The following is a 60,986-nucleotide window of genomic DNA, read 5'->3' as shown; positions in this document are numbered from 1 at the left end:
TCAATCAATCAGTCGTTGTTTTATATAGCGCCTTTCAAAGCGTCCAACCATCACAAAGCGCTTTACAAGATACGAGGGTAGGGTATGTGAACCATGCATCAGCTGCCCCGGTCTGAGGCGTGCATGACCCGGTTTGCAGACCCGGTCTGAGGCGTGCATGACCCGGTTTGCAGACCCGGTCTGAGGCGTGCATGACCCGGTTTGCTGACCCGGACTGAGGCGTGCATGACCCGGTTTGCTGACCCGGTTTGCAGACCCGGTCTGAGGCGTGCATGACCCGGTTTGCAGACCCGGTCTGAGGCGTGCATGACCCGGTTTGCAGACCTAGCTACCCTCCACGCTGCGTCACCTCGGTACTGACCGCGAGATTTTCTGTTTTGAATTAAATTCGCTCCATTTGAATCTCATTGGCCGATTCAGAGGCACATGACCCCTCCGCCGCATCCCGGATTGGGCAGTTTGTAATAAACGAGATCCGGCACACAAAACTGTACGCGTGTGTCGGCGGCAATTAAATAGTCCCTACCTGATGATCCGGAGAAGAGATAGAAGAGTCCCCGCTTGTTAAAATGTAACATTCACACGAGGTCAGGGGGGGTTTGTGCACTTATTGGATCGGATGTTTTATTTTAGAAGGCAATGAATTAATGTGCAGTTCCCGCGGGCGGAGGGATATGAAGCTGCTGCGCTGCAGTCCCGGAGGAGCGCAATTTGAATATTTTCTCCGGGCTGCCGGTACAGTCGAGTCATGAACTGGGAATCCGTCGCATTTTAACACGATTCGCTGGCTTTCTTTAAACGGGGGTGCTTTGTATAGTCGGATAGCGAATGCGTGTTTTAACGGTGAGTCACTCGTCCGTTTTCTTGTTGCATTGTTCGGGTTGCGTTCGTGGATTCAGTCGCGTTTTAAACCCGGTTCGTTTAGCGGCGCTGCAGCTCCTCTGCCCCGGGACAAAGCGCACGACAGCCTGCCTTTGCAGTTGCTGTAAATCGGTACGCGTCTTTGCATTGTGTATTTTTGCAATTTGCAATTTGCAATTTGCAATCTTGCCCTACGAGTGCGGGCGAGTCGAGAGCCAACGGGGAGGCGACACAACCCCGTCCACTCGCACAGGCCTGTCCGGCAGTGTGTCTTTCGCTGTGAGACTGAATACATCGCTTCCCTTGCAAAAAAAATTCCTGTGCACTAAAAAAAACCTTTCTATTTGAATTACAGACGCATTAGCATAGCAACACGAATCTGAAAAGCGTGCAGTGTATTTAATGATTCATTTCCACCCGCAGTGTTTGTGTTTCAATCAGGTGTCTCTTCATGGAGTTTCCTGGCGGCTCTTCAGGGGTCCCTGTGGGGTGCAGGGCTGCGGGTAAGTCCAGTCTCGCTGTGGTGCGCTTTGCACATGGCACATCTTGAATTTGACATTTTTAGAAAGGAAACGAGAGTGATTCATTGCAAAGTCTCAGTCGGGTTTAAATGCTCCTGGGAGGGGTGAAGATAATTCCCCCTCCTCAATTTGACTTCCTAATAGTAGAAAAATGATAATGCAGCTTTACCTGGAGCGCCTCGTCTGGATCTTATCCTCGTCTTTCCATTGTCTGTTAACCGTTTCTTATTCGGTGCTAGTCATCTACATGCTGTCAGCTCTCGCTTTCAATTGGCTGCCGTGGCGATGGGAGAGGGATGATGATATTATTATTATTATTATTATTATTATTATTATTATAGTCATTTAGCAGAGGCTTTTATCCAAAGTGACTTGGAGACTGGGGTCGTCCGAAGGACAAAGCACAAGGAGGTTCAGTGACTTGCTCAGGGTCACACACACACACACACACACAAGGAGGTTCAGTGACTTGTTCAGGGTCTCACACACACACACACACACACACACAAGGAGGTTCAGTGACTTGTTCAGGGTCTCACACACACACACAAGGAGGTTCAGTGACTTGCTCAGGGTCTCACACACACACACACACACACAATGAGGTTCAGTGACTTGCTCAGGGTCTCACACACACACACACACACACAAGGAGGTTCAGTGACTTGTTCAGGGTCTCACACACACACACAAGGAGGTTCAGTGACTTGCTCAGGGTCTCACACACACACACAAGGAGGTTCAGTGACTTGCTCAGGGTCTCACACACACACAGGTTCAGTGACTTGCTCAGGGTCTCACACACACACAAGGAGGTTCAGTGACTTGCTCAGGGTCTCACACACACACAAGGAGGTTCAGTGACTTGCTCAGGGTCTCACACACACACAAGGAGGTTCAGTGACTTGCTCAGGGTCACACACACACAAGGAGGTTCAGTGACTTGCTCAGGGTCTCACACACACACAAGGAGGTTCAGTGACTTGCTCAGGGTCTCACACACACACAAGGAGGTTCAGTGACTTGCTCAGGGTCTCACACACACAAGGAGGTTCAGTGACTTGCTCAGGGTCTCACACACACACAAGGAGGTTCAGTGACTTGCTCAGGGTCTCACACACACACAAGGAGGTTCAGTGACTTGCTCAGGGTCTCACACACACACAAGGAGGTTCAGTGACTTGCTCAGGGTCTCACACACACACAAGGAGGTTCAGTGACTTGCTCAGGGTCTCTCACACACACACAAGGAGGTTCAGTGACTTGCTCACACACACACACAATGAGGTTCATTGACTTGCTCAGGGTCTCACACTCACAAGGAGGTTCAGTGACTTGCTCAGGGTCTCACTGTGGTCACTGCACACAGTCCCAGAGGTTCATGACTTGCTCAAGGTCTCACACAGTCCCAGAAGTTGTGTCAGTGTTCCTCAGGGTCACTGAACGAGTCCCAGAGTGTTTGTGTGTGTTCCCTCCGCAGTCACTGGTGTGACTTGCACACACACACACACAAGGAGGTTCAGTGACTTGCTCAGGGTCTCTCACACACACACAAGGAGGTTCAGTGACTTGCTCAGGGTCACACACACACAAGGTTCAGTGACTTGCTCAGGGGTCACACACACACAAGGAGGTTCAGTGACTTGCTCAGGGTCACACACTCACACACACACACACAAGGAGGTTCAGTGACTTGCTCAGGGTCTACACACACAAGGAGGTTCAGTGACTTGCTCAGGGTCTCACACACACACACACAAGGAGGTTCATTGACTTGCTCAGGGTCTAACACACACACAAGGAGGTTCATTGACTTGCTCAGGGTCTCACACACACACACAAGGAGGTTCAGTGACTTGCTCAGGGTCTCTCACACACACACAAGGAGGTTCAGTGACTTGCTCAGGGTCTCACACACACACACAAGGAGGTTCAGTGACTTGCTCAGGGTCTCTCACACACACACAAGGAGGTTCAGTGACTTGCTCAGGGTCTCACACACACACACAAGGAGGTTCAGTGACTTGCTCAGGGTCTCACACACACACAAGGAGGTTCAGTGACTTGCTCAGGGTCTCACACACACACAGAGGAGGTTCAGTGACTTGCTCAGGGTCACACACACACAAGGAGGTTCAGTGACTTGCTCAGGGTCTCACACACACACAAGGAGGTTCAGTGACTTGCTCAGGGTCTCACACACAAGGAGGTTCAGTGACTTGCTCAGTGACTTGCTCAGGGTCTCACACACAAGGAGGTTCAGTGACTTGCTCAGGGTCTCACACACACACAAGGAGGTTCAGTGACTTGCTCAGGGTCTCACACACACACAAGGAGGTTCAGTGACTTGCTCAGGGTCACACACACACACAAGGAGGTTCAGTGACTTGCTCAGGGTCTCACACACACACAAGGAGGTTCAGTGACTTGCTCAGGGTCTCACACACACACAAGGAGGTTCAGTGACTTGCTCAGGGTCTCACACACACACAAGGAGGTTCAGTGACTTGCTCAGGGTCACACACACACACAAGGAGGTTCAGTGACTTGCTCAGGGTCTCACACACACACAAGGAGGTTCAGTGACTTGCTCAGGGTCTCACACACACACACACAAGGAGGTTCAGTGACTTGCTCAGGGTCTCTCACACACACACAAGGAGGTTCAGTGACTTGCTCAGGGTCACACACACAATGAGGTTCATTGACTTGCTCAGGGTCTCACACACACACAAGGAGGTTCAGTGACTTGCTCAGGGTCTCACACACACACACACAAGGAGGTTCAGTGACTTGCTCAGGGTCTCACACACACACACAAGGAGGTTCAGTGACTTGCTCAGGGTCACACACACACACAGGAGGTTCAGTGACTTGCTCAGGGTCTCACACACACACACACACAAGGAGGTTCAGTGACTTGCTCAGGGTCTCACACACACAAGGAGGTTCACTTGCTCAGGGTCACACACACACACAAGGAGGTTCAGTGACTTGCTCAGGGTCACACACACAAGGAGGTTCAGGTGGAGGTTCAGTGACTTGCTCAGGGTCACACACACAATGAGGTTCATTGACTTGCTCAGGGTCACACACACACAAGGAGGTTCAGTGACTTGCTCAGGGTCTCACACACACACACACAAGGAGGTTCATTGACTTGCTCAGGGTCTAACACACACACAAGGAGGTTCATTGACTTGCTCAGGGTCTAACACACACACAAGGAGGTTCATTGACTTGCTCAGGGTCTCACACACACACACAAGGAGGTTCAGTGACTTGCTCAGGGTCTCTCGCACACACACAAGGAGGTTCAGTGACTTGCTCAGGGTCTCTCACACACACACACAAGGAGGTTCAGTGACTTGCTCAGGGTCTCTCGCACACACACAAGGAGGTTCAGTGACTTGCTCAGGGTCTCACGCACACACACACAAGGAGGTTCAGTGACTTGCTCAGGGTCTCACACACACACACACAAGGAGGTTCAGTGACTTGCTCAGGGTCTCACACACACACAAGGAGGTTCAGTGACTTGCTCAGGGTCTCACACACACACAAGGAGGTTCAGTGACTTGCTCAGGGTCTCACACACACACAAGGAGGTTCAGTGACTTGCTCAGGGTCTCACACACACACACAGTGACACAAGGAGGTTCAGTGACTTGCTCAGGGTCTCACACACACACACAAGGAGACAGGAGGTTCAGTGACTTGCTCAGGGGTCTCACACACACACACACAAGGAGGTTCAGTGACTGCTCAGGGTCTCACACACACACTCAGGACTTGCTCAGGGTCACACACACACACACACACAAGGAGGTTCAGTGACTTGCTCAGGGTCTCACACACACACAAGGAGGTTCAGTGACTTGAGGGTCTCACACACAAGTGAGGTTCAGTGACTTGCTCAGGGTCTCACACACACACACAAGGAGGTTCAGTGACTTGCTCAGGGTCTCACACACACACAGGGAGGTTCAGTGACTTGCTCAGGGTCTCACACACACACAAGGAGGTTCAGTGACTTGCTCAGGGTCTCACACACACACACAAGGAGGTTCAGTGACTTGCTCAGGGTCTCGCACACACACACAAGGAGGTTCAGTGACTTGCTCAGGGTCTCACACACACAGCGACCCTCCTGGTATCAGAGCTCCTTTTCTTTAACCTCGTGTGCTCCTGACAGGTTTGTTTTCTGGTTTCTTCCAGGTATTGAGTTGCAGGCTGGCTTTCCCCCCGAGGGGGTCTTCCCGAAGCAGCAGGTTCTGGGGTCTCTGTCTGAAGCGAGTCGGAGCTGGGAGATGAAGGAGAATGGGCCGAGGCCCCGCTCCCAGCTCCAGAACCCCCCGGCCCCGAGGAGGAGGAGGAAGGAGAGGGGAGGTCTGCTGCCGCTGGACCCTGTGTCCGCGGATCAGCTTTCAGCAGGTCGGGGTCCGAGAGCTGAACCCTGGTGCCTTCACTGCAGCTCAGGAAAAAAAACCCAACAAACTCATTCATAAACCCAGACGGAAACCAACTGAACGTGACATCTTCCAGATATTCGGACTGCCCTTAGATGATTATTATTATTATTATTATTATTATTATTATTATTTTAGATTCTCTTACCTCTCTATCTGTATCTATCTCTATTTGTTACTTCTCTCTAGCTAGCTATCTCTATCTCTTACTCATCTGTCTCTATCTCTATCTGTTACCCCTCTATCTATCTGTAATTTAGATTTATTAGTGGATCAGGTTGAGGTTATTGTTGGATTATATGCTGGGTGGGGAAAAAATGAAAACATCCCAAGCCCATTTTAATGGCCAGGCTTCACAAAGTGCTGTGCATCAAAGATGAAGGGGCCGCAATCATTTAAGAGTCTCGCTTCTTACAAAACAACCCACCCTGGAGAGCAAGAAGCTGCTATTGAGTGCAGAGGTCTGGAATAAAGTGAGGTTCGTACCTCCTTGGTGCGATCGTCGCGGAGGGAGATTTTCAGCCTCTCGTCGTGTAACGCGTTGTTCTGCTCTCTGTGTCCCTGACCTCTCTCTCCCTTCCTGTCTGATTCAGTCCCAGGAGAGAATGGACAGAACTCTGGAGAGCAATCTGGGGGGGGTGACGTTGCCCCTTCTTCCTCCTCCTCCCTCTCTCCGAACCAGATCGCCCGTCTGGATCCCACTTTCCCCAGGCTGCCGGAGGGCCTGTTCCAGCCGCTCCCCCCCATCGACTTCGCGGAGGTGACCTCGGCTGACCTGGGCATCGCCACCCAGAGCTTCACCCCCAGAAGGGAAGTGACAGGTAGAGAGCAGAGTGGCAGGTAGGGTCCGGCACAGCAGGGTCACCCAGTCCAGGTTTTACTAGCTGCTTGATCAGCCCAGGACTGGATCACACTGCTGTGCAGCGGGAGTCTCATTCCCATCCCAGGGGGTTAGAAGTTTGTTCTCCTTTTTCAAATTTTTTTTTTTTTTTGTGAAAGAATGTTTCTAAAACTTAATAAAAAATCTCAAAATATTTATGCCACTAGAAATATTTCAATGAATAAGACTCTCAAGAAGGAGCTGCGTTAAAAAAACAAAACCATTCCAAGTTTGACTTTTGTAACAAATCTATCTTGTTGCAAGAAGCTAAGTGTCTCTTTTTCTCTCTCTCTCCCTCTCCCTCCTGTTCTGTAGATAAGGCTCTTTTGAAAGTCCGGCGCCGGTCCACGATAGGGACCAGGGGCTCCCCTGAGACCAACTACCTCATCAAACACATCGCCAGACAGAGACTCCTCTCCAAGCCCAACCCAGTCCCAGAGGTAGGGGACCCGCTAGCGCCCCCCTGTGTGCGTTCAGACTGCTGCAGGAAACAGCCTCCAGGCAGCACATGAGATGTGTGTGCAGCTGTGGCAAAATGATTTGCATTGCCTAGGATTGTAATAGTGCGACGTTTGATTTAACTGTGAACGTCATTTAGATATTTTACTGAACATCATGTAATCAAACTGTACAGTGATATTGCGGAAGCCATAATAGCAGGACAGTAGTATTTCATGTTTAGGTTGTGTCTTTTAAATCTTTATTTTACCAGAGTAAATGTTTAAACCCTTTGTGTTGGCGGGTTTATCTTTAGTGTGTGTATCTGAGAGAGATTTTATTGTTTCTTCGTTCGTTTTCTCGTGCAGTGCTGCTGTGCTCATTTCGGCCTGGGTCACTTTGTTTGCATTATTAAACTGGCCTCCTCCACCTGGTTTCTCTAATTGTATTGTTATGATAACTTGCTCGGAGTTTGTTAGCTGTGAAAGTTAAGTGGAAAGCCCGCGGATCACATTGCATCGATACGTACAGCTGGTGTTCAGATCGTTATTCAAGGAAAATAATTCTGGTACCGAATAGTGAAAGTACAACAGGATATTGTGATGATCCTGGTGTCTGATCACTTCACTGGAGCGACAGAGAGGTGACCCGTGTGCTTAGTGATGAACTGAGTCTCTCTCTCTCCAGCTCGGCTCCTTCACCCCTCGCTCCTTGGCCCTGAAACACAAGATGGCTGCCTTCAGGAGTTCTCTTTACGTTGTGGACGAGAACAAGGCTCTGAACCCCTTCGCTGGAGCACAGACCCCCAGTAAGAGAAACAGGACTCCCATTGCAGAGTCGTTTGATCCAGTCCTGCTTTCACTATTAATAACAAGCCACTGACTCGCTGTGTGAGACCCTGAGCAAGTCACTGAACCTCCTTGTGCTCCGTCCTTCGGATGAGACACAAAACAAGCGAGGTGCTATTGGAAGAGACTCTGCAGCAGCAGCGGTTGTTGATGAAGCAGAGTTCACCCCCATGGTCTCTGTGAGTCGCTCTGGATAACAGCCTCTGCTAACGACGTTAATAAGAGTGAACTGAGTCATACCTTTTGCTTGCTTGTTTAAATTGTTTTGATGTCTTTCATTATATTAACGCTTACAGGAAACTAAGCAGAGCGATGTGTCTAACGTGTTCCCGGGACTCCTGTATTCCAGACGGGAACGCAGCGGCCGGGACGGGGGCGGGAGAGGCGCGGCCACACAGTGAGCCTCCGCCCAAGAGGACGAAAGGGGGGTCCTTCCTAGATCTGGAACCATCACCTGAGGGGGAGCAGCTCTGTGAGAATACAGGAACCCCTGCACTGCTGCCCCCCAAGAGAGAGGGGGTGCTGTTTACATCAGGGGTCCCCAGAATCACAGAGCAGCAGGAGGAGGAGGAGGAGGAGGAGGAGGTAGTTTTGCAGCTTCAGCTCCCAATTAACTTCATTGATCTAATTAGTTGTTTCATTGGAAATGTTTTAAAGAAAAACAAATTCACAGAAAATGCGCTGGATTCAAGGTACAATGTTTTGAGGCCTGGAGAGACGTTTTCATTGTGTCCAATTAATCGAACAGTCAGACCAGCCGAGAGCTCGGGGTGGAAGGAAAGCCGGAAGGGTGCGGCCCCCCCAGGACCCCCTGGTCTAACTCTTCTCTCTGCAGGAGAAGCTCCGGGAGACGGAGGGTGAGGGACTGTGTGCCGGTGGGGGGATCCCCTTCCCTGACCTGGGGGACGAGACCCAGCCTCTGCAGACAGGTGCGCCCTGAAAAAACAACTCTGTTCCAAACAGGGGTGGGAGTAAGACCCCTCCTGGAGAGCGGCGTGACTGAAATACCGGCCATGTACATTTAGCTTCACTTCTGGTTCAATACGAATTACCGAGGAGACCACACGTTTTTGGCTGGTCCCCTGAAATTTGTATTAACGAGAACTGTTGACTGTTTTAAATCATTAAAAAAAAAAAAAGAGTAATCTTGTCATTGTGTCCTGCAGTCCTGCTTCTTCTGAGTCCTATTCAGTGAGTGTCTCTCTCTCTTACTCCAGAGGCTCCTCCCCTGCCCACCTGCGTTCTTCAGACTCTGAGATGCACCGGGGAGCCCAGGAGGGTTCGGTTTGGAGCCACGCTGCACCCCGAGCTGTTTGATCAGACCCTGCCCCCCTTGACCCCGCTGTGGAGGGGGGAAAGCCCGTGCTGGCCCGAGGAGGGGAGACGTCTGAGGCTCGAGTTCGCGCGAGGCACGTCTCGTCCAGGTATACTCCTCGGGGGGGGGGGGGGGGGGGGGGGGGGGGGGGGGGGGGTGTGTATTAACAAAGTTCTTCCTCCGAGGACCTGAGAGACGGCTATAAAGACTCCCGCTGACCTCTCTGTCCCCATACGGTTCCTTTTATTTCCTAATTGTCTCTTCGGTTCTCTCTTAAGACTGATGGACGCCCGGACGGCTGCAGCCTGCCGCAGTGTCCCAAGAGAGGAGGAGACTCTGTTCTGCTCTCTGACCCGTCGGTGGAGTCCAGCGCATCGACTCCGCCCGCTGGTAAGAGACGGGTCACCTCTAGAGCCCGTTCCAATCTGCCACAAGTCTCAGGAATTAAGCAGATCTCTGCCGAGTGTTCTTTTGTGTTTGTATAATAATGACTTTACATTTGCCCTCTCTGACCACAGATAGACCTATAGCTAGCAGCCTGTCTCGCCTTGGAGTCACAGTGGTTTTATTTCCTCTACTAACCTGGTTAGGGGTTTCCTCTCCTGAGTGCTAGCGGATCACTGGCATCAAAGCGAGTGAGCATCGGAGGGGGGGGAATGGCTATATAGTGAAAAGTGTTGAATTTAAATCAAGGGAAGTCATGTTAAAACTGTACAATGCATTAGTAAGACCTCGTCTTGAATATCGTGTTCAGTTCTGGTCTCCTCGCTACAAAAAAGGATATTGCTGCTCTAGAAAGAGTGCAAGGAAGAGCGACCAGAATTATTCCGGGTTTAAAAGGCATGTCACATTCAGACAGGCTAAAAGAATTGAATCTGTTCGGTCTTGAACAAAGACGACGATGCGGTGATCTAATTCAAGCATTCAAAATCCTAAAACGTATTGACAATGTCGACCCAGGGGGACTTTTTCAACCTGAATAAAGAAACAAGGACCAGGGGTCACAAATGGAGATTAGACAGAGGGGCATTCAGAACAGAAAATAGGAGGCACTTTTTTACACAGAGAATTGTGAGGGTCTGGAATCAACTCCCCAGTAATGTTGTTGAAGCCGACACCCTGGGATCCTTCAAGAAGCTGCTTGATGAGATTCTGGGATTAATAAGCTACTAACAACCAAACGAGGAAGATGGGCCGAGTGGCCTCCTCATTTGTAACCTTTCTTGTGTGTCTGTCTCACAGCTGCTGCAGCAGAGGGTCCAGCCCGGCCTCCTCCCACAGACGCTGCCACAGAGGGGGTGAAAACGCCAGGGAGGAAGAGGGTTCGGTTCGGAGGGCTGCTGAGCCCCGAGCTTTTCGACCGCACTCTGCCCCCCAACACCCCACTGTGCAGAGGGCAGACCCCCACATGCCTGACCCCGTCCACATGCTCCCGGCCCCGCTCCGTGCTCAAGAAGACCCCCCTGAAATCGGACGGGCCCCCCCCGCAGCCAGACTTCGACAGCCCCAGGGTGAGCCTCCTCTCTGCCTGCTTTTATGTGAATCTCCTGAAGATGCTGAGAAAGACTTCAGTGTCAATTCAATGGCAAACGTTTCCATTAGAAGTCTTTCTTCAGCTGTCGTTTGATTGAATTTACACTGAAGACCCTGAGAGACATTTAGTGGAAACGCTTGTGATTGAATCTACACACGTGGCATCATTCAGTTCTGACCTTTGGACAGCTTTGACGAATCATGCACACAATGGGCTCTCTGGCTAAGTTAGGATTGTTTATTGTTGAATTTCTTTAACTAGGATTGTGCGACAGCGATCCGCTCTCCTGACACTGGAATCCTGGATGAGACGCACAGCGAATTCCCTCTCCAGCTTCCACCCGAACATCCAGGTATGACAAACACTAACGCACAAGTCTAATAGGGTGCTGCAGTCGTGACCGTCTGTCATCAGAACTGGCTGCATCCTAGTTCATATTGTCATTATTATTAACCTTACTGTGAACTACACTGTGTTTTTAAATATGAAGCTTGCATTGTAACCCTGCGCTGCCCTGGAACACCTGTGCGAGTCGCCTTGGATAAAGACGTCTGATAAATCAATACGTCAAGCTCGAGCAGCATCGTGGGTTGAGGGGGATAGCATCACTGTACCAGTGTCTCAGTGACATGCCGTCCTTACTGTTGATCTCTGAGGAGTTTCTTCTCAGAGCAGTGTCTCTGTGGGAGTCCAGCTCCTGCTCAGTGTGGCACGGACTCTCCTCTCAGCTTGCTTGTGTCGTCAACTCTGTTCTTTTTTTTTAGGGGTACAGCCAGCCACCCCCGTCGTGCCCGTCTCCGAGGAGGGACCCCCACAATCTCAGCCCCCCACCGCAGAGCAGGACTGCGAGGTTCTGAGAAACTCGCCCCGGGCTCGTAAGTCTCCGAGCTGTGACAAGTTTTGACAAGCAGAGTTTAGCCAGGTCTGGGTTTCCCTCTGACAGAGAGCAGATTCAGCAGCAGCCTGGGGCCAGTGAAAGTGATTGGATTTAGCAGACTGCTTTGGCCAACAATTTTGCACCCTCCCTCTTCCGCCATCCAGAAGACCTTTGTGATGGCACTCGGCAGATTCTTTGAATTACGAGGCTGGTTGAAACGGTTTGTCAGTGAACTTGTTAATATCTTTTACAGTGTTTCTGAATCGAGCCCTTCATGGAGGATTGTAATATTCCCAGGCAAGGGGAGCAGCGAGTCGCTGGTGTGAGTTTCTAACCCTGCCTTTCTGCCTGCTGACTCTCTCAGCCTTTCCTTTGTGTCTGCAGGCCCCGGGACGGAGAGCGTGCGGAGATCTGGGAGAAAGAGGAAGCAGTGCGAGCCGGAGCAGCCCTGTCCCGTCAGGAAGGAGCCCCGAGCAAAGAGGAGGGGCGCGACGGGAGCCCCCGCTCCCAGGAAACTGGAGGTGAGATTTAAACATTTCAACTGCGCTCCCCTGTCGCTGCTATTGAACTGAATAGAGATCAACTAGAGATGCTGAATTCAATCGTTTCCACAAGAAGTCTCTCAGTGTCTTCAGTTTCAAGTCAATGGCAAAAGTTCCCACTAGAAGTATTTCTCAGCATCTTCTAGTGGAACTAGAACTCTTTCTCAATGTCTTCAGTCTGTGCTGGTGGCCTGTCTGATTCACATCACTGGTGTTAATAATGTGTGTAATTCGGAGCAGGGGAGAGAAGTTTACGTCAAGGTGAGATTCACAGTGAAGGTGCAGGGTAGAGCCTGGAAGTGAGATTGGCAAGCTTGAGGGAGGGAGGGTCCAGTGAAAACTCAACCAGACTGGTCCATTGAACTAACCTGGGGGCCTGCTTGTAATGCAGACCTGCCCTGTAGTAATGCAGTGATCGTGTGGTTGCAGGCAGGGCCAGCGTCTTGCTAACCAGCTGTGTGTTTGAAATAAACAGTCTGACTCTCCTCTCTGTCCGTGCAGCAGGCGCTGCGAGGGAAGGTGCGCCGGGGCAGGCGAGGGGGGAAGCCCGTGGATCGCTCCCTGTACGTGGGGAGAGACTACGCATCTAAACCCCCGGCTCTCAGCCCCATCACAGAGGGCCTGTGTTCTGCAGCCTGCAGCCCGGCCACTCCCACACACCAGGGGGCGCTGCGGGGACTCGCAGGTGAGACTCCAGGTGTGGGCACAGCTTGCTGCAGTTTGATTAATTAGACCGTTTTTAATTGTTCTCTGCTCCTAAAAAGTTGCAGATTTTCAAGTAACTTGAACAGTTTTAGAATTAAGTTGAAATCAAGTTAATGAGCTGAAAACAATTAAATGCCTGATTTTTAAGCGATTCCTTTTTTAAGAGTTTAGTTTACTTTTAAAGCAGACGACACTGGGGCCCCTGTTCCAGAGGGATGTGGAAACTCACGCAGAACTTCAGAACGCTCCGTCAGAATTCTACAACTAGAAGTAACGGAGCGTTCTGGCTGCTGCTTTTCGGCGTACCAGGTTGGGTCGGTCTGCTCGACGCGGCTTCTTGAAGTTTTTACCTTTTTGAAGCCCTTCAGTTTGGTTTCCTCGCTTGCAGAGGGTACCTGGTAACAGCTGACACTCACAGGGTCCTGGTTCCAATGTTTTTTGTTTCTCTGTTAGGAGAGGCAGCGACGGGAAGCCAGCGTGACCCCGAGAACGAAGAGAACGTCCCGCCCAGCTCCAGCGTCCTCGTGAAGAGGGGGGAGGGGGACCCCAACATTGCTGCCCCACTGGAGAGGATGGCAACCAGACCCGACCTCTGCAGGGAGTCTGTTCTCCAGGGACAGGAGCGCATGGGCCCCCCCTCTGCCCGGGAAGGGGAGAGCAGCCCTGCTAGGAATGGACTGGATCCCAAACAGGGCTCTGGGAACGAGGGGGGAGGAGTGGGGAGGAGGGGCAGACGCAGCGCTGGGGTGAAGAAGCGTCTGGCTCTCTTGGAGAACGGGCAGCTAGGCACGGTGGCGAGCGGCAGTCTGCAGGGGGAGGTCTTGGATGCTGCAGAGCCCAGACAGGAGGAGCAGGAGCGGGAACCAGCCCCCAGCAGCCCAGCCCAGGGCAGGAAGAGTGTGGGAGGGGCCCGGAGAAGCCGATGCAGTGCTGTCTGGGGGCCAGAGGGACGCTGCCCACGGCCCGCACAGGACTCCACAACCTGGGAGCACACCCTGGCGTCTGGCCTGTCTGACTTCTCAGTCGAGGACGTCCTCGCTGCGCCCCACCCCTCCATCGCAGTGAGGCGCAGCATGAGGAACCGGCGCGACTCGGGGGCCACGGGCCTGGACTGGGTCCCCAAGGGCTCCCCTTCTCCCAGCACTGGGCTCAAGAGGAGGAGGAGGAGGAGGACCAGCTTTGGGGTCCCCCTGCAGACAGAGTGCAGCCTGGAGCAGATAGGATCCCCAGGAGAAGGGGGCTGCAACACAGCTGTGTAATATTGCTGTTGGACGTGTTTTTTTTTTAAAGGGGGGGGGGGGGGGGGGGGGGGGGGGGGGGGGGGGGGGTGCAGTGGGTGTAAGGGGTGGGACAAGGGGGTAAAGTATTTTCAGACCTGTTTTTAGATTCCATTTAGATTGTAAAATGGCTCCAGCATTGCCAGTCCCTTAGTCATGGATTCACATCTTGTTACATTTTCAGTCCCCTCCCATTCCATCCTTCTGAAAGACACAAACTCTTCTGAGTTTTTTTTTTAATATATTTTATGAAAGTAGTCTCATTTTATTTTATTTTTCTTATTAAAATTCTATTTTGAAAAAAAAATTGCATTTTTGTATTGTAAGCTGTGCATTCTGATCTATTTCAGCTAAACTTGGTTAACAGTTTCCCTAAAACATGATAGTCCCCTAATTCAAGAAACAAACAGAAGTCTGAGAATCCAGATTCAAAAGTGAATTTCCTTGAGGAGGTGAAGACGGTCCTCTGCAGCATCAGAGAAGAGGTAGTCAGTACCACCTCTCTCCACCAGAGGGTGTGGTGGAGTTAGGGAGTCAGTACCACCTCTCTGGTGGAGGTGGGAATGCAGTTGTACTGTCTTGCAATTTTATTACAGCGCTGCTTTTGACATTTCACTTCAGAGCTTGCTCGCTCATTAGGTTATTCGCTGTGATCCTGACGTCATGTTGATAAGTAAATTATGAAAGTCCTATATTATCATAATTTAAGTCATGGGGGATCTTCAGAAATTCACTGTTTTCAGTATTTTTTGTGTAATGAAGAGGAAGGGCTACACTATATTAAATATATATACATTTTAATTTAATGTGCAATATTCTATTGAACTACATTATCTAATTTACTGTTTTCTTTATTTTGCTCTTAGTTGCTACTGCTCTGATTGTACTTTATAGCTGCTCTTATCTGTAATGTGATATTTTGTAACAATTGCAAGTTGCTCTGGATAAGGGAGTCTGCTAATAAATGAATACATTCATTCTAAGTGACTTAGAGACTGGGGGGGGGGTGAACAATGCAGCAGCGGTTCTTGATGAAGCAGAGTCACTTCCAGTAGGACCTCGTTTGTTTTGCGTCTTAGCCGAAGGTCGGAGCACAAGGAGGTTCAGTGTCAAAAACACTGGTTCAGGAGATTCGGAGAGTACCGGCGAGCCTCGGAGTCGGTCTGTTGCTTCATAGTGACCGCTACCGCGCTTCTCCTGCTCCAGTCTGCATGTAATTCTGCAGTCTAGTTCCAAAGAGCCTACCTATCTGGATTCAAATTTTTTTAAAAAAATAGACAACAGAAACAGCTCAACATAATTTATTTATTTTTTTATGTTAAAATGTACAGGAGTTCTTTTGAAAGTACTTGATTCCATACAGGGGAAGAGAAGGGAGACTGAGTCGAACTGCACAGGGTTCAGCATTGCCTCCCTCACAGCTTACAACTCACCATGTACAATTACAAAGGATACAAAAAGAGAAAGCAATATAAAACAGACAGGAATACACTCAGCTCCTTTTTACATGCAGCTTTCAAAGGCATCGGAAGTCGTCCTATACACACACACACAAAAAAAAAAAACACTAGAGAGCTTTAGAGATTTCTGTCTTTCTTCTTAAAATAGCTTTTAATATACTACAACAAAGATAGAAAATCCTACAGATGAGATGGAACGGAACGCTTAAAGGCATCATAGTCACTAAAGAGTGAGTTTAAAACTTTTTTTCTTTTTTTCTTTTTTTTTTTAATAAGATTTACCCAAGTATCCTGCTAGAAAATAGAAAGTGAAACAAACAAAAAAAATGACAAGTACCAATATTAATATGCAGGATTTTTTTTTTTCCTTTTTTTATATTATAGAAAAAACATTTTCTCTCTACAGTAGGTTTCTAAAATTGAATAAAATAAGAGGTCTGCTCTTTCAAAAGGAAGCAGCCCCGACTGAAAAATTCTGAAAAAAAAAAACCAAAATAAAAAAAAAAACAGCCTAACCGTTTTACAGTCTCGTCCCCTCCCGTTTGAAGTTAGAACAGTGAAACAACGCGCACCATATAAAACATCACGATTAAATGAACAGGTTAATGGTATGGGTTCTAGTTGAAGCGGTGCAGGATTGCATCACATCACGATTAAATGAACAGGTTAATGGTATGGGTTCTAGTTGAAGCGGTGCAGGATTGCATCACATCACGATTAAATGAACAGGTTAACGGGATGGATTCTAGTTGAAGCTGTGCAGGACTGCACCACAGCCGGTACACTTGGGGGAGGTGGGAGTGATGGACAGTTGCCTTGTTTTTTTCACTCTCCAAGCAAACTCTTCTTGTCTGGCAGGCTCAAGAGCTTTGCTGAACACGCAGTTAAAATGCGGCTCGATGTCATGCTTTGAAAACGTGTTAACAGGAAGCACTAAAACATTCATATTCTCATCCAGGAAACTCTATTATATTCATCTGAAGAAATAATGCTTTCTAGTTTAAAACCGAGGCTACACAATTATTATTTTTTTTTGCTCAGGTCTGGCACACCAGAATATCAGGAATGTAACATTGGAAGACGTGTCCCAGTGCATTCACTCATCCAGCCTTGTTACTGCATTTCAGTACGGAGTTGAAATGAGTAGAAATGACGGAAACACATCCAGAGCAGCGACACCTTGCTTCCAGTCTGCTTGTGAGAATGCCAGACAAGTCGTGAAGCTTGTTTTTGTATTTCCTCCTCCCCTTGGTTCAGACTGAACTGGTTCAGAGAGAGCCCAGGGTATGAGCCCCCTCACCCGGGACTGTCCTGACCGGAGCGGACTAACCCCCTCACCCGGGACTGTCCTGACCGGAGCCGACTAACCCCCTCACCCGGGACTGTCCTGACCGGAGCCGACTAACCCCCTCACCCGGGACTGTCCTGACCGGAGCCGACTAACCCCCTCACCCGGGACTGTCCTGACCGGAGCGGACTAACCCCCTCACCCGGGACTGTCCTGACCGGAGCCGACTAACCCCCTCACCCGGGACTGTCCTGACCGGAGCGGACTAACCCCCTCACCCGGGACTGTCCTGACCGGAGCGGACTAACCCCCTCACCCGGGACTGTCCTGACCGGAGCGGACTAACCCCCTCACCCGGGACTGTCCTGACCGGAGCGGACTAACCCCCTCACCCGGGACTGTCCTGACCGGAGCGGACTAACCCCCTCACCCGGGACTGTCCTGACCGGAGCGGACTAACCCCCTCACCCGGGACTGTCCTGACCGGAGCGGACTAACCCCCCGCCTGGACAAGGGACTGGCCTCCCCTGATTGGGGTGAGTGGGGTTTTCATTCCAATTTAAGCTCTCAATTAACATAATTGATCTAATTGTTCAATTGGACATTAAATAGTTTTAAGGTCTTTCACAGCTGATGATTTAAAAATAAAAAAAAAATCAACTTGATTCAGACCTGTAAAACATTTTGAGGTCTGAAAAGAAGTGTTAAATGTGTCCAGTTAATCAAATAATTACAGCTCGTGGTGGAAGGAAAGCCAGAAGACCCAGAGGCGCTCTGGGACCCGAGTTTAGATGCTCCTGAGCGGAGCAGACCCTGTGGCCTCCAGTGTGGGTAATGGGGTGATGGCCAGTTTTCAAACAGTGCTTTTAACATCTCCCCGCCATGACTTCTAGAACAGACCTTTTCCACCAACAACATAGAAAATGAAATTTAAAAAGGGATGTGGAATGCACACAAAGAAACAAAACATTAAAAACAAATGTAAAATATTTCTTTAAAAAAAAAAAAAAGCAGATTTTACATTTCTACATTTAAGTTTTTTTTTTCTGTAGGTAAGGCTTCCTATTTGAAAGTAAATACTGTGTGCAGGGTTCTTAAGTCTTCTAAACCATCTCTTGTATGGATGGTTTGTTTATTTGTTTCCTCCCCACCCTCACATCATCTCTCCCTCTTTGTTAATTAAAAAGCTTCAATAAAAAAGACCAGGCTTTTCCAGAGAGGAGAGAGAGAGAGAGAGAGAGAGACACAAAGCAGCAAGCCGACCTGCCACCAATCACAGGGAGTGGCCTTCGAAAAAGAGGTCCTTCATTTCTTTCCTTTTGTATTTTCGCCACTGGAGGAAAGTCAAGCCCGTTTCTTTTATTTCTCTCGTTAGAGTCCCCCCACCCCCTGCTGCCTTATTAACAATTAGTTTCAGCCCCTCCCTCCCCATTCGCAGGCTCATCTGCTCATGTAAGGCGACTGCTTGGGGACCCCTGCGTTCATGTAGCTGTGATGAGAGGGCCCCGTGTACATCATGTTGCCGTGGTGATTCGGCTGCATAGGCTGCTGTGGGTAGCCCTGCCCCCCCATCATGCCCATCTGCATGGGGTACTGGGCAGGCTGGTTCATGTAGGCCGGGTTGGTGTGGTAGCTGCTGTTCATCATGGGCTGGCCCATACGATAGCTGGCCTGCATGGCGTTGAGCGTGTTCATGTTCATGGAGTTCACGTTGTAGGCCTGGCTGGGCATTAGGTTGGGCATCATGCCCCTCTGCACTGCTAGTGTCCGTGGACCCCCCTGCATGGGCCCCCCCCGGCCGTACAGCTGCTGCTGCTGCTGCTGTTGCTGCTGCTGTTGCTGGTGTGGGGAGGGCCCTGAGGGCAGCGGGGCCGACTTGGAGCGGATAGAGATGTGGCCCTTGACTGCCATCTGGCCCTGCAAACGCTGCGTGTGCGGGATGCCCAGGCTGGCCCCGGGCATGTTGCACTGCAGCAAGGGGGAGCCCAGGCTTGGGGGCGGGGTCATGGTGGCCTGTGCCTGGGGGTGCGGGGAGGGGGCGAGCTGGGCCAGGCCGGCCGGATTTGACAGGGAGACGCTGGTGGCGTAGGAGACAGCCGGGTGGCTGTAGGTCATGGCGTGCGGATCCATGATGGTGTTGGTGAGCTGCTGCAGCTTGGCCAGGCTGAAGGTGGCGGAGGGTTGGGAGGAGTAGCCGCCCGCCCCAAAGTCCTGCCCCATCCTCTCGTACAGGCTCAGGGCACCCGAGCTGCCCGATTCAGGGATCTCCATGATCATGGGAGTGGAGGTGAAGCTGTTGCCCATGCTGCACTGGGACAGTGGGGGCGGCTGCTGCTGCTGCTGCTGGGGAGCGCGGGGATGAGGAGGGGGAGGTGGCGTCTGCTGCTGCTTCTTCTGGGGCTGCTGGTTGCTGCTCGGGGGCCTCTCGATCACGCAGCTCTGCGGAGATTTGATTTGAAGATTTGAAGAAGACTGAGGAGGAGGAGGTGGTGGGAGAGGGGGAGGGGGAGGAGGAGGAGGGGGCTGAGGCTGCATTAAACTACAACTGCTGTTCATCCCGGTCATCTGGGTGATCACACAGCTACTGCCAGAGGTGCTGCTGCTGCTGCTGCTGCTGCCGCCGCTGCTGCTTTGGGACAGAACCCCCCCGGCAGACGTCAAGCTTCCTCTCGCCCCATCGCCGGCTCCGAATGAGCAGCTGTTGGCCTGCTGGTTGGCCTGGTGATGGTTGATGTTGTTGGTGCTGCTGCTGCTGCTGCCAGCGCTGCTGCTGCTACCCCCCATGCTGGAGTCGTAGCTGCTCGGGTTCTCGTAGTTCTCCGTGGTGCTCTCGATGCTGCCCAGGTCGCTGAAGCCGCTGTCCACCACCTGCTGTGAGTGATCAGGAACCGAGGGCACGTCCATCATGGGGCTGGTCTCCATATTCTGCAGGGAGGGAGCCGAGAGGGAACCCTGCTCGGGGCTGATCTGGGTGTAGCCTCCACCCCCTCCTCCTGCCCCTGCCTCAAGGCCTGGGGGCACGCTGGGGCTGCTGGCCGAGCGCACAGACTGGCTGGGGTGAGGGTGCCCTGTGGAGATGGGGCTGGCGTGGCTGCAGTCCTCCCCTAGGGACAGGGAGCGGTCCCCCTCCTCCTCCTCCTCCACCTGGTTGTAGCTCTGCAGGGTTTGGCAGGCAGCCAGCGTCTCCTCGCAGTCCTGGTAGGCCCCCTCTTCATGCTCCTGGGTCAGGGACTGCACGGCCTGCACCGTCTCCAGGTCCAGTTCGCTGCTGTGGTGCTGGTGCTGGGGGTGGTGTGGGAGGTGATTCAGATGGTGGTGGTGTTGATTCATCTCTTCCTGCTCCTCTTGCTGCTGCTGCTGCAGTTCTGGCTCCATCAGGCTGCTGCTGCTTTCCTTTGCCCCATCTCCTCTCCTCTCCTCCTCCGGAATGTGAATCTGCTCCAAGTGCGTTTTGTTGGGAACATGCTCTTCCTCAGAGTCCACGCTGTTTTTGATCCCCTCCTCCTCCTCCTCTTCGTGGTTGTTCTCTTCTGCGCTGGTGTCTAAAGTAGTAGAAGCAGTCTCCTGTTGCCCTCCTGCTGGCTCTCTCTTGGTAGCCTCCCTCTCCCGCTCCGCGCTCATTCCCGTTGCCATTGGACTCTTCGTCTCCAGGGGGCCGTCGTCTTCATCGTCTGCGTCATGGTCATCGCTGGGGTTGCCCCCGGCCACCTCCTCCCTCTCCTCTTCCTCCAGCTCCTCTTCCTCTGGCCTCCCTCGCCTACCTTCCGAGGACTTGGGGAGGACGAGAGGGAGAGGGAGAGGAGGCGGCTGCTGCTGTTGAGGCTTCTCCTCCTCCTCCTCTTGTTCTTCTTCTTCTTCCGTTCCCGTGTCTTTCGGTTCGGCTGCAGAGCTCCCGGAGTCCCCCGGAGCCACAAGTGTCTTGGACGCGCCGCTCACTTTCTCCCCCCCCTCCTCCTCCTCCATTTTCTTGTTTGCCTCCTCTAGCTGCTGCTGCTGCTGCGTCCGTCTCTTGTGGATCTCCCCGCACTCCCTCTGCTCTGCGGCCCGTGCCTCTGCCTCTCTCTGCAGGTAGTAGCTGCGCGGCTTCCTCCCGGGCTTCATCTTGGGCCGGGCTGGAGGCGCCTCTGTCATGGGGCTCCGGTCCTCCTCCTCAGCTGCTCCAGGCCTCCCCTTCCAGTGCAGGGGCTTGCGGCTCTTGCCCTTGGGCCAGCCTTTCTTCTTCTTCTTCACTGGTGTCGCAGGCTGCAGATCCGAACGCTCCCCGTCCGGGTCCGGTTTACGTGGAGTCCAGACAGGCTTCAGGACCGGAGTGTCTGAAACGAGAGCAGGAGAAGGCAGAAGGCACTGAATGGGTTAAATATATATATATAAATATATATATATATATATATATATATATATATATATATATACATACATACATACATACACACACACACATACATATTTTTTATTTATTATTTATTTTTTTACATTTATTTGTGAGCATATTACAATAAATAAAATACATAAATTAATAAATATCCTTGCTCCCTGTTGCCAAACAAATAACATTTCCTGAAAACTGAAATATATTTTTTTGTGTTGGATGGTATTATTTTTCGCTGGTCGGTTCCTCACCTTCCTCTTCGGACTCTCCCTCGTGCTCCCGCTGCTTCCTCTTGCCGGAGGGCGTCTGTCGGAGAGCGGCTCTGGCAGGCAGGCAGCGGCGGTACCCCCGTGTGAAGGAGCTCTCCAACGTGGGCTCCAGCCGTGGCATGGACCTCTCCGAGTCCGAGTCCACGAAGGGCTCGTCCAGCACCTCGGTGGTCTCCGAGATGGTCTCCGTGACAACGCTGCTGTGCGGGTGACTGCGCCTCCGCACTCGCTGCTTCCTGATAGGCTTCTGAGCAAAACAGACAGAGAGAGAGGAGGGAGACAGTGAGAGACAGATTGTAGGACTACAGCAAATACTATACAGGGATGGAAGGAAGACTCCCATTGCACAGCAGTTTGATCCATTTCACTGTGAGTTTAATAACACACCTGAGCTTGTTACCTAGACACACTGGGGCTGATCAAGCTCAGAGTTAAACCTGGGGTGGGTGAAATTGCTATACAACAGGAGTCTTACTTCCATCCCTGTCATACAGAAAACAAAAGTTTGTTTTTACTCACTCTGCTAATCAAAATAGTAATTAATCAAATTTTCTGGCTTAATTAGAACTTTTGAAATGTTTGTTATTAAATGTCTGCTCCAGACTGATTTGAGGGAGAATCTGCAATGAAATATAGAAAATCGCCCCAGAACCGCGGTTCACGTTACATTCCAACATTTTCACTGCTCACATGAACGACGAGAGGACTCTGAAAGATCAGGGGAGCGCGCTCTCGTTACCTTGCACTTGAGCATGGGTTTGGAAAGTGCGGGCGAAGAGCTGGCCCCCTCATCCTCCTCCTCCTCCTCCTCCTCGCTGCTCTCGCTGAAGCACCTGCTCCTCTGGGGCTCCATGGCTCCCTCACTCAGCCTCCTCTGTGGAGGCCTGCCCACCTGCCTCCGGGGCCCCCCCTCGCTGAGCCGTCTCTTCAGAGCCCCCTTCTGGCCCGGCCGGCCCCTCCTCCTCGCGGGCTCCCCTCTTTCTCCCAGCCTCCTCTTGGGAAGAGATGGCTTTCTGTCCACTGCATGCAGCGTGGGGGGGTGCTCCTCCCCTTCCCCTTCCTCTTCCTCTCCCTGGGACTCCTCTACTGCTGCCTCTGCCTTCCCTTTCAGCCAGAGGCGCCCCCGCTTCCTCTTGCCCCTCCTGCCGCGCCGGGTCTCTCCGTTGGTGGTGGGAGGGTGCAGTGGTGCCCGGTCAGCTGTGAGAAGGCGGCTGGCCGCAGAGCTGGGTTGGCTGGAGGAGGTTGTGGACGGGGTCTTGCTGTTGGATAACATGGAGAACCGCTTGCCACCCTCTTCCTCCTTCTCCCACGAATTCAGTAAAGGAGCTGCAGTCTGCTTACTCTGCCAAAGATACAAAAAAAAACAGGAATTACAAAAACAGTTCATTTTTATATGAATTCTTTTAATCACCATGTTGACCAGGACTGCTGTTCTGTGATCATCTTTCTTTCCCCAAAACGTTTGCTAGTTAATTAAATTGGCTTCAAGGGAAAGCAGTCAAACACATTACTAAATGTCTCTAAAATATCAATTCCAATTCCTTTTGAAGCATTGGGAACTGAATTTAAAAAAAAATTGCAATTGAAAATCAGGAATTGACCCTGACCCTGGCCAGTACTGACTGAGGCAGATTTAAGCCTGACTCTGGAGTGTGTACTGACCTCCTTGCCGGGATCTCCTCCCCCCTGCTCCTGCTCCTCCTCCTCCTCCTGCTCCTCCTCCTCGGACAGCACAGTGTTGGAGACGGTGACGGGGGTCCAGTGCAGACTCTCGGGGTGCAGCTCGATGTGCCGAGGCCGAGCTCGCAGCCTGGCCATGTGCTCCAGGATCATCTTCTCTCTGCGGAGCAGCACGAGCCTGCAGGGGGCGAGGCAGGAGAGTCAGAGTGGATTCAGGACAGAGCTCACTGGAGTCTAGAGTCACCTCTGCAGCACAGTCACCCAGGAGGAGCATCCATTAATACTGATACATGCAGGCACCAAGAAAGCAAAGAGGCCAACTGCTAACATCTTAAAAGAGAAAGTGTCAAACAAGACGCCCACTGCACAGCAGTTTCATCCACTGCTTGGTTTTACTATGAGTTTAGTCAGACACACCTGAGCTTGTTACCTATACACTGGCACTGGCATTACAAACCTGAAATGGATGACACTGCTGTGCCATAGAGGCTGGTTTAATAGACCTGGATTAGCACTAGGTGTTGGACTTCTTTGCCTAAAGCAATATTAGTGTGGATCAGGGTCTGTGAAGCTAGCACTGGGAGTGTTTCTTCCCCCGCCCTGGGCTGGCATTTGAAATTGATGTTTTGCAGTGAACCCGGCTGAGTGCTTACCGGCCCCCGCGTGGCTCCAGCATGCCCAGCTGCTGCAGCGTGGCGGTGATGTCCTGGGGGCAGATCCCCGTCAGCTTGCTCAGCTTCTTGATGGTCAGCTGCTTGTCGTGGCAGTGATGAAGGCACTCCAGGAGGACACTCTTCCAGTATGCCATGTAGGAGAGGCGGCCCAGGTCTGACAGAGGCTTCTCCGGGGAGCCAGCCCGGCCCTCGCACTTCGACAGCAGGTAGCCTGCGGGAGGGGAGGGGGAGAGACGGGGGTTACACCCGGGCTGGAGCATACAGCTGGGACGATCTCATAACCTTCCAATACTCTTTCAAAATATAAAATAACCTTCCACTTTGAATTGGCTATTGTACTGTACTTAAAATCCATCAAAAGAAAAGGACTGTTCTGTGCAGCAGAATGCAGAAGACTTAACGGCCCAGAAAACACCACATTGCAGAGCAGCTTGATTCCTGGTTTTACTGTGAGTTTAATAAGACACACCTGAGCTTGTTACTAGAAACACTGGGGCTGATCAAGCTGGTAGTAAAATCTGGAACGGGTGACACTGCTATGCAATAGGAGTTTTAGTCCCATCCTGCACAACAATAATTTATTCCCCCCTGCCTATAAAGCCAGAGAGATTTGTCTGAAATGCACAGAACTCAACTGTACCACTACACTTGCTCTATTAAATTGCAGATTATTCAAGTGAATTAGGAGAGGTTTTAGCTTGTCCCTTTCAAAGCTGTACTTTATGCTGACTGATCCGCGAGCGTTGAGTGCTCTTTTCATCACTCCCGGACAGTCAGTACTCACTGAAGTCGATGAGGAACCGGCCGTAGCCCTTGCGCTGGTACTGTGGAAGAATCATGATGCAGGACACGTTGTACTTCTGCTGACAATGCTTCTCCTGAACGAAGCAGAGGGAGACAAACAAAAACACTGAGATCTGCACAGCATAGAGAAACGTCCACGAGCTACACAAAAATCATTGGAGAACGTCCAGGCCGCAGGCCACACACATCTCCCCCTGCCAGTCCCTGCTGGTGACAGGGCTGCACTGCCCCTGTTCAGATGAGAAGCACACACAGCCCTCCCTCGCTGCTGGAAGATTGAATACCGTCGCTAAACTCACGCCCTCCATACTTTTGATAAAAATAGTGAAAAGTAATGACAGGAAGCACTGTGTATAATATGAATGGATATTACAGCCCACACACTGTGTTCTTTATCCAAGATATGCACCAGGGATGACAAAACTTTTCAAAATGTTATTTTAAAAGAATCTGTCCAAAAGGGTTACTGCTGTAAAAGACATGCAGGTCAGTACAGTTGCAGTGTTTATACAGTACTGTGTGTATCAGGTTATTTTTTCAATATTTATTCAATTTTCCCCATATCCCCTTCGATCACAATTTATTTACAGTTTTTGAAATTTTAAAACAGTTTGAATGAACTCTATGGAGTTCGAGAAGCTGCCCTGCCAAAACTTAAAAAAAAAAAACAAAAAAAACATTATGCATTATAAAATAGATATAGATAAGAAACTTAACATTTCTACACACAGTGACTGACAGGGATATACACATACATGAGGATGCAGCGCATGGTCAGGTGACCCACCTTGGAGAAATACCCGACCAGGTGGCAGCCCTTGGCATCATTCTGCGTCAGCACGTAGAAGAGGAAAGGCTCCACGTCGTAGTAAAGCGTCTTGTGGTCCAGGAAGAGCTTGGCGAGCAGGCAGAGGTTCTGGCAGTAGATCGTACTGACGTTCCCATCCACCTGAACACAGGAGAGAGGAGTCAGAGAGAAACTGAGCCACACACCAAGAGGACAAACACACAGGAGACAGCGAGAGAGAGGAGTGAGAGACTGAGCCACACAGCAAGGGGACAAAACGCACAGGAGACAGCGACAGAGAGAGGAGTCAGAGAAACTGAGCCACACAGCAAGGGGACAAACGCACAGGAGACAGCGAGAGAGGAGTGAGAGACTGAGCCACACAGCAAGGGGACAAAACACACAGGAGACAGCGACAGAGAGAGGAGTCAGAGACTGAGCCACACAGCAAGGGGACAAACGCACAGGAGAGAGAGGAATCAGAGACAGACACACAGGAGGGAGAGACTGAGCTATACAGCAAGGGGACAAACACACAGGAGAGAGAGAGGAGTCAGAAACTGAGCCACACAGCATGGGGACAGACACACAGGGGGAGAAAGAGAGAGAGGAGAGAGATCTACTGCCTGCTCATGACTTTTTTTTTTATAATTATTTCTGATGAATGAATGAATCCCAGCAGGCAAAAAAAACTAAGCAAAACAGAAGGGAGTTGCACAGAGACACTGACCTCGAACACAGAGACGCTGCCATGCCTATAGATCTCATTGGCAGGCGGGTGGAACCAGCCACACTTCCTCTTGTGTTGGTAGAGGATGCTTCTGCTCTTCATGTATCGGAGACAGAACTCACACAGGTACAGTTTGGGCAGTCTGGCAGAGAGCAAAGCAAGCCAAACGACACCGTCATTGTAAACCACGAACAGCCAAACGAAACGCCACGCTGCAGGACGTTCCAGATCCACTACATCTGATTTCTCATCTCTTGCGATGCTCGGCCAATTGACTTCTTTTCAGCTGTTAAACTCAAGTCCTTTGTTTTTTTTGTTTTTTTTTTATAATAGGAAGTGTTCTGATTTGAACGGAAGTCATGTTTTTTTGTTTAATTCTTATGCACAACAGTGTTTTTAGTTACTGGATCGTCAGTTAAAAGTTTGTTCTTTATTTTGAAAAAATAAAACGTCACTTCATCGATTATCGTTGATATATGCCTGTACGATAAATCGAATGATAAATGAGGTTCCAGACTGCACCGCTATGATCAACTGTACATATTAAACTCACATTGCAGAAGTGAAGTGGGCAGTGAGAGGAGGTGCGATACACCTGCTGGTTCCTGTCCACAGAGAGGGACAGCACTGGAAGGCCCTGCTGGTGACGGGCCAGTCTGTATCAATCAGTGCAGGGTTACAAACTAGCAGCCCGGCTGTCTAAATACAGCTGACCTGGCCCTGCAGCTGCATGCAAACTGTACAAAGCAGCCAGACCTCAAGCGTGCTCCGACCTACAGCTCTAAAATGTGCTTCTGCCTCAGACACAGCACCTGAAACCATGGACACAGCTAAACAGGATGTGTACCTCCAATTAGCCCCTATCTGTAAGCAAAGATGAAAGCAGAGAGGTGGCAAGTGTAAACCACATTGTAGGCAAGTGTAAACCACATTGTACGCTCACTGCGTCTGTATGGAAAAGCATCTCTGCTGCTAATTTCAGTTAATGCTGGAGTGCCAAAACAGCCCACCCACAACTCGTATGAATGCCTTTTATCTTCTGCTTAGTTGAATTATATTTAACTCCCCAGTTTTTTTTGTTCAATTGTGGTTCAAGTACTTCTGTATGCATTGCATGAAAACAAGTCATCGATGTTGAACAATAAATCTGAGCCATGGTTTCCTAACAGCTAGTGCAAGCTTAACAAATTAAAGCAAGGACACGGGAATTCAAAAGCAGAGAAAGCCTTTCAAGCGCACTTTCACTTTCACATGAACTCCACAGCACCTGGGCGTCTGGGGATTCTGCCAATCGGCCTGGCAGTGCAGGAGCGTTTATTTTAGTTTTCACTGAGTTACATTTCAGGTCACTGGCCTGCAATAACAATAATAATAAAGCAAGCATGCAGGGGAAACTCGCTTAAAGCATGGGAGATCTACAAGAGCAAAGATTACAAAAGCAGTTTATTTTATTTATTAAAAGGTCAGGGTTTAGTATTTCTGCACTAGCTTTGGGTCAGCAGTAATACTGAGAAACACTAAGTATAAGCTGATGCATTGTACCCAGGCTGTGCTGCAAGTCAAGCTTTGTGACTCATCATGTGCACAGCGTTGTACAAGACAAAGCCCGGGCCAGACTGTGGTCCACGGGGTGCAGTGGAAGTGGAGGCTGTACCTGCTGTATTCCTGTGGGTATGGTGAAGAGTACCACGTCTGGATCTCATACTTCCCAAACTCGATGACCGAAGGACAGCGCACCTGTGGATCTGGGGGTCCGGTCACCCCGACTTTCTGCAAATCCGAAACAAACAGACAGATCAGAGGTCAGAAGCTCACATTCCATAATGCACAGTGCCTATGACCAGGGGCCAGGTCATGACGAGGAATCACGGCACCCGAATGTATAGCTATGGCCATCACCCTAGAAAATGAACTACTTTTGCTTCATTAAGTCGAATGAAACCTGCTGAATAACGTTACGTTAACATATTGAATTACACAGCGCTTTGTAGACAAATCGAAAAAATGTGGCATTTCAAATCTAACATGAAACACTGTACTACTAACGTTTTTTCTATACCATTTTGTAGTTTCTACAAGATGTTAAACAAACATCTAAATTATGTAAAAAAAAAAAATATATATATATATATATATATTTATAACGCTGTATGCTGTTACTCTGCAAGTCGATATTCAATAAACCCAGCTCCATTGTCATACTGAACAGTAGACTGGCTGAGTCCAGGATCTCAACTGATTTTTGTTGGCAGAGTGTAAACAGAAGTACTTGCCCAGTGTTCAGCACCATGCGCTTCATAACACCTCCTTCCCAGGTAACCTGCGTTACTGACTGCATGTCACTTCACTGACTAATCATTAACACAGCGCTCTTCTTTTCCTAAACTACTAGCTTGTTTTGAATGGAAACTTACAGCTTGTTTAACCAAAAGGCACAGATGGTCTGCTCAATGAGAGACCAAACAAACAGAGAACACCAATGCAGGTTTGGTTTTATTTAATTAAGTCATGTATTAAAAAAGGTCTGACTCCTCCCCCCCAAATCAGTAAGAATTGCTAATGAGGATTTGTAGTAAATAGCTTTTAGAATATAGTCCAATGTGTCCACAAACATTCACACACACACACACAGATGGGACTACCTGCTCTGCTGCTGCCTCTCCCAGCTCCCTCTCCTCTCCTTCCCTACTCTCTGCCAGCAGGATTCCCAGTGGGAATGCAGAGGCCCGGCTCCAGTACAGCTGCATGCACATGGAGGAACAGCGAAGACACACAGACACACACAACAACTCTGACACCCGCGGGGCAGACAGGCTTCTGTGCTGTGAGCTGAGCGGAGCTGAGCACACCTGCTCTGGGGCCCCTCACCCTCTCTGTGTGAAAATACATTTCCGTTTCCCCAGATGCTGTGCTGAGAACAGCCGCAAGCAGAGAGTGGCTCAGACCGAACTGCTGCTGCTGCTGAATTCATTGGTTTAAAATCAACCAACTTGCTTCCAATTGCTTCTAACAGTTTACTTGTGACAGGACACAAACCAAGGTCGGTTAATCAATTCTAACATGTCACTGACCAAAATTGCAATTAGCGGTATTCTGCTAAAATGAGCTTCTCACAGTGGCAAAGGAATTGGACTTGCCCCTGACCCTGGACACAATGTCTTTATGGAAACCTCTGTTTATTTAGCAGTCTGACCCCAACAAAGGGCAATTCAGAGACCTCACAGTGATGAAGGGCTGCTGCCAGAGTCTGAACTGGGTGGAGCCCCGGGTTACACAGCTAGCAGTGAAGCGCTCCACTGGACTGCACAAGAGCCACAGCAAACCAACACAGCACTTCCCATAGCTTGCGATTTTAAAATCAGGGGTCCTCTCTCTTTCAGGGGATCGTTTCTCTTATTAATCATCCCAGATCTCCAGGGATGCCGATTTAAAAGCGGGCTGCGTTTAATCCAGGAGCTTCTTAAAGAAAGCAAACAGTTAACTGATGTCTAAAAAGAGTGATTAAATTTGTCATATTTTAGAATTGTTTCTATTTAAAAGGAGATGCTTTTTCTTGTTTTTAGAACTGGGGCTTGGCTATAAAACTAAAACTAAACCTTGCTGTGAATTTGAATCACACTGCCTAAAGCTATAACAAAAACAAAGCACTTGTGATTTTCAATGGGGCATGCAAATAAAAACAAGAACACAAGAACAGACAAACTCCACACTTTCAGCTGACTAAAGCACAGTGCAGTTACCATTCACCCCCACCCCCCAAGCCTGTATGCTGAGGCTTGTATTGTAAGCTCAGCCTGCTTGGGGCCTCTCCTGCCTGCCATCTACACACACACACACAATGCAAATAAGTCATGCTTCCAAAAAGAATCGCAGGGAGAAGAATAGCAGGCTGCTTCCCTCAGCGCTCCTGCACGGCTCCCTGTGGTTCCAGGCTGTCTGCTCATCAGCCTGCCTGCCTTTCTTGGGATCACAGGGAGTGAGGATGGGAGGGAGAAGGGTAGAAGGAGAAGGGCTTTCTCTCGTGGGGTATTCCGATATTAAAATTACTACTTTTATTAAAACAAGAAGCTGTTCAGAAAGCATTGTAATATGGAATAATGCAAAACAATGAATTGCTTGCATGCATAAACTAGATCAATAAATAATAACTATAATCATTAAAGCTGCTTGCATAACCTTGCTGCCACATTCAATTTATAAAATAGGCTTTACCTTTAAGAAACTGTTGGACCGCATCTCTAAGCCTCTACTTATGTTTAACACTTTGAGGTACAAATAAAAACAATGCTAACTTAATTTTGTGAAACAAGGTTTTCCACAAAACAGGGTTTCAAATGTACCGGCAGGCTGGATCGGGTCAGTCACCCAAATGATCAGTTTCCTCCTCGTGACACTTGAGTCGCTCTCAAAATGTATTTCTAAAAAGAAAGCACTTGAATAAGCAGCATTGGATTCCTTGTGTACCTTCAGGGGTTAAATAAGAAGCAGGAATTCCCTGGGATAATCCCCCTGCAGAGTCAGGGAGCCTTTTCCGTGTAGGGTCAGAGGGCAACAGGCAGCGTTTAGTCACATCAATCATCCCGGGGGAAGCAGCTTGGAGCTCAGTGCAGGAATGCAGGAGCACCCCCTCCACACGCAGTGTGGGAATGCAGCTTTCAACCAGGCAAGCTTCACAGGGTTTCCATTTTGCAGCATTGTACAGCATTTCAGAGCCATTATTTTTTTGGGATTAAACCGCCATCAGAAGGACCCCCACCTATGAGAAGGTGCATTGGCATTAACCCTTCGATTTCCCCAAAGGTTTGGTCTTGTAAGGGTAGTCACGGTAATTCAATATAACTTCATGGAGTGCCTGCCCTGACTCCCAGCTGAGAATGCTTACCTGTAGTGCTAGCTCCTGAATGTGCCTGAACAGTTCAATGTCTTTCTCTGACATGATCTCCTGGCTCCCCAGCAACCTGTCTTCACCATCCCGCCTGTCATCCCACGAGTCCTGATTGTCTGGAGAGAGAGAATTAAAATGAAAACGGGTGCGCTCGGGACACCTAGATGTCTCTATTATGCAAGAGACTGCCATGTGATCTTCCATGCAATCTGTCAGCTGGGACAAAGTGATTCCTTATCAAACCAGACCACAGTCCTGCCATTCCCAACATGTTGCATCTTTACTGCTTCATTTAAATGAATCTAAAATATATATAAATATATAGCAGTGTTATTAAGTGGCGTTGCGTGTCTACTTCAAAGTCTTACAAAATGAAATACAAAAAACCAAAGATGCTCACGCTTGAAAAACAAAAAAATTCAGGTTGTGTGTGTGTGTGGTATGTCTTTGGGTGGGAGGCAGAACCACTTCACTAACCCTGCTCACAAGACAGCAAGCCTCAGTGTAAGACACCTGGCACTATCCCTGCTGAAGAACAGGCTTATTAAAGGCGTGGCCACGGCTCACCTCCTGGCCAGTCTGAAGTGCTGGATTTGCGCTCCCCTTTCTTCCGGATCCTGTATTGCTCCGAGTAGTCCACCACCTCGCCCCGGGCTTTGCGCCCTTCCGCGGAGGGGGTGAAGAATTTGGTCAGGCCGTCGATGAGCCCTTTGGTTTTTTTGTTGAGCCGGATTCCCGCCCCGTCCCCGAAGTCGAACAGCAGGTGGTCGTCGCCAGGGTAACCGCCTGAGGAGGAGGACGAGGAGCAGGGGGAGGAAGGGGGTGACGAGGAGCCGCGGGACAGTTTGGAGAGCTTGCGCTTCCGCCCCCGACCCAGGCCCGGCCTGCCACGCAGCTTTTTAAAGGGGCCTTTCGATCTGAGGGGACGAAAAACAAACAAACTGCCCTTTAATACAGAGCCTGTGACCGTCCCATACACTGGACTCTCAGCTGATACACTATCCTTGCACTATTATAACACTGTAGATACAATTTGTTGTAATCCTAACTTGTTACTTCTTACCTCGTAGTGCATTCTAGCAGTACTTGCACTTACTGTAAACTACGCTATTTAAATGTTCTTTTTGCACTGTAACCTTGTATTGCCCTGGAACACCTGTAAGTCGCCTTGGATAAAGATCCATTCCTGGTTTTACAATGCATTTATTAAGACACACCCACGCTTGTTGCCTATACACACTGTAGCTAATCAAGCCACAATGCAATAGGAAAATACAGAAACACTTGTGAAAGGAAGCTGAAAGGAAAGGCTGGTCTGTGATAAGAGACATATACGCTGCGTTCTGCTTCTTTAACCTGTTCTTGGGACGGCCCTGTGGCGCTGTGTAGCGCCGTTTGATCTGCGCTGCTTTTTTGTGCAAGAGCTTTCTTCCCTTTTTCAGAGGCCGACAGATCTGACAGATCCACATTCCTGCAAAACACAAACATGTTGAAAAAATAAGAATAATCTATTACCATTTTTATCAAGTGTTTTTGCCCATTTAACGGCTTTTTATTTCTTCATTTTAAATAACTTTTTTTTTTTTAAAGGGCTTACACGCAAGCACAGACGCTCTCAGGAAGGCATTTAGCCTCAAGGCACGTGCTAGTCCTCCTCCAGGAACATGGAATATTTCTCTTTGACCAGAGCACTCGCAGTGAAGTGAATGGACTGCGATTCCAACTGTTCTTTGGAATCGAGCCCTTTGTTAACTTAATAACAAGGTATAACGAAATGCAGAAAGCGAATGGCATTTGTTTCCGCAATCATGCGAATCAGATGCGGGGAGAGTTACTGGAAAACCTGATGAACTGATAATTACAGAAAAGAAATGTTTTGCTCACCTTTCGGCATCCGTGTGAGTGGAGGGTCGCAGCACTCCATGTGAAACCCACGGTCACACGAGTCACAGAACAGCATGTTATCCTGCAGACACAAGGAGCAGCTATTAACACGGGGCTCCATCCTACAACCAACACACACCGGACACAAACAACTGGAGCCTAGGGGCCCAGCGGTTAAAGAAAGGGGCTTGCTACCAGGAGGGTCCCGGGTTCAAATCCCAGCTCAGCCACTGTCTCACTGTGTGTGTGAGACCCTGAGCAAGTCACTGAACCTCCTTGTGCTCTGTCCTGCGGGTGAGGCGTGAAACAAGCGAGGTCCTATTGGAAGAGACTCTGCAGCAGCAGCGGTTGTTAATGAAGCAGAGTTCACCCCCTAGTCTCGAAGTCGCTTGGGATAAAAGTGACTGCTAAATGACTAATTAATAATAATTATTAATAACTACAACATTATCACACAGACACCACCCGGTACAGCACTGTATAGACACATCACCTCTATACATTTCTGCTGTGCCACTAAAGCCTGTATTTTGAATATGACGTGCAAACTACTGCAGTTACAGACACACTGTAAACATTATAACCCTCCGACACAAGCAGTATGGGAAATGAGCCCCATGTGGCAGTCTGTGATGCACAAAGCCCCCTCTGCCTCATAGCTGCTTGGTCACCTTGACAAAGAGGCAGCTGGTTCAGCTCCTGCTGTGCCCTGGCTTGGCTTGTCACGAGACGCTCCAGGTAGCTGTTTGTTACACACATTATCTATTTTAGGACTGTTCGAATTTCGGGAACAGTACAGAGTGAGGCTGGCACTGAAGGACAGGTACAGGCTGATCACCACCTCTCTATTGGCTGAGATATGGGGGTTGGTTTATACTACCATAGAATCAACCCGCACCATCTACAGAACCTCATGTCACGTACACATGTTAAATTGAAAATCAATTTTAAAATGTATTAAAAAAATAACTTACTTTTTTTTTTTTTTTTGGTTTTCTTGGACACTTCGCGCCCCCGCCCCCCCTGTTGAGAAGCACTATCAGCTGCTCACATATAGTTTACTTTGAGTTGTTGTGATCACTTTGATCAATGTGAATTAAAGATTGCTAAATGACAAGCTTGGTTTCTTCTCACCCAAACTAAGCTGTATTAATAACATTAATAACATCAGTATATATTGTAACTCCTGAATGTGTCCAAGACTTTTGCTCAGCAGTGTGTGTGTGTGTGTGTGTATATATATAAATAATTTACGGTCTGCAGACCACACCACCTGCTATTTTTTCTCAAATGATTTTGTTGATCTGAAAATCTCTTTAAAACACAGTGCATGCTCATTTATGCTCCTCTATATCCTACAGTAAGCAGAGACTATACAGAAAGAGCAGTCAGCCGCTACTTACCGCATTCTTCCCCTGGTCTTGACAAGAACTACACGTCTTGCACTCTATGCACTGCCACTGCAAGGCTTTCACTCGAACCGTCAGCTCTGCAGAGAACTTCAAACATGACGGGTGACCTGAGAGAGAAAAACAGCAGCAGCAATAAGAATAAAAACAAATCTACTCCCATTTGTTTTATACCCTTCTTTAGTATATTGAATTGTAGTGCAGCTGGAGGCACACACTGGAGTTCAAGGTGACTTTCTTGCAAGTGTTTTTAAAGAATCCACAGGATTGCAAATGGCTGCTGTCACATAATATTATTATTATTTCTATATAGTGCCTTTCATACTCATATCATAAAGCTCTTTACAGAGGCAGGCTGTGAACTGTGCGTTATATGCAGAGTCACTTACAATACGACATTGATTTAACATCTCATCCATAGGATGGAGCACAAGGAGGTGAAGTGACTCACTCAGGGTCACACACAGTGAGTCAGTCAGTAGCAGAGGTGGGATTTGAACCGATGACCTTCTGGTTACAAACTCTTGACTTTAACCACTGGACCGCACTGCGTCCTGAAAAGCTCCACTAGCACCCTCAACCCCAGAGGCAATGTGAATGAGTGTGAATGCGTGTTCTCATGCTAGGCGGCAGGGTCAGGCTGCCTAGTATGAGCAAAATGATCCCCAGCGTCCTTGCCCTCCAGTCGCACACAGCTCCCCTATCCCAGTGTCCCTGCCCTCCAGTCGCACACAGCTCCCCTATTCTCAGTGTCCCTGCCCTCCAGTCGCACACAGCTCCCCTATCCTAGTGTCCCTGCCACCCAGTCCCACACAGCGCCCCTATCCCAGTGTCCCAGCCCCCCAGATCCACACACCACTGTTGCCGCAGTCCGCGCAGGAGATGAGCTCCTCTGGGTTCTTGTCCCGGTTCTGCTCCTTTGTCCCGAGGCAGAAGCTGCAGATGGGAATGGGCTCAGCAACCGGCTGCAGAGAGGAAGGGAAACAAACAAACAAACAAACCATCACATGAGAAACTCCATGAAGGTGACAAAGTATTGCTTACAAAGCAGCACTGGCAGCGTCCAAGCGCTGAAATTCAGGAGTCAAGTTTCTTTTAATGATTCGTGGGTCTTTGTTCCTCTGACTGGTCCATGAAATAAGCAATGCTGTCATTGTTATCTGAGCCCAATTTAATACCCAGCTTAGCTGAAGCAATTCCCACTGGCTAATCTACTGAAAAAACAAAACAAAAAAGTCTGATATGACCCTTGACGAATACAACACTGCAATGTAAAGGATACCTTTTTATCTAGTGTGAAGACAAGCTTGGCCTTGTAATGGATTAAACCCAACACACCTGCTCACTAAACAGTAGATGGCAGTATTCAATGTAAAGCTGGCTCTGTACTGAGCTCCCTGCCGCTGAACAGTGCTGGTAGGTAACTAGTCATATTTCCACTATCCAGTGTTAGTTATCAGACGCATGCTCACATGTTCTTGTTGGAGCACAGGTTTAAAAAAATAAATGTTGCAAAATAAATTTGTATTTTCACGCAGATAATATCAGAAAAACTCAAAACAAAAACTCTGGCATAAGCTTGTCCAAAAAAGCGTCTTTGGCGAGCTGAGCAAAATCGACCACAAATATAAAAACACCCTGCAAATCCACATCAACCTCAGAGCACAAGAGCCAAGGACTGCCTGTCTGTCTATCGGTGTCTCACACAGCCAAGCACAGTCTGTGCGCAAAATATTTACAAAACCTCAGAGTGGAAAAGCACCTGTCTGTCTCGCTAGACTAAATACATATGAGTTCCTGACGTCATACTTCCAGCATGTTTCATGCATCCTCTAGGTATGCCAGGCTTCCCCGACACACTGCCCCAGCTCCTGCACTGGTTCACTACAGCAATTACTCAAAAGCACAGGCAGCCCCCCTTTCAGTGAGTTCCCACACTCCTATTGAACGAGTCGCTGGCACTCTCCCTCCAGAGCAGGAGGGGAGTTCTGTTTTCAGTATAATGATCCTTAGCTAGAAAGCTCATTGCTGGCTGGCCATGTTTCCCACACAAAGGGACCGCGTGCCAGGCTGAGATACACAGCATACCAAACATTTTGCATCACCTAGAACAAATGCATTAAATAAATAAGAACTATATGAACATAATTTACAAAATGATATCACAACTGTCTACCGGAAGTCATAATAGCAGTACAGCAGTATTTCATGCTAGATTTGAAAAAGTCATATTTTTCAATTTTATATGGAAAACTCAAATGTAATTCAATGTGTTAACATAACATTATTCAGCAGGTTTAACGCAACTTCACAAAGTTAAATTTGTTCACTCTGTATAGAGGGCGACGCAAAACTTTTGGCCATAGCTGTTGTCTTACACACTTCTTAACTGCACCTTTTCCACTGTGCTCTTTAAGCAAAGGCACAACTTGAAATTTGGGGATTCATTTTATATAAATATCTTAATAAACTGGCCTACCATCACCAACACCTCACCTGCCCTTACTTTTAAATACAAAACTGGCAAACCACAAACACAGACATCCAGCATCAGTCCATTCAAATTAAAAACACACAATTCTAGAGCACCTATTTACTTCCCCTAGAGGAAGGAATCTTTCAAACACCTCTGCTGCTGAAACTATTTCATTTATTTTTTTTTTTCAGCACGGCTCTGCATACTCTTTTGAAGCCCTCAGTACAGCAGTTTCAACGTGTTCTGTTAAGAAGTCGGTACAAGAGATTTCCCAGGCTTCTGGGGTCCCACCATTGAAACAGACCCAGGGATTGGATTACCTTTCAATGCATGCAGCGACTGCCTCACGGGGCTGTCTGATGAGGACTGTGCATGATAAAAAAATAAATAAATAAACCCGCTTGTAGCAGCACCCAAGATGATGAAACTGGGGCCCATGTTAACCTTCTCTGTACTGTCGTCCCCGTCGTTCCCCCCCCCCATCACTGTCTTATCTTCCAGTAGGAAATCGTTTAACAGACACAGAGAACCGGGTGAGAATTACTGATCAGATAACTGCTGTAATAAGAGGACTGATCAATCCAGAGCAGAAACAGCAGATTCGATTGCTCAGATTGCTGCAGACTCAGTGCTGATCATTTCAGTAAAGCATTTCAAAAAATAATAGTTTTAATATATATATTTATTTTTAATATCACCTAGTCGCACTTTGAAACAGATGAAACTCAAATGAGTTGCAATAACAGCCGACCACACCAGCACACCTGAGTTTCTTAAAGCAAAGTGTGTGTTAATCCTCAGGCTTTATTAATCCATTAGCCTCTCCTCAGATGAAAACACAAATAAATGCATCTGTGCAATTTGTTGTTTTTTCCCCTGCTGCTATCACCCTACTTAGTCTCTCAACATTTCCCCCTCTAGACAGCATCCTCCACTTCATTACTTAAACAGCTCATCATACCGTGACCAGCAACAATAACATACAAGCACAATAATATTAAAGTGCACCCCCCCACCCCCCCAAACCTTGTTTACAGGACAGCGCTTCCCAATTCAATTGTAGAAGAAAGCCATTATAATGCAGCAGCAGGGACCGGGAACATCGATTCTGAAAGCCCAGCCCCAGGGACTCCACGCTCCCAGCTCGTGTAACGACTAATTAAAAACAATAAATCACAATGAAAACAAGCCGGGTTGTACAGTGGCTGGCTGGTGGAAGGTCAGCAGAAGCTGTGGTGAAGTCAAGGAAAGCCTCTCCTGCTCTCAAGCCTTCACTGCTGGCCCAACTCGGCTAAATGATAACGGAAAGTACAGTTTATCTGCAGCACCAGTTTCCTTTTGATTTTTCACTGCCGTTATTTAATCACACCAATCCCGTGCAGCTGAACCAGGCGCAGGAACGTAACCCTGTGCATGATCCGAAACAAATTCGCCTGAAACTGCTTCATCCTCGCAGCCATTCTAAACTCTGAAGAGCACGCGATCATCCTGCAGCTCTTTGGTCCTGCCAGAGTCACAGTCTATTTGTGCAGCGTCTGTTCTATTAAGCGCACCTGGCTATTGGAGCACACTTTCCGCCCTGCTCCCAAGGCCGCAGTAACGGGCAGGTTTCACTGCACACTCCACACCCCTGGGGGCTCCCTGTGGGATTCGAGGTTGACTTCAGCTCAGAGCGTTCCCTCTGCCAGGTACCTGGGACTGCTGATCCAAACTGAGCTTGCAGATTTAAGAGCTTAACCCTTCACATGGAAGTCTAGTGCTAACTTAGAGAGGATATACAGAGAGGGGGACAGAGAGAAAGACAGATCTATATATAAACGATTAGATTTGGAGTCAGTCTTGTAGGAAAGCATTTAGACAAACATGCCTTTTCATTGTATGTATTTGTCCACAGGACAAAGTGAATTTAGCACTGCTGCTGATAAGGTTTTGTTTACAGTTCAAACAGACCCCACGGATGGAAATAAGACTCCTGTTGCATAGCAGTGTCACCCATTCCAGGTTTTACTACAAGACTGATTAGCCACAGGCTATAGATATCATGCTTATTAAACTCACAGTAAAACCAGGGATGGATCAAACTGCTATGCAAGGACGGTGTTATTGCCTGGACTCAGATACCAGAGAGATGGTTCTCGGAGGCTGTGGGCTCATTCAGGTGCAGTGAATCTCACAGTGTCCCAAGAAGGTCCAGACATCCTTCCTTGTTCTCTCAGGTTCCTGGCGCTGTGTTACTCTACTTCATACAGTGCGAACGTCTTGTTTTCCATCCTTGGGAGTTAATCTGTCAGGTGTAAGTGCTAACATGAGTGACAGACAGTGAAGCCTTCAATAACTGGAGCTGACAGTCCTCAACCCTGAAAGCAGAGTGTTTCTCTATCTCTATCTCTCATGTAATCCTAGAGCCATGCTGTGAGCGAGGAGTGGAAACATGACCCCAGCTCAGGTCCTGGAGCTCCAGTTACCTGCAGAAAATTGCCAAGCACAGCCCTTAAATCATCATCTTCATCTCCCCGGCTTTTAAATGGTGAGGTATGAAACCCACACAGCAAGCCCTTCTAACCCCACACTGTCAGGGCTTTTCACCACTGCTGAATGAATGCATCCAAGATGTGTGTAGATGTGTCTTGTGTGTGTACATATTTAAAATACAAAATAAAGAAATACTAGGGGAACAAATCTGGCAATAAGCTTATTTTTTTTGTACTGAAAATAACTACAGCACACTACAATAATCCACATTTAAAAATCCCCATTACTTTCTCTAAGTACATACACAAATCTAAAACAGAATGCAGAGCGAACAAAACAATAAAAAAGCACCAGCTCCACAGCTTGTTTCTTACATCCCATTATTTCATTCAAGCCATTAAAACAATGACACAAGCCCCTTTCCATGCCTATTTCTATTAAGTAATTGGACATTAGACTACACTAAAGACAAAAAACAAATTTGTTTTTATTTCTTCTGAATAATTGATTTCTAAAAAGGTTGTAAAAAGAGCCGTCTGGATGGGAAGCACTCTGGAGCAGAAGCAGCCATGTTCTTAATAGGCAGGCGCTTGAATTATTGACAGAGAGGGACTGTGCAGGATGCTGCACTCGCCAGTGCCTCTGGGAACACACACACTCACTTCAATGTGACCCTGGCTCTAAAGAAGCCACGCAAGCAGCAACCCAATCTAGCACTGACTCCAGAGCGACGTGCTGCATCAGGCAGGTTAACACAAAAACACACACACACGAAAAAAAACATTTTTACAAAGCAGCAGTCTTATTAGCCTCGGGGTCAGGGTCATGTTTTTCAATTCCTTCGAAGGAACTGGAACTGATCATTTAGAGTCACAATTGTTGTGCTTCTTCAACTGCTTTCATTTGAAGCCAATTTAAATTGACTAACAAGAAGCGACTTTGATTTAAGTCATGTGTTGCCACTGTGAGCAGCTTACTTTAACAGAACGCTGCCGGCTGCAATTTTGATCAATGATGCTGAAATTGATTAAAAGGGGAAATGGTATTGGAAATTGATTTTAAAAAGGAATTGGAATTGAAAAACAGGAATTGAAGCAGATCCTGATTAGCCTATTGAGAGAGTTTTGGTGAACAAAAGAGATCCCCCCTCCCCCACCCCTTGGCACAGCAAAATGTGAAACCCTGGGTTTACATGCAAGAGGAATGCTGCCATGGAATCAGCAGACACAGGGAAGCACACGATCCATCAGCGGACCAAATCGGACACAGGGAATCACACGATCCATCAGCGGACCAAATCGGAAGCCAACATCAAAATTAACCTCACGTATGAGGTCAGAGATCCACAGCAATTCCCATCAAGGTGTTCAGCCAGCCCCCTTCTTAATTCTTTATCAGTTTGTGAACTACAACAACCCATGACATGAACACCTATAACCTCCTAGTGCTGCATGCTGCCGCACAAGCCCATAAACAGCAAGCAGGTTTCAAAGGGATTTGGTGATGGCCGTTTTTATCAGGACTTCCTGATAAAAGTGGACGGCTAAACTATGGGAAAACAAACAAACAGTCACAAAAGATTTTGAAAAATGTTCGTTTTAAAAATGGCTCACTATTGGTTCTGGGATTTCCAGCAGGGTGACAATGCTGCTCTGCAACCCCAAAGCACTGCAGAGCCCCCACGGTCTGCAGCCTCGCTTCCCACCCTGCCTCCTGGTTTTCAGTGCTGCGCTTGTCTAAAAGCTGTGGGATTACTGTGCTTGCTGGTTCAGTAAACTGTGCAGGTCAAGTACTTTCCAGGAATCCTCTGTGTGTCTAATAATAGCCAGAGATTAAAATCAGGAGCTAAAAACAACTCCAGCACTGCAGTACAGCATCGCGCTTACTCACACAAAAACAAAAAGGAGGGCAGCAGCCAGCACGGAGGGACTGGCCTTTGTCGTCGTCCCCCAAACATGATTTTTAAACAGCAGACACAGGTGCAGACTATCCACCAAGTCATCTCGCTTTGTGGATAGCCTGTGGAAACGTCCACAGTTTCCTCTGTAAGGATGCCTTGTGCTGCAGCTGCGGCGAGCTGTGAAGGCGGCCAAGCCTCTGAGACTGAACAGAGAAGGAAAAAGAGGGGGTGGGGGGGTAAAGCTTCCTTCTGACTGGAGATCAGGAATCACAACCAAGCAGTGATTTTTTTTTTTTTGTTACTACAGTTTAATAGTATTTTGCTATCAGCAATTTGGGCTTGCCATGTGTGTCTCTGCTCACACCATTTCTTCCTCTCTGTGCATGTGTCAGGTGTTTGTTGTCCGAGGGAGCTGTGAAACAGAGAGCCCGTCCTTGATTTGTTTGCATTCAAGGTTCTCATTAATATGTGTCACATACAGCAGAGACTTCGAACAGCCCTTAATCCTGACCCCACCGGCCCCGCTCTGGCAGCTCGATCATTGATCACAATGCAGGACGGAGATGCTACGTGATTCCAGCTGTAACAAACACAGCTCCTAATGGGGCTGCGCAGGGATAAGCGCACAGTTACTGCAGGCAGCGCTGCCTCCGGGGAGAAGCCAATCCCTTTTAAATCACACACGCAGGCACATCCCTGCAAGGAAAGAAGAGATAATTACCTGCACCCCGGTCATGATCCGCAACAGAAACACAAGAGGCAATTTCAGATCTGCTTTGCAGGTGGAACGAGTATTCAAGGTGTCACAACGTTACTTGCCTTGAACAAACGCAGCAGCCCCTTCGAGTGTATGATATCTTTACCCAGCATTTGCAAAGATGAAAAAAATCAAACTTGCGTTGTGTAGCAGCTTATGCCACTCTAGGTGACTATGCATTTCAAACCGTTGTTGGTTTTTTGAAATGGTTACATGTACCCAAGGCTCGTGGCACTGGAATGCCTGCTATTATTTAGCAATGAATATAATACTTTATGACAGCATTGTGTTTTTCTGCATTGAGATCGTACTGTGTAATTATATGTCAGTACACAGTGCTCACCTAAGTTCGCCTCAATTCTTGCGGTTTCACAGGATGGGAGACGCGAATGATACTAAGTGCGAATTCAAGCGATCTAATAAGAAAAGCAACACCAGCAGCACAAAGAAACCGATGCATTTTGCAGATATGTTTTTAACATCAACTACATAACCGCATGTTATAACAATTGTCAAAACATGGGCCCACTTGACAGCTGATGAGCAGATCCATGGTTACAAGGCAAGATAATCTTGTTTATTTACGTTCTTAATGCAAAGCTTGCATTGGGTACATAAAAGGCACCACAGTAGTAATTCTGCACTTGAACCTACACCAATTAACATCTGGAAGGAAGGGAGGGATTCAAGTGAACAAAGTGGGCCAGAAACAGTTTATCACACACACTCTCTCTCAAAAATATACCACAAGCCTTTCACTGAAGCACAAGCTTCAGACCAGGGGCTAGTTTATGGATTTGCCTAGTGGATTTCAATCTGTTTTTTAAAAAATAAACTGCTAAGTGCTGGCAGTGCTTGTGAAACCGGTCCCAGGTCCACAAAGACTATGCATTAACATCTCCATGCAATGGAAACACAGAACAACGCCAAGTCTTCGGGATCACTACCCCACGTACCCCAAAACGACCAGGGGCACATCACAAGACCTTAAAAATGCACAATGCCACCACTTCCGAACCTTAGCAACCCCTGAAAACAAACTGAACTTGACAGGATTTCCAGAAGACGACTGCCACAGGGCTTGGAGTTCAAGTGAGCCTGTGCACCTCACAGCAAGACTCTTCCGTGTGTTGACTTGAAGCCATGTATCCATCATTAAAAAAATAAAGCCAGCCTTCAAATGTGTTGATGCAAGTAGAGGATGATTTTGTCTCCAGATCTCGCAGGTGGAATAGTTCTGCTATAGTGGCATGGTTTTTGTGAATGCACAGTGTGTTTGGGGGGGTAGTCACAGAGGGAACGGTAGCTATTCTTAAATCACCCCCCCCCCCGGCTCTACTTTGTGAGGTTTTTTTATTATAAAAGCCCCACAGAAGAGAGAGTTCACAGAAAGGATTCTTGCTTGCAGCGCTGGCATTACTCACTTCCTGTCCTTGTCACAAACAAGTTGTGCTGCCAAGGATCAGCCCAGGAGAAGGCTGGAATCTGCACAAACACACACAGAGACACACACAAGACACACCTCCACCCAACATTCATCAAGCTCTCAAACACTGCCAGCTCCCAGGACAAGCTCAACCCTTTCCCTCCTCTCTCACACCCTCGCAGACAGCTCACATGCCCTCAATTATTAAAGACACAGAGCGATCTGTTCAAATAAAATGCAGAACGAACACCCAGTCTCAGGAATTGCATTAATCGAAGTAAAACCATAAAAAAAATATAAAAGTTTAAATAAGTTAACTCTACAAATGGCCCGAACTGCAATTTAATGAACGATTTACATTCATTTTTATTCTATTTTTTAACCCTGGTATCTCAACAGTCTTATTACCAGACCACTTATTTTGGTAGGCAATACAATCCGTTTCTCTCAGTTCTTATTTTGGTAGGCAATACAATCCGTTTCTCTCAGTTCTTATTTTGGTAGGCAATACAATCAGTTTCTCTCAGTTCTTATTTTGGTAGGCAATACAATCCGTTTCTCTCAGTTCTTATTTTGGTAGGCAATACAATCCGTTTCTCTCAGTTCTTATTTTGGTAGGCAATACAATCAGTTCTTATTTTTCTCTCAGTTTCTCTCAATTCTTATTTTGGTAGGCAATACAATCCGTTTCTCTCAGTTCTTATTTTGGTAGGCAATACAATCCGTTTCTCTCAGTTCTGTTGCCACTGGTGGCAAGGCTTTGATCCCAGACAGACACACGGTGAACGCTAACCTCCGTGTGGCCCCTTGCTAAGACTGTGTGGTTTGATCCCTGTCATGCGCTGTGGGCTGGCACTGCAGCCTGACCCACCAATAGCACAGCCCCACTTATTGAGACCTTTCTAGCTCAATACTTACTGAAGTGCTGCTATTCCTGGATTTACTGGTCTGTCTGTGTGTGTCTGACCCCTGAACTCCGGGGTCATTACTACAGACCAGGGTATTACAGCTTGTTAGTATTACATGCCTGCAGAACTACTGTGCCTGTCTGCTCATGGTAGAACATCACAGGCATGGGGCCCTATCCTCACTTACACAGGAGAGACAGCTAGAAGATGCTTGTTTTAGTTTTCTTCTTCTTAACTCACAAACACATTCCTGTTTTCTGTCAGGCCCCCCCCAGACCTGTGGGAGACGCAGTGATTTTGAAATGGCAGGAAGAGCGGTACCTGTGTGTGTGAATATCTGCATGAGCTGCATAAATAACACTGACCTCCCTCCCTCCCAGCCTGCCAAGTTCCTTATCACAGAGCCAGCGAGGAACGAGGAGCACTGAGCCAGACTCTTCGGGAATGTAAACTACAATATTAATAATAATAACAACAACAATAACAGGGACTGAGATGCATAACAGTTTCACTCACTCCAGGTAATCCCAGAAATTGAGGGCAAGTTAAGGATTTCTAGTTGCAGGTACAGAAAGACAATACATTTGTTTCAGGTTTTTTTTTTTTTTTTTTTTTTTAAAACAGTGAGCCAGCAGTCAGCGGTGCTGAACTACAACTGAACTAAATTTTGTTTTCAGGTTTTATCCAACTATTTAGCTACGGTTACAGTTTAAACAGCACCCGTGGGTTTCACTTTACTCCCATTCTGCTATGAAGTTTCATTACCTCAAAACACACACACTCGCTCATTCACTCAGGGCACCAGGTTCAGCCAAACCAAACAGCACTGAAAGATAAGCAGCACGTTAAACAAGTATATGCAGCTCCACAGCAGACAGGCAGGCGGGCGGGCACAGCAGGAACACAAACCACCAAGAAAACTGCACTTACTCCAGAGCAAAGCAGTGACACAGGAGACTGCACGCCTCGTCTCGGAATCAAGGAGCCCCGCTTCATTACAGCAAAACCATGGATAACAAACAGCCCATTTCACAGAACCCATCAAGGTAAAAGGGACATTTAAACACCATGATGTCCCTGCACCACCTCACAGCTTGCATGACACCCATCCTAACAGTCACGTTTCAATTCAAACCGCTTGAACTGAGGCACAGCATTTGCATCACAAGGAACATTTTTTACAAGTTTTTGAAATTTGCTAGCAAAACTAGAAACAAATGACCAAACAAGTGAGACTACAACAGTGCTGCCCAAACCGACAAGAACAAGGCAATGCCTCTCAGATTACACAGGATGGATAAAACCAGACACTAAAACAGATGAGAACACAACTGTGGGCTTGAATAACTCCATGCTACAGCCCTCAATTTTAAAGGTGCTCCCATTTTCTACCTACCTCAATGACCCCAGGCATCACTTCCCATGCTGGCTACGTATAGGTTTGCAGAGCAAGTGGAAATGCAGAGGCAGATCCATGCAGCCTCTCAGAAGAGGGACTAAACTCTGCTTTCCTTAGGGAAGCAGAAGTCGCTTGCTGGGCTTGAGAAAGGAGAATTCTACAGCTATGGACAAAAGTTTTGCATCACCCTCTATAGAGAATGAACACATTTTGCATCAAAGTTTAATGAAAGCTGCTGAATAATGTTTCATTACCATATTGAATTACACACCTCTTTGTAGTTTTCCATATGCTTAACGAAAAATGAAATTCTACATTTCGAAATCTAACATGAATTACTACTTTACTACCATTATGGCTTCCGGTAGACATTTGCGATATCGTTTGTATTGTCTAGATTGCATGATGTTAAATAAAAGATTTAAACTGCACGCCAGAGATGGAAATCAGCATTTCCATTGCACAGCACTCCTGCTTTCACTAAGAGTTTAATAAGATTATTCAATTTAGTAAACTCTTTTACTAAGAGTTCAGTAAGAAGTGTGGGAGTCTGGAACCAACTCCCCAGTAATGTTGTTGAAACTGAAACCCTGGGATCCTTCAAGAAGCTGCTTGATGAGATTCTGGGATCAATAAGCGTGTTACCTATAGCCTGTAGTAAAACCCAGAATGGGTGCTATGCAACAGGAGTCCTATTTCCACCCCTGCACCCCCTCTGATATTGAAATCTTCACACGAATACGCTTAGCAAACATTTCTAAAGCTCTTCGTGTCTTTACTGTATTCTGTTTCATACTGAATTCCTGCCAAAACTATTTAAGTCCAACTGCTCTATTTTACAGCCCTGCGGAGCGAATCCAAGGTTAACATTTCAAGGGTTCTCTACAAACCATCACAACCGGCACTTAAGTCTTTCAGATTCTGTTCATTCATAACTCTATAAATGAATTACAGGATAATCAGAATGATAAAATAAATCCAAAAAAAGATGAACAAAAAAAAGACCCTCTCATTGCACACTCCCGTTCCTCCTTCACTGACTGCACACAGAGTGCTTGCACCTGCATGGCTGGGGCTGAATCGAGAGCAGCCCCAGGGATACCACTCAGACCGGAAAGGAAACCGGATTAAAAGACACTATAGTGAACAACAGAGGCCAGATTACACTGCCACTGCTGCAGTCACCACACAAACTCTTAACACAGAATCCGGACGGGAATAAAAAAAGCAAGAAATATACATCTGACTCTGAATACTAACCAGCACGTCAGAGTCGTGTTCTTGGATGTTAAAAGGCGCTAGAGGAATGGAGATGGGAACCAGTGCAGCACAAAGTGATTAGTCGATTATCGGGACTGAGAGCTCCACAGTTAGGTGCGGGTCAATGGTGTGGACTGGGCTAAAGTGAAACGAGAGAAGAAACAACTGCCTGGGCTTGTGATGACCGCTGCTGTTCTTCAGACTGTGGAGAACAGCGACCCACACAAACCCCAGCAGCTGCTTCTTCACTCGTTTCACTGTGAACGGTACAATCAGCCCGATCCACCTCGACGACCCTCGCCTGCGGAGAGCTCCGTCCCATTAACCGGTACGTCCAAACCCTCTGCAGGGGCGTGTCACTCAGAGCGCCGCTCACCTGGGCTCTCAATCGAAGCAGCAACGCTCCAGCGCCTGAACCTACCTTGTCCTTCTCATGCTGCAGCAGCCGGACAGGGGGCAGGCAGGCCAGGGACTGTGCCCGGCCGCACAGTCGGTACAGCGGCCCCTCCTTGACCAGGCGGCCGTGCCCGACTGCGCGCTTGGCGGCCAGGCGCAGCTGCTGGTGGAACGCGAGGGCCCCTCCTCCCTCTCCCAGCCAGGCCGCCCCGTCCTCCTGCCCCTTGAGGAAGCGCTCTATGCTCTTCAGGGAGGAGCCCCCTGGCTCGCCCAGCCCCTCTAGGGCATGCTTCAGCAGCTTGTTCCAGTCCAGGGCCTGCTGCTGGGGCTCGGCCGGCCTGGCCGGTTGCCCCCGGGGCTTGGGTAAGGCCAGCCGGCCGGGGTTATCGGGGTCCTTGTACGAATTGAGGCCCTTGTTGGACACTTTCAGGACGGTGCCATCCTGGACACTGAGCTCCAGCTGCTGCAGGGCGGTGCGGCGGTCCAGGCCATGAGACATGGACACCGCATTGCAGATGCGCTCCTCCGAGGGTCGCTGCTTCTGCTTCTTTACCTTCTTGATCGCCTCCAGGATCCACTCCGTGTACAGCGGGTTCGCTAGCTTTACCATGGCTGAACCGCGGCCGCAGAATAATCCATTCAGAGAGAGAATAGAGCGAGACAGAGAGAGAGAGAGAGAGAGAGAGAGAGAGAGAGAGAGATTCCCCCCCCCCAGCCAGCCAGCCAGCCGCCCTGGTTATCCCTTATCCTGGTGCTGGCCGGTGAGTTCCGCGCAACGTGAAGACAAGCAGCCCGGCGGGAAGCAGTTCACCATAGCACAGGCGTTACAAACAGCCCCCAGGGGACCACTTCCACCCACCCCCCGGACGCTTTGACAAGGGTGCGAACTACCTCCTCTCCTCACTTTGGGGTTCCCAGCAGGAAATGCCACAATAATCCAATGGGTGCAGAAATCCCCAGAACAATGTAAAGCAGGAGTAGGTGTAGCAGCAGCTGTAGTCTCTCAACAACGTGTTTGTTCAAGTACTATTATAATAAAATAATAACAATAATAATTCCACAACCGAGTCAAAAAAAAAAAAAAAAAAAAAAAAAAAAAAAAAAAAAAAAAAAAACACACGACTGGTTTTCAATTGCCGTTGTTTTCTCTCTCCAGTTTCCAGAAAAATCTAAATCTTCTCAGAGGGACAATTTCACGTTCCTGCCGACAGCACATCAACAGCACACAAAGGTGACAAGACCTGGAGAGGGAAAAGAAAAAGGAAGATTAAAGGCAGTTATAACGGCTGCTTGAGGTCAAACCAGACGTCATTATACAGAAATGACAGCTACAGGTAAATCACCTGTAAGAACTCAAGTTACGACGCCAAAGTGCTTTACAAAGTCAAAAGGAAGCACAGCAACAACATTAACAACAATAAAGACAAAGTTAATCCTTCTTTTAGGGCTACAGTTGCATCTTCTCTCCAATGTGTGCATCTAACTGAGCACTGGTTTATTTGTATCTCTGTCCTTTATACCTTCCCCGCAAGGTGCTAGCCAGCTTAGCCTGCCTCAATTCAGACAGGGTTTAAGTGATGAAGGGCATGTGAAAAACAGCACCAGGCTCACGCAAGCAATATGTATCACTGGATCAAAACCCTAAACCTGAATGCGTAATACTGTCAATGACTGCAAAAAAAAAATAAGATCTAATTATAAATCACACCTGTGCATTTAACAGCAATATCACACGATAAATTCCAAGTACTATTAAACTGGTCACGTCGTGTGAATTACTTGTCAAACTGGTTCTTTATCAGTAGCAACTGAGTTACCTAATTATGCATAGAAATACAACCACTCACAGAGACTCACCTGAAAACACTCACTCACTCATACACACACGCTCACCTGAAAACACTCACACACACACGCTCACCTGTAACCACTCACTCACTCACACACGCTCACCTGAAAACACTCACTCACACACACACACTCACCTGAAAACACTCACTCACACACGCTCACCTGTAAACACTCACTCACTCACACACGCTCACCTGTAAACACTCACTCACTCACAGTCCGAGTTGACCTTTTTGTGTGAGTGTGAGGTGTGTGCGAGTGGACTTTTGTGTTTTGAGTGGACATTGGCTGCAGTGAGTGAGTGTGTGCCGAGTGTAACTTGGACCTCTTTTTGGGAGGTAACATGTTTGTGAGTGAGTGGACTTTTGTGTGAGTCACGAGTTGTGTGAGTGGACATTTGTGAACACTCTCACCTTGGACTCACACTCACTCACTGTGAGTTCGGTGCGAGTGGACTTTTGTGAAAACATCTTTCACACAGTGGTGGTGTGTGCTCTCACCTGGACACTTTGTGAGTGGAGTGTGTGCGCTTCGAGTGGACATTTTGACGGTGAGTGTTTAGTGTTGTGTGCTGAAAACAGTTGGACTCACACACACCACAGTGCGAGTGTGACACACTGTTGTGCGTGCGAGAGTGGACTTTTGTGAGTGGTAGTTTGTGTGTGTGTACGTGCGAGTGGACTTTTTGTGAGTGAGTGTGTGAGTGCAGTGGACACTTTTACGTGAGTGACACTGTGTCCCTCACTCACACACGCTCACCTGAAAACACTCACTCACACACACACGCACGCTCACCTGAAAACACTCACTCACACACACACGCTCACCTGAAAACACTCACTCACACACACGCTCACTGAAAACACTCACACACACACACACGCTCACCTGAAAACACTCACTCACACACACGCTCACCTGAAAACACTCACTCACTCACATACGCTCACCTGAAAACACTCACTCACTCACATACGCTCACCTGAAAACACTCACTCACTCACACACGCTCACCTGAAAACACTCACTCACACACACACATACGCTCACCTGAAAACACTCACTCACACACACACGCTCACCTGAAAACACTCACTCACTCACATACGCTCACCTGAAAACACTCACTCACTCACACACGCTCACCTGAAAACACTCACTCACTCACATACGCTCACCTGAAAACACTCACTCACTCACACACGCTCACCTGAAAACACTCACTCACTCACATACGCTCACCTGAAAACACTCACTCACTCACATACGCTCACCTGAAAACACTCACTCACTCACATACGCTCACCTGAAAACACTCACTCACTCACCTGAAAACACTCACTCACACACGCTCACCTGAAAACACTCACTCACTCACATACGCTCACCTGAAAACACTCACTCACACACGCTCACCTGAAAACACTCACTCACACATGCACGCTCACCTGAAAACACTCACTCACTCACACACGCTCACCTGAAAACACTCACTCACTCACACACGCTCACCTGAAAACACTCACTCACACACACACGCTCACCTGAAAACACTCACTCACACACACACGCTCACCTGAAAACACTCACTCACTCACATACGCTCACCTGAAAACACTCACTCACTCACACGCTCACCTGAAAACACTCACTCACTCACATACGCTCACCTGAAAACACTCACTCACTCACATACGCTCACCTGAAAACACTCACTCACATACGCTCACCTGAAAACACTCACTCACTCACATACGCTCACCTGAAAACACTCACTCACTCACATACGCTCACCTGAAAACACTCACTCACTCACATACGCTCACCTGAAAACACTCACTCACTCACATACGCTCACCTGAAAACACTCACTCACACACACACGCTCACCTGAAAACACTCACTCACTCACACACGCTCACCTGAAAACACTCACTCACACACGCACGCTGAAAACACTCACTCACACACGCTCACCTGAAAACACTCACTCACACATGCACGCTCACCTGAAAACACTCACTCACACACGCTCACCTGAAAACACTCACTCACTCACCTGAAAACACTCACACACGCTCACCTGAAAACACTCACTCACACACACACGCACGCTCACCTGCTCACTCACTCACACACACACACACAAACACTCACTCACACCTCACAGATAGTGTGTTGAGTGTAGTTTGTGAGTACACTTCACTCGAGTGGACTTTTTGTGAGTGAGTCACCTGTGTGCGACTGAAAACACTCACACTGAGTGACTCACAACCACAAGTGCGAGTGAACTTTTCACTCACAGTGACGCTCACCTGAAAACTCACTCCACACCCTGAGTAATTGTCCACCTGACAAGTGGACTTTTTGTGAGTGAGTGTGTGTGCACATTCACGTCACTTTTGTGAGTGAGTGCTCACTGCTGAAAAACACGACTGGACGAACACACTCACTCACCTGAAAACACTCACCCTCCGGACTGGACTCTCACCTGACCGAAACACTCACGTTCACTCACATCACGGCACCTTTTGTGGTGAGTGTGGTTGCACGCTCACCTGAAAACACTCACTCACACACTGAAAACACTCACTCACACACGCTCACCTGAAAACACTCACTCACTCACACACGCTCACCTGAAAACACTCACTCACTCACATCACTCACACACGCTCACCTGAAAACACTCACACACACACACACGCTCACCTGAAAACACTCACTCACACACACGCTCACCTGAAAACACTCACTCACACACGCTCACCTGAAAACACTCACTCACTCACACACGCTCACCTGAAAACACTCACTCACTCACACACGCTCACCTGAAAACACTCACTCACACACACACGCTCACCTGAAACACTCACTCACTCACTCACACACGCTCACCTGAAAACACTCACTCACTCACATACGCTCACCTGAAAACACTCACTCACTCACATACGCTCACCTGAAAAACTCACTCACTCACACACACGCTCACCTGAAAACACTCACTCACTCACACACGCACGCTCACCTGAAAACACTCACTCACTCACACACGCTCACCTGAAAACACTCACTCACACACACGCACGCTCACCTGAAAACACTCACTCACTCACATACGCTCACCTGAAAACACTCACTCACTCACATACGCTCACCTGAAAACACTCACTCACTCACATACGCTCACCTGAAAACACTCACTCACTCACATACGCTCACCTGAAAACACTCACTCACGCTCACCTGAAAACACTCACTCACACACACGCTCACCTGAAAACACTCACTCACTCACATACGCTCACCTGAAAACACTCACTCACTCACACTCACGCTCACCTGAAAACACTCACTCACTCACACACGCTCACTCACTCACCTGAACACACTCACTGAAAACACACACACTCACACACATCCTGAACAACAGTGGACGCCCTTTTGTGGTGACTCACCTCAACACACACTGCTGAAACTCACTCACGCAACACACTCACCTGAAAACACGTGCTCACACTCTCACACACACACACACACGCTCAGTGAGGTACTACACACTCTCACTTGAAAAACTCACTCACAACACACAAACGCTCACACATGCACACACGACACGCCACCTGAAACTCACACGCCCACACTCACACACATCACCTGAAAAACACTCACTCACACGCTCACCTGAAACACGGGTGAAACACTCACGCACAGTGCGTGGCGAGTGGACTTTTTGGTCACAGTGCCAGCGTGCGAGTGTACTTCACAACACACGCAGGTGCGTGTGTACACTCACTCACACACACGCACGCTCACCTGAAAACACTCACTCACACTCACTCACTCACACATACGCTCACCTGAAAACACTCACTCACTCACACACGCACGCTCACCTGAAAACACTCACTCACTCACACACGCTCACCTGAAAACACTCACTCACTCACACACGCTCACCTGAAAACACTCACTCACTCACACACGCTCACCTGAAAACTCACCTGAAACACACGCTCACCTCACTCACATGCACGCTCACCTGAAAACACTCACACATGCACGCTCACCTGAAAAACTCACTCACTCACACACGCTCACCTGAAAACACTCACTCACTGACCTTGATTCACACACGCTCACCTGAAAACACTCACTCACCTGAAACACACTCTCTCCACCCACACAACCGCTCAAACACTCACTCACACACACACGCTCACCTGAAAACACTCACTCACACATACGCTCACCTGAAAACACTCACTCACTCGCTCACCTGAAAACACTCACTCACACACACACGCTCACCTGAAAACACTCACTCACTCACACACGCTCACCTGAAAACACTCACTCACACACACACGCTCACCTGAAACACTCACTCACTCACACACGCTCACCTGAAAACACTCACTCACACACACACGCTCACCTGAAAACACTCACTCACACACACACGCTCACCTGAAAACACTCACTCACTCACACACGCTCACCTGAAAACACACTCACACACACACGCTCACCTGAAAACACTCACTCACACACGCTCACCTGAAAACACTCACTCACACACACACGCTCACCTGAAAACACTCACTCACACACACACGCTCACCTGAAAACACTCACTCACACACGGCACTCACACGCTCACTGAAAACCCACTCACACATGGCAAACGCTCCGGAGTGGACCTTTTCACTCAGAAAAACACTGCTCACCTGAAAACACCACGACACCTCACACGCTCACCTGACTCCACTCACAACGCAAAAAAACGAGTCAACACACTGTGCTCAGTGTGTCAGTGACAAACAACACTCTCACACCCTCACCTGAACAACTCATCTCACAGTGCTGTGTGTGTGCAACCACTCTGAAGACACTTGCTCACACACAAACCTCTCTGTGCGCGTGACCCCACACTCACACACACTCACCTCACCTGAAAACGAACTCACTCACTGACCAACAGTGACTCACCTCGAACAGTCTCACCCTGAAAAACATCACTCACTCACTCACACACGCTCACCTGAAAACACTCACTCACACTCACACACGCTCACCTGAAAACACTCACTCACACACACTCACACACTCTCCCTCACTTCCCTAAAACACACACGCTCACCTGAAAACAAGTGTCTACGCACTGGACACACACACGCTCACCTGAAAACAACCACTCTTGACGAGCACGCTCACCTGAACACACTTTTGTGGTTCACTCACCTCGTACACAGAGAGCTCACCTGAAAACATCACCCACTCTCAACCACACACACTCGTCTGTAGTGAACACACGCGTCACCATCTACCTGACAACGCTCCCTAGAGCTCGTTTCTCACAGCACTCGACCCGAAAACATCAACTCACTCACTCACTCACACACGCTCACCTGAAAACACTCACTCACACACTCACGCACGCTCACCTGAAAACATCACTCACTCACACACGCTCACCTGAAAACACTCTCACTCACACACGCACGCTCACCTGAAAACACTCACTCACACACGCACGCTCACCTGAAAACACTCACTCACACACGCACGCTCACCTGAAAACACTCACTCACACACGCACGCTCACCTGAAAACACTCACTCACTCACTCACATCACTCACTCACTCACACACGCTCACCTGAAAACACTCACTCACACACGCTCACCTGAAATAACACCAAACAGTGAGTGTGAGTGATGTGAGACTTTTCACTGAGTGGACTTCTCACTGCGAGTTGAAAAACATCACCTCTCTTGTGAGTCAAGTGGTGGACTCACACGAAAAACATCACTCACACATCATCACTCACACCCTGAAACACTCACTCACTTCACAGACGCTCTCACTCATACGCTCACCTGAAAACTCACTCACTCACTCACACACGCTCACCTGAAAACATCACTCACTCACTCACACACGCTCACCTGAAAACACTCACTCACTCACTCACACACGCTCACCTGAAAACACTCACACTGAAAACATCCATCACTCACTCACACACACGCTCACCTGAAAACATCACTCACTCACTCACACACGCTCACCTGAAAACATCACTCACTCACTCACACACGCTCACCTGAAAACATCACTCACTCACTCACACACGCTCACCTGAAAACATCACTCACTCACTCACTCACGCTCACCTGAAAACACTCACTCACTCACTCACACACGCTCACCTGAAAACATCACTCACTCACTCACACACGCTCACCTGACACACACTCACTCACTCACTCACACACACACCGAGTGTGTCTCAACACTGAAAACATCACTTTGTAACTCACCTGTGTTCAAAAACGCTCACTGAAAACATCACTCACTCCTCACACTCTCACTCACCTGAAACACTCACTCTCAAACATCATCAACTCACTCACGCTCACCTGAAAACACTCACTCACTCACACACGCTCACCTGAAAACATCACTCACTCACTCACACACGCCCTGAAAACACTCACTCACGCTCACCTGAAAACATCACTCACTCACACACGCTCACCTGAAAACATCACTCACTCACTCACACACGCTCACCTGAAACACTCACTCACTCACTCACACTCACACACGCTCACCTGAAAACATCACTCACTCACACACGCTCACCTGAAAACTCACTCACTCACTCACGCTCACCTGAAAACACACTCACTCACTCACACACACACACCTGAAAACATCACTCACTCACGTGTGTCAGTGGACTTTTACAGTAGTGAGTGAGTCACTGCGACAATCAACCTCACTCACTCACACACTACGCTGAAGTTCCCTGCATCACTCGAACTCACACATCAACTCACTCACTCTTCACACTCGCTCACCTGAAAAACATCATCTCACACCCTCACGTCACTCACACACTCGTCACCTGAAAACATGTCAGTCACCTCACACACTTTGTCACCTAACTCATGACACACACGCTCACCTGAAAACACTCAGTGGTCACACTCACCTGAAGTGATCAGAGTGAGTGATCACTTGCACTAGTACTAACCTTTGGTGAGTCCATCACACAACTGAAAACATCACTCACTCACTCACACACACTCACTCACACACACCAGTGATCACTCACTTTTTGTCACACACGTGTCACACCTGAAAACACTCAGTGAGGGTGTGCACACTGTGCACTTGAAAACATCACTCAGTTGTGGTTCACACACACACAACACACCTGAACACACGCGGTTTCCACGAAACACACACCACGACACACCTGAAAACACTCGTGAAAACACTCACTCACTCACACACGATGAAGGATCAGAGTAGAAATGATCAATTGCTAGATACTAACGTGTGGAGGTCTAGCGTGGTTTTGTTTACAGCGTAGCTCAGATCTGTCCAATTACATTGCGATCAAATGCTCAGTTTCGTTTTTGCAAGTTGTTTTTAACTTTGCCACAGGGAATACAGTTGTGTTTTTTTGTTTTTTTTTTTTGTTGTTGTTTTTTTTTACTGATAGCACGCAAGTACGTTGCATCACAGCAGTGTCTTTTCAAAAACTCTGCTATCAAAAGCTCAAAGCACAGTAATATGACTTAAAAAAAAAAACACTGTCTAAAAACCCGTATAGCCACGGACGGACCTAGAAACACACAAATCACTGTATTTTGTCAGACAGCGAGAGTCAAGTTTAAAAGAATAAAAAATAATAACAACAACAAACAAACAAATAAACAAAAACCAACTGCTCACCGGCAACGTTCCAAAACAGCCGTTAATTTTTAATTTTCTTTTTTTTTTTTTTTTTTTTAAATCTGGGACAGAGTTCTAAAATGTCTCGTGGTAACGCTTCCAGATTCCGATGACGTTGCGTTCCGTGCAACACGATTACTCTCAGCAATCACAACACTGAGCAGCGAGCGGAACCGGGCTCCCCCCTCCCGGTACCGGCCCGCTTACAACCGAGCTCCGTGTCACGAACCGGCGGGGTTACCACGCCGCACTCACTACTCGCTTATTATATTTATATTATAAATAACACTTGATAGAATTCAGCTCTGGACACCCGGGCGCGCATAGCAAGCGCCACGGACAAATGCACTGCCAAAAAACACACACCCCTACCGCCGAACTTTCTTTCACCGGACAGCAGAACCCAAACCCAGGGAGCACTCCACTGCTAACCCGAGGCTATGCGGCCTAACGCTTTCGAGCGCATACTTTAAACAGAAAGCACTCGGGTCTCCAGAAGCGAGCGGAGAGGCAAAACAGCCACCGGGAGCGACCCCCCCCCCCCCCCCCCCGCCCGCCTCCCCGGGGGTTTACCAGACCGCTCCTCCCTGCCCGCCTCGCAGCGGAGCGAGGTAGGCCACGGCTCCCCTCCTCCCCTTTCTCTGCCTCGGCTTCCAAAGCACGGGCGGGCGATCCGGCTGGTCGGTTCGTACGCGGGGTAAAGCCAACGGCACCGACAGGAGAGGCTCGGCTGAAGCCGCCGCGAAACTCACCGGGGTTGCTGGTTGCGCCCGCAGACAGAACGAAGCCCCGACTAGTCGGACGAGAAGCGGCCACGACTCTGTAACCGGAGAGGAAAACCTGACCCGCCATCTTGCAGACAAACAGCGAGCCTCGGACGAGGGGGGGGGACGAGGGGGAGGGGGAAGAGCGAGGCTGGGGAGCGTCTCCATTGTACAAGCCCGCATCGGGGGAGGGGGGCCGGCGAACCGGGCACGGCAGCGTCCCGATCCGCACACACCGAACAACACGGACAGGGTGCCAGGGAACATCTACATTTTCACACACGCAGACATAGAAAGCGCCCTGAGGAGTTCCCGGGGGGGGGGGGGGGATGTCTGTATCATTTGCAAAATGCTAAAATATGCATGCACAGATCACGAGTGGAAGACTTGAAACCACGCAGGTAGATATGGCACCTCCACTCTGGCGCAAAGACGTCTCTCTGCATACAGTACAGGGTGCAGAAAGCGGCTGCGGTGTTTCACATCGAAGTCAGGGACCATCTCGATTTATGCAACTCGGCGAAGAGGTGAACGATTGGCCAATGGACGGTTTACTGAGTTTGCTTGCACAGCTCTGGGACAAAAGTTCTGCATCACGCTGTAGAATGAACTAAATCTGCTGCATAAAGTCGAATGAAACCTGCCGAATAATGTTACGCTAACACATCGAATCACCTACCGCTTTGTAGTTTCATTCATATATTAAAAAAGACACATTTGACATTTCAAAATCTAATAATATAAAATACTACAGTCACCACTATTATGGCTTATAGGTTTTAGCGATATCATTTTGTAGTTGTAATCCATGCACACGAATATATAACTTTGAGCAACCAGGGTTCTATGCGTTGAATATTCCTAAAGCAGGCACGGTTTGAAACCCAGGGCTGGGTGCAAGGCTAGTGTGAGTTTCTAACTTGACACTTGAAAGTGAAAGTAAAGGTGGATTTAAACCAAAACAAAACCAAAACATTGCCTCACGTTATAGAATGAAGGAATTTAGCTTCGCAAAGTCCAATGGAAGCGCTTTCTAGTTTTCCAGATACTTAACAGAAAAACTGACAAATTGAAAAAAATAAGACATTTCGAAATCTAACATTAAATAATTTTTGATGCACGATGTTAAATATAATATCTAAATTATGTTCATATAGTTTTTTTTTTGTTTTTTTTTGGTCACAATCCTAAACTTGTAGGCGATGCTAAACTTCTGGCCACAGCTGTATGCACCCAATAGAAGAAAAAAAAAAACTCACATTTATTGCACTTGAGACCAACCGGACTTGAACCCAGGTCTCCTGGGGTGGAAATCATGACACGGACAAGATCTTATTCCTGCTGCGCCCCAGCCTCTTGAAACACGGTGTGATTGCGCAAGACAGAGGTTTTAGTAATCGGGAGCCCGCTGCACTATATGAAGCGGTCTCGTCCCGTCAACAGACAAATAACTGAGAAGAAACTAATTTTTTTTTAAAAAGCATCATTGCAGCGGTTTCCCTTTGTATCGGTTCCAGCGCGTTTCCTGTCGGTTCTCAGATGTCCAGGCTGGGTGGTCCGGTGCGGTTTGCTTGTTGGGAAAGCGAAGACGTTGCTGTGATCTCGTTCCCAGAGCCCAGGCTCCGGAATTCACGCTGTCCCCCTGGGGTTAATCCTCTGGTGACCGAGCAGATAGTTAACTAGGGGGATCCAGGGAGAAGCCTCTAGTTGCACAAACAGTGCCACGCAAGTTAACCCTTTCATCAAAGCACAACACCCACTATTATTATTATTATTATTATTATTAATTAGATTATTAGTCATTTAGTAAATCTTCTATCGAAAAGGTAACAGAGACGGGGGGGGGGGGGGGGGGGGGGGGTGAACTCTGCTTCATCAACAACTGCTGCTGCTGCTGCAGAGTCTCTTCCAACAGGACCTCGCTTGTTTTGTGTCTCATCTGAAGGACGGAGCACAAGGAGGTTCAGTGGCTTGCTCAGGGTCTCACACAGCTAGTCAGTGGCTGGGATTTGAACCTTCTGGTATCAGAGCCCCTTTGCTGTAACCACCGGACCACCAAACCCCCACTAAACGGATGCAATAAAAATACATGGTTGCTCTACTAACACACTGACAAGCAGTCACTCAATGGGGTTCCTGCCCATGCCACACACGTGCAGCCAGGCGTGATCAACAGGCTCTCCCAGCGCCAGCTCATGGGCACAACTGCGCCAATCTCAGGCGTTTGCTTGGAGGATTCAAGTGGCCTGCTAAGCATTTCTGAATACCCAATCAGTTTCCATCCACAGCTGCAACCAGGCGGTGACCCACAGCACAGGAAGTGGATACTTCGCTATAAAAACTTCCAGTTCAAATAAATAAATAAGCAGGTTTTTGTGCCAAGTTTGCAACTACTGCCCCCCCCCCAAAAAAAACCCAAATACAATATGAAAAAGAAATAATCCTGACATGCTGCTGTTTAAAAAGTTTTCAGTTTTTTTTTTTTTTTATTAAAGCAATAGAAAAAACACACTAAAGCCTGAACGAGATCACAGCAGCTCCAAGCAGTCCTGACCAGTCTGGCTACCAGCCAGCCTCCTGTCCTCTCAGCCAGCCTCCTATCCTCCCAGCCAGCCTCCTATCTCTCAGCCAGCCTCCTGTCCTCTCAGCCAGCCTCCTATCCTCCCCCAGCCAGCCATCCTATCCTCTCAGCCAGCCTCCTATCCTCCCCCAGCCAGCCTCCTATCCTCTCCCAGCCAGCCTCCTATCCTCCCAGCCAGCCTCCTATCCTCCCCCAGCCAGCCTCCTATCCTCCCAGCCAGCCTCCTATCCTCCCAGCCAGCCTCCTATCCTCTCCCAGCCAGCCTCCTATCCTCTCCCAGCCAGCCTCCTATTCTCCACCTCCCCCTCGCTGTGTCCCCCGGAGCTGGAGCTGCTGGACAGTGGAATCTTCCAGTTGTCCCAACTGAGGGAACAAAAACATGGGAAGCGACAAAAAACAGCCAAGAGGAGACTGGAAACGAGAAACTAGACAGAAAGAAAGAAAGGAAGGGGAGCTCCTGCAGTGTTCATGCTCAGCTCCTGACTCTGTGTGTCAGTGTGTGTGTGTGTGTGTGTGTGTCAGTGTGTGTGTG

At 48.4% G+C, this 60,986-nt stretch overlaps 2 protein-coding genes across 3 annotated transcripts; one reads left to right on the top strand and one right to left on the bottom strand.

Annotated features, from left to right (window-relative positions):
- The first annotated feature begins 614 nt into the window (after positions 1-614).
- On the top strand, positions 615-14,284 carry LOC121303007 (cell division cycle-associated protein 2-like). Its single transcript, XM_041233403.1, has 15 exons — positions 615-1,364; positions 5,601-5,816; positions 6,445-6,672; positions 7,047-7,171; positions 7,857-7,977; positions 8,367-8,602; positions 8,853-8,946; positions 9,235-9,419; positions 9,611-9,722; positions 10,575-10,843; positions 11,128-11,218; positions 11,631-11,741; positions 12,128-12,264; positions 12,787-12,970; positions 13,444-14,284. The coding sequence occupies exons 1-15, from the start codon at positions 1,313-1,315 to the stop codon at positions 14,247-14,249; spliced, it is 2,967 nt and encodes a 988-aa protein (XP_041089337.1). The 5' UTR covers positions 615-1,312; the 3' UTR covers positions 14,250-14,284.
- A 3,281-nt stretch (positions 14,285-17,565) lies between these two features.
- Positions 17,566-48,574, bottom strand: LOC121302979 (histone acetyltransferase KAT6A-like). 2 transcript variants are annotated; one of them, XM_041233353.1, is made up of 16 exons: positions 47,526-48,574; positions 35,363-35,471; positions 34,501-34,616; positions 33,098-33,179; positions 32,549-32,684; positions 31,781-32,130; positions 31,211-31,329; positions 27,983-28,098; positions 26,329-26,470; positions 25,599-25,760; positions 24,792-24,885; positions 23,987-24,218; positions 23,316-23,511; positions 22,393-22,995; positions 21,636-21,900; positions 17,566-21,328 (listed from the first exon to the last, which is right to left on the bottom strand). In XM_041233353.1, the coding sequence occupies exons 1-16, from the start codon at positions 48,108-48,110 to the stop codon at positions 18,456-18,458; spliced, it is 6,180 nt and encodes a 2,059-aa protein (XP_041089287.1). In that variant the 5' UTR covers positions 48,111-48,574; the 3' UTR covers positions 17,566-18,455. The 2 variants fall into 2 exon arrangements, with proteins under 2 accessions (XP_041089287.1, XP_041089288.1); XM_041233354.1 differs by having other exon boundaries at positions 32,570-32,684.
- Positions 48,575-60,986: the final 12,412 nt, after the last annotated feature.

This window comes from Polyodon spathula, chromosome 31, assembly GCF_017654505.1.
Source record: "Polyodon spathula isolate WHYD16114869_AA chromosome 31, ASM1765450v1, whole genome shotgun sequence".
NCBI lineage: Eukaryota > Metazoa > Chordata > Actinopteri > Acipenseriformes > Polyodontidae > Polyodon > Polyodon spathula.
The sequence above is the reverse complement of the archived record's forward strand: the minus strand, read 5'-3'. Positions and strand labels throughout refer to the sequence as shown.

Coding starts and splice junctions, on each gene's coding strand:
- LOC121303007 (XM_041233403.1), top strand. CDS start 1,313: ATGGAGTTTCCTGGCGGCTCTTCAGGGGTCCCTGTGGGGTGCAGGGCT. Junction 7,172..7,856: donor AGCCCAACCCAGTCCCAGAG/GTAGGGGACCCG, acceptor CTCTCTCTCCAG/CTCGGCTCCTTCACCCCTCG. Junction 10,844..11,127: donor CAGACTTCGACAGCCCCAGG/GTGAGCCTCCTC, acceptor TTCTTTAACTAG/GATTGTGCGACAGCGATCCG.
- LOC121302979 (XM_041233353.1), bottom strand. CDS start 48,110: ATGGTAAAGCTAGCGAACCCGCTGTACACGGAGTGGATCCTGGAGGCG. Junction 35,472..47,525: donor TGCAGCATGAGAAGGACAAG/GTAGGTTCAGGC, acceptor TCCTCTCTGCAG/CCGGTTGCTGAGCCCATTCC. Junction 28,099..31,210: donor TTCAGGAGCTAGCACTACAG/GTAAGCATTCTC, acceptor TCGGATTTGCAG/AAAGTCGGGGTGACCGGACC.